This window comes from Gastrolobium bilobum, unplaced genomic scaffold (genome assembly GCF_033153095.1).
Source record: "Gastrolobium bilobum isolate Gb01-03AN ecotype WA unplaced genomic scaffold, APGP_CSIRO_Gbil_v1 utg6668, whole genome shotgun sequence".
Lineage (NCBI taxonomy): Eukaryota > Viridiplantae > Streptophyta > Magnoliopsida > Fabales > Fabaceae > Gastrolobium > Gastrolobium bilobum.
This window is the reverse complement of record NW_026898778.1, coordinates 285,532-357,620: the sequence shown is the minus strand read 5'-3', so window position 1 is coordinate 357,620 and position 72,089 is coordinate 285,532. Positions and strand designations below refer to the sequence as shown.

The 72,089-nt window shown below is 33.0% G+C and overlaps 2 protein-coding genes across 5 annotated transcripts; one reads left to right on the top strand and one right to left on the bottom strand.

Annotated features, from left to right (window-relative positions):
• Window positions 1–16,938: 16,938 nt before the first annotated feature.
• LOC133284099 (uncharacterized) lies at window positions 16,939–21,012 on the bottom strand. Of its 3 annotated transcripts, XR_009747858.1 has the most exons (5): window positions 20,094–21,012; window positions 19,930–20,001; window positions 19,607–19,806; window positions 19,324–19,465; window positions 16,939–17,076 (listed from the first exon to the last, which is right to left on the bottom strand). XR_009747858.1 is itself a non-coding variant. In XM_061481079.1 (3 exons), the coding sequence occupies exons 1-3, from the start codon at window positions 20,781–20,783 to the stop codon at window positions 19,801–19,803; spliced, it is 768 nt and encodes a 255-aa protein (XP_061337063.1). In that variant the 5' UTR covers window positions 20,784–21,012; the 3' UTR covers window positions 19,472–19,800. The 3 variants fall into 3 exon arrangements, 1 of the variants encoding a protein (XP_061337063.1); XR_009747857.1 differs by lacking the exon at window positions 16,939–17,076 and having other exon boundaries at window positions 19,172–19,465; XM_061481079.1 differs by lacking the exons at window positions 16,939–17,076; window positions 19,324–19,465 and having other exon boundaries at window positions 19,472–19,806.
• Window positions 21,013–62,249: 41,237 nt separating this feature from the next.
• LOC133284072 (2-oxoglutarate-Fe(II) type oxidoreductase hxnY) lies at window positions 62,250–69,488 on the top strand. Of its 2 annotated transcripts, none has more exons than XM_061481038.1 (11): window positions 62,250–62,495; window positions 62,617–62,809; window positions 63,679–63,759; window positions 63,857–63,908; window positions 64,562–64,683; window positions 65,196–65,293; window positions 65,983–66,041; window positions 66,212–66,268; window positions 66,426–66,471; window positions 67,731–67,810; window positions 69,119–69,488. In XM_061481038.1, the coding sequence occupies exons 1-11, from the start codon at window positions 62,430–62,432 to the stop codon at window positions 69,210–69,212; spliced, it is 948 nt and encodes a 315-aa protein (XP_061337022.1). In that variant the 5' UTR covers window positions 62,250–62,429; the 3' UTR covers window positions 69,213–69,488. The 2 variants fall into 2 exon arrangements, with proteins under 2 accessions (XP_061337022.1, XP_061337021.1); XM_061481037.1 differs by having other exon boundaries at window positions 62,252–62,495; window positions 63,682–63,759.
• The last annotated feature ends 2,601 nt before the right edge of the window (window positions 69,489–72,089 follow it).

The window sequence follows — 72,089 nt, the reverse complement described above, 5'->3', positions numbered from 1 at the left end:
CTAAAGTCCAATTAACTGGCTGTTAAGATAAGATAATTATTAACAAAGGATTCTCTTCCATTTGTGTTGACTTTTATTGAGACTTCTAGAATATGAGCCTCTCATGAGTCCATAACAGTTTTTCTCCAGCCTGGTAGGTCGAGTATCCGAGCTATTGGGATGTATAATGTGTGTGGACTGAATTTTATACCTGGGCTTGAATTACCGAGTTATAATCTTGATCTTGAATTTGACGAGCCAGGTTCAAGTAGATCTTTGAATGTTGGGCTGATAATTTGGATCCCGGTGGACCCCTCGGTCATCTATGCATATGAAGATTAAGAGGTCGTTTGTATGGACTTTTGAAAAAAGTTCTTTTTATCACTTCCTTATTTTAAAAGTACTTTTTATAAAAGTTACAGCTATTTATATTTTTTAAAAAATATTTGTTTTTTGAAAAAAATATTTGACTTTTGACTTCTGCTTTTCTTAAAAGCTAAATTTTTTAGCTTCCAAAAAAAGTAAGTTTTTGACTTTTTTTATGACTTCTGCTTTTTTTAAAAGCAGGCATCCAAACAGACTTTTTTCGAGAAGTTCTTTTTTTCTTTAAAAAAGCAGCTTTTGAAGAAGAAAAAGCCCATCCAAACGGGCTCTAAATCTGGATTATTGAATCTAGAATTTCGGATTTTAATTGAACTCAAACAATTCTCAGATATAACCCTTCATGCATTGTGGCTGAGTTTTCCTTTGTATGGGTTTCTTTCACATCTCGGATTGTAAATTCGGGTTTATCCCATATTTTTTGAATAATGATTGCACTTTTATAGGTTGCATTTTTTCATTGGTCTGACATATTTGAGGGCTACTTGCCGTGTTGGCACACTTCACACATTCAATGCTGGCTGCCTGAACATCTTTTCAAGTGTCCTGTCTGTCAGTGATATGATCCATTTATTCTTGTCCCTTCATTTCGCGCATCGTATCATTTGAAACTCTCTTTTCTTCTGCTCTTTTCATTTCATTTCATCACGTTATAACATTTTCACCTTCTTTCTTAAGATTTCTTCTCTCCTTTCTGCTTTTCTGAGTTGAGACTTCTCTTCAAACTTCACACTTCTTGATTGTTGTGCTTTGTCTTCTTGACATCCAAGGAATTCCCCTCACCTTGTTCTTCTCCAAATAGGTACCCTTTTGAATTCTTATATCATTCGATTTTCCATGTCTTAAAAGTTTATTGGCTTTGCTTCTTCAGCGAAAATAGGAGCATTGTTTGTGGTCCTGTGTTTTGCATTAATTTAAATTCTCCACTGGTTATTCTTCAGTATTTTTATGGGTAGGGTTTAGGCATTCTTATGCTCTTAGGCTCGTTTTCCCCTATATCCTGATACAAAAAAGTGTTCGAGAAAATGAGAGGAGAAGGTCGAGGAAGGCCAACTTGTCCAAGGGGGTTTGGCCGAAGTGATGAGATGGAGAAAGAAGATGAGAAATTTTTGCGAAATCTGTCATCTGGACCTAAGTATTGGCTCTCAATTATTCCTCAAACCGAAGAAGAGAAGCAAGCATTAATGCTTCGAGGTTACCATGGTGGAGGTGGTAGAAGGAGATCTAGGTCTCAGCTTGCATCAAACCGAGGTCATAGCCAAGGTCATACCAGACAAATAAATGAATATCTTAAGCCTTCAAGTTCTTCTTCTATTGTTCCAACAACCAATGTTACATCTCGGATCCAAAGATCTGTGATAGTAGTATCCTCTTGCACTTCTTCCAAAAACATAAAGGATCAGAATGTTAAGCATCCAATCATTGATCCTTTAATTCAAGTTTCTCCTTTTGTAACAACCTTTTCACCTTAAACAACTCAGATCAAAATACCTGATTTTGAATCTTACCTTGCTTGTGTTGTATTAAGTTCTAAACTAGTTGAACGTGGCCTGAAGTCTTAGCCGATTCAACCTTGTCAGATTGCACTCACAGCCGGAATCCAATAGAACCAAAATTTACTCTTGGGGATGTGTCGAGACCTATTGAGATCTCGGATGAGACTTCTAGCTCGTCCAGTAGTAGTTCTTTTTCTTCATGTATGTATTCATTTTCTGATCTTAGCTTTCATTGTCCTAGGTTTTAATGGAGTCATCTTCTGTAGAGGTAGAAATTGAGATAGATTCTGATGACCTAGGACTTGAGACTCCTAGTGTAGAGTTGGTAAGCCAGTATCCCTGGGTTACTCAGGAGATTTTAAGCATTAGATTCGACATGATTGTTGAAGATGTAGCTGGCTTTCCTGTGGTTAACCTGGTTGGCTACAATGTCTTTCCTCCAGTTGAGGATGAGTCTGTTTATTCAAGGACAAATTCGAAGGAACCTCCTTTCTTCTTTTTTTTATCATGATTTAATTACCAAGATTGGTCTTCGATTTCCATTTTTTTGAGTTCCAGATAAACCTTTTAAACCTTCTTCATCTTGTACATCCCAATGGTTGGGCATATATAAACGACTTCGAATAATTTTGTTCGTCTCTGAATTTGCACTGCAATGTGCCTCTCTTCCTTTACTTTTTTAATGTAGTTACATCTCGGACAAGATCTGAACCACCTGAATTGAAGGGTTGGACCAACATCCAGGGTTGTTTGAAAAGAAAATTGTTTTTCGTGTTCATTGACTCTTTTAAAGAATAAAGGCTCATTTTTTAAGTGGTTGTCGAAGTTAGACAAAGGCCTTGGTTTGTGGCACCTGAAGGGATAGAAGGAAAATTCTCTCTTTATTGGTCCAACGAGCGTCATTTATGTAGAAAAACTGACTTCAAGCTCATACTTTCCAGTGAGGAAAAAGTTACAGCTAATAAACTATTAGCTTATGTGACCGAACATAGCCATGTTAGCTTTGCTTCGCTTGCATCCAAAGCACAAGCCAAATTAAATCGGCAATTGAGTATGCTATTATTTGTTTTTGAATATTCAAAGTTGAATTTGTATAAGTTTTGTTTACTTCTTTCATCCAGTGATAATTTTCTCTTGTTGTTTTTCTAGCCTTGCGTTTTGATCAAGTATTGGCATAATTTTACTTCCTTTGTGTATCTTTCTATTGCATCCCTCAGGTCCCAGCATTCACCAATAGTATGCCCAGGTTCACCACGAAATGTGCAATATCTTGACTGGTCTAACCCGGCTTTATTAAAAAGAGGCCTGAGCCGATCTATCTATTTCATCTTGATCAATGCCACTTCCCTCCATATTTGGGATCTCGTCACTTTGAGTGGTGCATATTTTTCATATCTTCCCTTCATTGGCCTCCCACCTGAGTTTTTTTCTCGGAAGTCAGTTTGCCTTCTATTTTCAAAATGATCTTTTTCTCTTCGTTATGGGCTTCTTTTCCTTGGACTATACCCTCCATCTTCCTTTACTTTGGCATTGGCCAACTCCATTTGTGCGAGCTCTAGATATTTCTTTGATCGAGCTCTAAATTCTACCATTGTCTTGATCGAGTCTTTCTAGATAGATTTCGCCAATCTAGATGATCCATCTAACCAGGCTATAATCAAATAGACATGCATGTTTTCTTGTAGACTCGACACTTGAAGTGCTTCATCCTTAAAATGATCTAAATACTTTTGGAGTGTCTCGCTGGGTTACTGCCTTATCTTTTCCAAAGCAAATTCTGACTTCGACTATTTTTTGCTGGTGGAAAAATTTAACAGAAATCAACTTCCAAATTCTTCAAATGATCCAACGGAATTTGTCGATAATGTTGAAAACCATGTCTGAGAAGCTCCTTCCAACGTTGTTGCAAATAATCGGGTAATCAGTGGTTCATCATTGTCTTTGATATACATGGCTGAATCAAAAGCATTAAGATGGACTTTAAGATCCTGGCTTCCATTATATTTTGGTAATTCCGTTAAGTTAAGATTCTCTTGAAAAGACGCATCTACAATTTCATCAATAAAAGGGCTATTATTGTACTGCCTTCTACGATATTTCCTTCTATATATGCCAATTTCATCTCGGCCAGTTATCACGGCAGGTTGAGTTATTTCTGCAATATTTCTATTGCGAATAACTTCATTTCCCTTTGATTCAGCATTCCTTATTCTTCCGACCTCTCTCTATCTCGATCTGTTGCATCATTTACTCTGCCTCAGTTTTGTGATTCTTTCATCTCAGGTTCTGTAAGCATTTTCATCCCATTTTTATTTCCGTCATCGCTACACCTAGCCTCAATTCGTTGACGCGATCTGCGTCTCGAACTTGGTTGATTCTTCTTCGTGGATCTGTTCTTCTATTCTAATCATTTAGTATCCGAGTTGTTGCTCGGTCAGGGTTTCCCACTTGAAGCATTCATTCCTCCAAATCCTGGATCCTCTAGGCGTCTTGCTGCCTTTGAAGTTGGTGACAGTTCTCCATCTCTTCCATATGTTGTAACAGTGCATTTACAACAATCTGGGTTATATGTTGATCTACGTTCTGGGCTACGGCCTAAGCCAGTGTAGTCTGCATCAGGTCTAGCCGTGCATCGTGATTTGCAGCACGAGTAAACGCAAAATCTGAGATGGCTTTGCTTACATTAACAACATCATAATCAATCGCTAGCTTGTTTCTTGGGTTTGGCTGGGTAGCCGACTGCGGCAGTCTAGGTGGTGGCAGCTGGTGGCTACTTCAAGTATTCACCATATTAATTGTGGAAATAGTACTTTACCGACATTTTCCATAGATGGTGCCAATGTTCTGTCTGGATAATAGAGATGTCCTTAAGATCTAGTGTTCTCTCTTAGATAGCTAAAGGTGAGATATCCTTAAGATTACTGATCACTGTATATGATAGAAACATCTCATGCCAATGGGGTGGTGTGTGTGTGCAAAGTGACAGTATAACAATAAGAGAGATGAGATACTTACCTGTAGGCTTTACCTCTTATTTATAGAGTTTACATGTGGGTTATGAAGTTCTGAACTTTTATTGGCTTATTTGGGTGCCCAAATCCAATTATTTGACTGTTAAGATAAGATAATCATTAACAAATGATTCTTTTCTCTTTGTGTTGACTCTTATTAGGCTTTCTAGAATATGGGCCTCTCATGAGTCCATTACGGTCGTATTTCTAAGTTATGCTCCTTTAACTTTAAGACCACATCATAGAAATCTTGTTAATTCTTTCTCCCTTATTCCTATATAATGAGTTTATTCTCATGCGTTGAAGACATGGAAAAAGTATACGAATGTAAATTTAAATTTAATGTAAATCAATGTTAATACCTGAAAAATACACTCATTGTTAATTTGTATCATCTTGAAATTTTATATTTTAAAAAATATTATGGTTTGTAACGCTAGAAAAAAGAGAGTAAGAAAATGAATAATTTTAAAAGTACAAGACATAAAGAAAAATGTAAAATTCTCAGACTTTCAGGTCGTTGACAAAAATAACTCAAGAAATAATTAATAATAATTTTTTTTTGAATAATAAATATATATAATTATTTATAATAATTAAAAAAAGAACTTGTGAATCTTGTTTTCATAAATTTTTCAAGTTTTATCTCTTTCATTTTTGTGTTGAAAACTGACATAATTTTATAAATAAAAATTCATAAAATTATATATCTTTAAAAATTTTTTATCATAAGATATGTAAAATTATTAAACAAATAATAATAAGTGATTTTGTAAGGAATGACAATTTAATATATATATATATATATGGGCTTATCTAGTCTCATATTACATGAGAAAAGAAATCTTATGTCATAGACACATAGTGGTGGGGTCCACTATCTAAAAAATAAAAGAAAAATATTGCATGATTATCTAAAGGTGTGTAGGAAAAAAAACTACCTCATGTAACATGAGAATAGTTTTTCCATATATATAGAAAAAAAAGTTTGTTCTTTTAAAGGACACAAATTTTGTCATTTTAATTTTTAACATTATATACTATAGGCAGTACATAGTTATAATATGAAAAGTTACTTTTTTTTTTCTTTCTCTCCTCAATCACTTCAGTTGATGTGGAGAGAGAAAAAAAACTTTTCATATTATAATTATGTATTACCCGTTATACATAGTGTTAAAAACTAAAATGACACAACTTGTGTCCTTTAAAATGACACACTTAACCCTATATATATGACTTTAATATTTCTATAGTGAATGTAGATAAGTTATCTACATTCGCTCGCAAAACAACGTCGTTTTGGGTTGAAAAATTAAAAAATTATATTGAAAAAGACTACTATAACCCTGAAATAAATTATAATTACAAAAATACCTTAATTTTCGACGCAAAATGACGTCGTTTTAGGCTCAATGTAGATAAGTTATCTACATTAACTGTAAAAAAATGAAGCATATATATATATATATATATATATATATGTATATATATATATATGTATGTATTTATATATATATATGGGGAGGTTATAGTTACTACCTCTTTTTCTTACTTCCAAATCTTAACCGTTGATTTTTTTCAATCTAATAGTTGTAATTTATTGGATCATACTTATTAATTAATTATTAATTTCAATAAATTATAACCGTTAGATTGACGAAAATCAACGTTTAAGATTTGGTAGTAATAAAAAGAAGTAGTAATTAGAACCATCTCATATATACTTATATGAGGTAGGATCTTTTGACACCGGTGTCAAATTTGATGTTTGACACCTCATCTGAGAGCCGTTAGATCAAAAAAGAACAACGACTCTGATTTGTAAGCATGTGACACCATTGATCTTTTTTTATCTAACGGCTCTCAGATGAGGTGTCAAACTTTAAATTTGACACCGGTGTCAAAGGATTTTAGCTCTACTTATATATATATATATAAATATTTAAAAAGAAAAAAAATTATCCATTAATGTTGATATTTAATGATTCAGAGAAAGATTGAAATTAATTAACTAAAAGTTTGAATGTAGAATGTAATGTGAGTAAGCATGGGAAGCAAACTTATATATTAATGATATGAAATAAAAGGAGAGAGACGAGGAAAAAGCATTGTACAAGACAAAAAATGAGAGTATTGAAGACAAAGAGGACTAAGGTAGGATTGTAATTCATTCACCAACTGTTTTCCAATACAAGCAAGGTGGAGTATATATAGGATTATAATCATGATTGGGGGAGTTAATGCTATATTAGTGTGATGATTACGAAATTATAAATGGGGATGGAAATGGGGATAGTTACATCATTAATGTCAATCGTTACAAAATTCATATTTAAAATTCAAGTCATTCATAAAGTCATAAATCTTAATATATGTTTTTTTTTTTATTAATTATAAAAAAATTATTTTAGAATATTTTTCGATTACATGAGATATTATTATGTTATTTCTTTTTTATCCTAGTTATTAACCTTTAGGACTCGTTTGGTGGACAGGATAGTATAATGGTAAGATATGATATGGGGCTGATAAGGGTAGGATATGATATGGGGCTGATAAGTCTATATCATATTCTGTGTTCGATGAGCACCTGATTAGCAATCTGATAAGATTATGTAAAAGAAGAAAAGAGAAAGAAAAAATTAAATATAATGCAATAAATACAAATATATTGGGTAGCGTGGGATATAATGGGTATCCAATATTGGTATCCTATCTTATTGAATCCTAACCCAGCTCTCCCCATAGGATAAGAAATCATGTATTGGATAGGATAAAATGAAACAATAAGATAAGTTAATCATATCCTATTGACTCATCAAACAAGAGATAAAAATAGGATATGATAAATTATCCTATCATATCCTCTTTATCAGGTGCTCCAAACATGTCCTTAATGTCCTCAATGTGGGGATGATCGTAAATTTTTTATTATTAGGCATACAAAGTCTTTCAATTAAATGGGAATCTGTTTCAAAAAATAAATAAATTTAAATGGGAATCTGTTACGATGTTTCCATCTTTGGTTATTATTTGCTGATAAAATATTATTCGTGATATGCAAGAAGTGGAAAGCGAGGTAGCAGTATTTTATTATAGGGAAATAATACTCTCATGCCACATGAGATACTCCCATTTTCCTACACAAATTCGTTTTCCGTGCCAATTAATTTTTCTTTTCTGTTTTAATATAAAATATGGGACCCACATTTAACTCCTCTCTACTTTTTTTATCTCCTACAATCCTACAACATAAGAAAAGTTAAACCCTTTATTATAAATTATAATTGAAAAAGAAGGTAAAAGCCATGTTGCATTCATGTTTGAAATATTTCTTGTTTTATCACATAACTTTTTCTCTATTAAATGTCTCTTATTATTTTAATCTATTTAGTTTCATTTCCTTTTATGAAGTCCATAGACAATTAAATATATAAGTATAAAAAAATATTATTAACCTAGCAAAATCAAGATTGAAATTTAGTGAATAAAACACCTTTAAAATGAACTTGTTTGTAAAGTGCACCAAGTAAAAATGTATCTATCACTGATTAAATTTATAGTAAATACACTCTTATTTTACACTCTCAGAATAAATTTAAGTTTAAATCTAACATTGACGAATAATTTAATCCATTAATATACTTGGATGAATTGGATTTAATTTAAACATAAATGGATCAAATGGACGATAAATTAATGGATTCAATTTTCACCCCTCATAAAGATATACATAAAAAAACAAAAAACAAGTTATGACAATATATTTGGATCAAATAAAAGCAAGTATGTTATTTTTTATTTTTTATTTTTTGGAAAATTCCACTTTCATCCCTTTTAATTATTATGTTTTACAAAAATGTTTATTTATAAAAAAAAAATATTTAAAACGCGGTGAATAATTTACATCAGATTATAAGTTTCAAATTCAGTATCATCATTATATATAAAAAGTGTTAAAAACAAGATTAATCTAATTAAAATAGAAAAAAGCAAGCTAAAAATTAAAAACTGAACAAATAAAAAACCAAAATATTAATTGCATTGGATTGGGTTTCAGAATCTCAAAACAGTTTGAACCCAAACCGAATGAAGATACATAAATGGGTTTAAGTTTTCTTATGTTGTAGGATTGTAGGAGATAAAAAAAAGTAGAGAGAAGTTAAATGTGAGTCCCATATTTTATATTAAAAAAGAAAAAAAAAATTAATTGGCACGGAAAACGAATTAGTGTAGGAAAATGATGTACTCTTATGTAGCATAAGAGTATTATTTCCCTACATAAATATATGAGAACTTTTTATTATACCTCAAGTGAAACTTAATTTCCTTTTTAAAATATATTATACGATTGAAAAATAATTTAAAATTATATTTAAAATTTTAATTATATTTTAGTTCATTTTGACAAGTTTGTTTGAAATTGTATTTAATATATATCTTGATAAAATTAAATGTTTTCATTTTAATGTATTTATATATTAAAAAATAAAAATGAAACTAACACAATCAAAACCAAATTAAATTAAATTAAATTAATATTTATGATATCCATTAAATTAGATGAAGGAGGTTATAGTTACTATATCTTTTTTTTTACTACCTCTTATTACTAAATCTTAATCGTTAATTTCCGTTAATCTAACGATTGTAATTATTGGGTTATACTTATTAATTAATTATTAATTTCTAATAAATTATAACCATTACATTGACAGAAATTAACGATTAAGATTTAATAATAAAAGATAATAAAAAAAGAGATACTAACTATAATCTCTTCCAAATTAGATTATATATCTTTTGTCAAAAGCCAATGAAACGCAAATAATGAAAAGAACTATCACTGATTAAAAGCACATTCTTTGCCTATGCACCTACAAAGCAATTGTGTCCAGTAATCTCCAAAATTGTATTCGCAACACTATTTATAATGCGACGCGTGCTGGTTAAAACAACGTCTATCGTTGGTTGGTTTGTCTTATCATGTCAACAATGCATGAAAATTTTAGAGTAAATATTTTTTTTTGTTCTTAACAAAAGATATAGTCTTCATTTTAGTCCCTTATAAAAAGAAATTAGTCAGTTGGTTTCTAACAAATTCAAAGTGGACCTATTTAGTTAAAATCGTGATCCCTCACAATTTCAAAAAAAAAAACCTATATTAGTCCCTAAAACGGACTAAAATGGGTCCACTTTAAATTTGTTAGGGACCAACTGATTAATTTTTTTTGTGAGAGACTAAAGTGAGGACCGTGTTTTTTGTTAGGGACCGTGTTTTTTGATAACTTTTTTATTTTAAAAGAATTAGTATTCGATTATCGGCTGAGGATATCTTAAGAAAATTCAAAAAGTTTCAAAGAGTCGAAGCTCGTGGGGATACCAGAGGGAGCCAACTCGTCTCAAAGAGATAATTAGGGTTGGGTAACTCTAAAAAAAAAAAAAGATAATTTATCTCATGCAATATAAAAAAAAGTGAATGAAACTCATTAAAAAAAAGGGGAAAAAAAGGTGAATTTTATCATTTTTTTTATATATTGCATGAGATAAATTATCTCATGTGATAATATTTCTTAATACTTATTAGCATATATCTTCTTTTACTTAGGAAAACAAAAAAGATTGGTTATTAATTCGTTAACCAATAGATACAATAGCCGGGTTAAGTCAAGTGCAAAATTTTAAATGTAAACGAAACATTTTTTTATTGTATTTACTTTGTTGACCATTCTTAGTTATATTTTAAGACCATCCGGGTTTGACTACTCCACAGTCAAACTATAACAACAGAATTGGTGGCCGAATTTATTGATCCGTCAATTCGTTAGCTATGAGCCTATGATGTAATTGGAATATATATTATAATATTACTATATAAATAAGAAGAACGCAAGCCAAGTTAATTGCAGAGTGAGTAAATTGAAACATTGACCAAAATATTATTTTTTTTGTAAAAATTTTATTCAAATATCATGCGAATAATATTTTTTATCAGACTGTCACGTGAGTGCAATTCGCTACGACTGGTAGCAAATTACGTTCGTCAATAATTTTATGACACGTGACACACTTTCGCAGAAAAAAGCTGACGTGTCATAATTCGCTATTAGTGGTAGAGAATTTGGTCAGCAATATGGCCACATGTCACGAAATCATTGGCCACCAAATTCGCTACCAGTGGTAGCGAATTATGACACGTAGCAGTCTGGTAAAAATATTGTTCGCGTGACATTTGGATAAAAAATTTAACAAAAAAGGCACTTTGGTCACTGTTCCGAGGAAATTATGTGTAAAGGATAAAATTATAAATGTAATATTCAATGTAAGATATAATCATACATCTAACTAAAAAAATATAAATGAGGCTTAAAGATTTTTACGAATTTGAAGAGCGCGATCACTATTTATATGACAAAAAATAATATAAATAATACTCACAACAAAAGTTTTATACAAATTTGAAGGGAGCAGCCCTCTCTAACCCGTTCCTTACTCCATCATTGGGTCAAGCTAATTTCTTGATCACGAGTTAGCTTGCTGATGAGGGTAGGGAGTGATCGTCGATACAAAAGAGATGAGGCATGGACAATGAGAGATTCCTGACAGGCTTCCAGCGATAGGAGTACATGAAGGAATCGAATCAACACATGAACAAAAGGGTCCAGAGATTGAGGTATGGGAATGTAAAGTTGAGGATAACTTAAAGGAAATAATAGGTACTATATATACTAACGAGATGCATCTACTTTTTGATAGTCCATAACTTAAGAACTCCATAGTTAAACGTGTTTGACTTAGAGCAATTATGTGATGGGTGACCTCATAGGAAGTTTCTCAGGAAATGTGTGAGTGAGGACAAAGCACACTATAAAGTCTTTTGTTGGTTTGTGGAAAAGTCGTTGATCCTGCAAGTTTGCATCATATGTGGTATCAGAGTACGGTATGGTTCGAGGACGAATCAAGCAGAAGCTGGTGGGCATATAACATCTTGGGCGCTGACGAGGGTGGGGACTGATCGCTGGTGCAAAAGAGAAGAGGCACAGATAAGGAACGACTCCTAGCAGGCTTCAGCAGGAGGGATACATGAATGAATCGAATCAACACCTGAACGATAGAGATCCAAAGTTTTGCATATATGGCACTATATAGTTGAGGATAACTTAAAGGAAATAATAGGTACTACCTATACTAACAAGATGCATATACTTTTCGGTAACCTATAATATAACACCTCACATATTTGAAATACAATAGTAAAGGTTAAATTCTGGGATAGAGGGTTTGTTTAGTGAGAATCTTGAATTTCGAGTGAAAATACATACGAAGGGTAAAATGGTAATTTGGCAAATACATAACCTTAACCTACAAACTGATATAATTAGACATTATTTGATGAAAATAATGATGGAATTGGATTCAGAACGAAATTTGGAAAAGATAAGTAAGTTTTGAGAAAATTGATGAATGTAATTTTTAATAGGTAAAATACTGTGATATAATTCTACCGGGAAACTCAGAAATGAGATTACTGTCTTAGGAATGGATATATGTTGAAAGAGGTAATTCAAACCAAGAAAAATAATTATTTGAATTATTTGGTGATTTTTGGGGAAGTTTGATGAAAGTACATAATTAAGGGTAAAATCGTAATTATATGCGATTACCGAAAAATTTCAGATTCATCTATTAAAGTAATTTTAATGGAGTTTGATGAATGTTAAAATTTTGATTTAAGATATGATTCTTGAGTTAATTGAAGATTAATGTGTTGAGTGATTGTTTAAGTGAGGGTTAGTTTATTAATTGCACATAGAGGGCCCACATCACTTAAGTGACTAAATGAGCACATGTGAAATCAGAAATCTGAACTCGTCTTCCTTCCTTTTCTCTCTCAAAATTGAGCCCCCTCCATGGTTGGTGAAAAAGAAAAGCTTGAAAATTTTAAATAAACATAACTTAAGTTCTAGGCCACCAAATTGAGTGATTTCAAAGATAAACTTGTGTAAAATCTTGAGAAGAACACATCGCTACCCTTATTTTGAGTGAGGATCATTGTGTGAGGAGATCCTTGCTTAGGAAAGTGACGATTTTGAAGTATTTTCATGACCTTGGAAGTTTGTTGGAACTTATTGTACACTTGAAACCTCATCCTTGGAGGCTTAGGAACTCATTGTTGGCAAGTGTTTCTATTCCCCTTGAGTTTTTCCTTTGGATCGAAATTTTATGCCCTAATGCATATGTGTTGTCGGTGAATGTGGTTGGAGAGGTTTAATGACCATGTCCTTTTGGAATTTAATGTTTGTATGGACAAATGATTGGTAGAAATTCAATAAAATTTTAAGTGATTATGTGAGGACACTTAGGAAAACTTTCATGATGGAAGAATTGATGGCTTGTGAAAGAGGTTATTGATGGATGGTGTAATTGGATTGGTAGTTGTTTGAATCTTTGATAATGAAGTTGAATAAGAGTTTAATGCATGAGAATTGTTGAGAAATTCCCTTGGCCCTCACCATGTACACCCTCGGCCTTAAGGGTTATTTTTAGGGAAGATGTTGTAAGATTGTATTTTGGGTGATAGATGAAGTGTAGTTGTGTTGATAGGCTGGTTGAAGGGGCTAAACAATGGTTGTAGTGTTGAATTCATGAAAAATCTTCATTGGATTTCCTTTGGTATACCCCTCGGCCATTGTGGCAAAATTGGGATGGAAATTGTTGTTAATTATAGTGGAGTGTGATTATAGTGTGCCATAGTGTGTGGAAGATTAATGAAGCAATGAGATTGGTTGGTTTGGACTAAAACACAATTGGATACACTTTGGAGCTTAACGACCGAAAAATAGGGTTATGTGGGAGTTATTGTTTTGTGTTTTGCTTGTGTTTTATCAAGCATGTGGTTGATCATATTATGATGTGATTAATGTAGGTTACCTCCCTCGAACCCGATTGTAATGGATTGAGCTTGGAGCCTTCTCTAGGAAGCCTTTGACCAAAGGGATATAGGTAAGTTGTTAACTTACTTGATTATGTGCGTAATTAGATTGATAGCCATTGGTTGATGAATCTTGTGTGATTTGGTTTGTAATTATTGAATGATTATATTGTAGGCTATTTTATAAAAGTGAGGTTGTTGGCTTTCATGTGATTCAAGTGAGCTAGGCATTGGAGGAACCTACTTGAGGTCAACTTCTTATTCAGAGGTTATTCTCCTTGTGTGGTCCACCATGCTCCATTGGGAGGAATAGTTGGAAGTGTGATTGATTGTAATATTTTCTATAACATGATCATGCATTATGAATTGAATTGTGTGATAATTGTATGGATAATATGCTATGTGTAATTGTGATATTTGGCTAGTAGATAATTGTAAATGCAACCTTCCATGGGTATGATAATGACCTCCATAGTGGGTATGGTAAAATGACCTCCATATGGGTATGGTAATGACTAATGACCTTTGTGAGTTGGTATTTTAGCATGGGTATGGGAATGACCTCCATAATGGGTATGGAAAAAAGACCTCCATATGGGTATGTTAATGACCTCTTTGAATTGGTGATTTGGTATGGGTATGGTAAATGATCTCCACAGTGAAAATGATGAAAGGACTTAGATTAGTGGGTATGGTATATGACCTCCATGAAAATTTGGTATCGAGATATTTGGTTATGAATGTGTTGTGGAATCCATATGAGTATGGTATCATGACCTCCATGTGGGACTGTGGTATGCTGGTTAAATGTATATCATGCTATGGTTGTATTACGATTTATGCACATTGAGTGAGCCATTGGAAGGAATGACCCTCCAAGATCATTGGTTTACTGAGATTGTCAAATCTCACCCCGCATTATGGGGATTACATTTCAGGTACCACTAGTGTTGCTGGAGAAGCTTTGGGCAAGAGGCCCATCTAAGGCGTCGGATATGGACATTGGAGTGTTGTCATAGCATTTTGGGAGATATTTACACATGATTTATTGTATATGCTCATTTGATATTATGGCTTAGTGCATGAATATTGGTCTTGCAAGAGATGTATTGCCATGCTTAGGGTTGTTCATACTTTTGGTATCTAAGTCGTGAGCTTATTATTTTGGTTATGTGGTAACATGTTGTGGAGGCATCAATGACTATGTAATAGTTATATTTGTTTAGTTGATGTAATGTTGATTGTACCACTTGAGGATCTTATGTATGTAATATTGGATGTATGTGATGGAAGGACAATATACCTATTTTTTTTTTGTAATACAATATACCTATTTTAGATATTAATATTGTATAATTACAATGGATGACAATTGGATAATGAGTATGAAATAGGAATGATGATAATTGATTAAGTGGAAGTTGATTAGTATAATAATGCATAACTTGTAAGTCAAGTAAGTTGTGGATGATGACTTAAGGTTTAAGTAATGATGTAAATTGATGTACATTGCTGGATTGTAAGATCACCAAGGTATGTTGAACCTTTTTGTGTCACTCTATGATTAATTAGGTATCCTTTGGAAAAATGGAACATACTTGAATAAAGTGAGAATAGTTAATAAAATAAAGGAGATACTTTCAGATTTCTAGGAAAGTGGTCAGAATTACACCTAACGTTGGGAGACCATATCTCCCTTCAAAATCGTCCAATTGAGGCGTGCCATACATTATTTTAAAGCTTAAGATGTCCTCTTTGTTGTCCTAAAATATGGGACAATTATAAGTAGTAGAACCTTCCTAGTTTTTGAATGAAGGCGGACTTCTCTGTTTCGCGCTGAAGGATGCAACCTCTGTCCGTGGTTTTCAAAAATTCATATATCCCTCATTTCTTACTCAAATTAGGCTTATGATATATCAAATTAAAACTAAAGGTGTACCCCACAACATATTAAATTTTGAGAGCAATCTGACTTCTAGATTGTTTGGAATCACAGAAACAGTGAGGGATGTTGAGTGCCTTATTTTGAGTCTGTTAACAGTTTTACTTGTCTAACTTGCGACAATTATTCCTGGGACTTGACAACTCCAATTGAGGCTTGGGATACCTCGTTGGAAAGCTAGAAGAGTCTAGTTAACATATCAAAAGTTGGTTATTTTTGGTAGGGTGAATTGTTTGCAATTTAAATAACATCGCATGTACCTTATGTTGAAAAAACGTCAAATTGTGTAACTATACTTTATTAGTTTATGGGAACCACCTAGCAACTTTAGACCCATGTTATATGATGTTAAGCTATAGTATTTATGTTTCTGCAATAAGTTTTGAGTTATGATCACAACTTGTAAAATGTTTTAATACAGTTGTTTTAAAAGTGCGAACGTTATTAAATAATTTTTTTTTCTTCGTATTTTTAAATGAACTATTATTATTATAACTGTACTTAATATCATAATTGATGATAACATAACCGGATGCATATAAGGTATTACACATAACTTAAGAACTCCGTAGTTAAACGTGCTAGACATGAAGCAATTCTGAAATTGTGTGAGTGAGGACAAAGCACACTATAAAGTCTGTTGTTGGTTTGTAAGGACATTCATTGATCCTGCAAGCTATGTAGCACCGATACGACACGCGACACGTGACACGACACGACACGACACTCCGACACGTCAATCCTAAAAAATTATGGATTTCGACACGTTGGGACACGTTTTAATATTAAATAATATTTTAAATTTATATATGGTATATTTCATTTAATATTTAATAATTTAACAAAAAAATGAAATTAAATTAGTAATACCCATCAACACGTTATAAAGATGGAAGCTTTAATAAAATAAATAAGAACTGGGATGAGAGAGATATATAATATCAGATAGATAGATCAAATCATATTAGAGAGAGATCAGAAAGAAGAAGATACAACAAGAGCGTGATAGGAATTGACAACAATGATGCTGAGATGATCTCTTATCTACTTAAGGGAAAAAAAGACAAAAAGATAAAATTAATATGATCAGGTGGAAGCTTTATTAATATATTTTAACTTTTAAAAAAAATAAATTTTTTAAACAAAAAAAAAAAAAAAAAAAAATTACGAAAATGCCATTTGACCGTGTCGGACACGGTCAAATTCGCGTGTCGGAATGGTCAACGTGTCGGAAAAAGTCAACCGCGTGTCCGACACCGTGTCGGAGCGTGTCGCCGTGTCGGAGCGTGTCGGACCCAACTCTTCCTGTTTTTACAAGTGTCCGTGCTTCCTTGCCTGCAAGTGGTCAAGCATTACAAGTAGTATCAGAGATGAGCCTCTTTCTCAGTGGTTCGAGAACAAACCAAGCAGAAGCGGATGGGCATATTACATCCCAGGCACTGACAAGGGCGAAAAGTGATTGTCAATGCAAAAGAGATGAAGCACGAACAAAAAACTACTCCTGAGAAGCTTCCAGCGAGAAAGATATTACAATACGATAAGAAGTAACAAACTGGGTTCACAAAAGGCATTACATCTTACATTATTATCAAGAATGCTAAAAAATCAAAAAATTAATACTAAGAGTACCTTTAATACTTAGTCAATACAGAAATTTGCAATATATAAAATATGTTAGAACACTTTCTTTTGTTTTTGTTGATCATACCTTTTATTAAATTATATAATTTTTTTATTTTAATTATGAATTTTAAAATTTGTATGTCCAAAAAAATAAAAAAAAACTGGCTCCGATGGTAAAATTAAGCTACATTGTTTCTTAGAAAACGGACATCTCATTTTGACTCGTGAATAAGTGGACTAACCCTATAAAGTCAATAAGGTCACAGCAAGATTCCACTCACTTTCGAGGAACACTAATAATAAATTAATGATGATAAATGGAATTGGGTTTAAACTTTAAAGTGAAAGACGATAACAAGCCTAAAAGCCTAAAATAGAATGCAAAGACAATTGCAGCAACATTAATTGATTAGCTATGACAAATAACAAAGATCATTTAATTAGCGAATATTAGTTCCCCAATTTAGTCAAAAACAGTATCAAAAACTGATTGGACAACAGAGCTTCGGGTCAATGACTATAGTCGCATTGTTCACCAATGTGTGGATCAATGGATATCATGAATTCTTCAAGTGAAGAAAAAAAAAAGGAAACTATGATTTAGAATCAGCTTAATGGCCAAAATTAAAACAAAAGAACAGAGATCAAAATCCTTCCACCAGGTCAGAAAGTAAAACGATTGCTGCAAGCATACAACACACTCGAGACCTGGCTAAGGTTGTCCGTCACACAAAAAAAGAAGACAGACATGTATCTTTAACGTTACAAAAACTCACGGCCATATACAAAAATGAATCATTTGTAGAAGATATTCGAAAGGAGGAAACAAGTACAAAAGGCTAATCAATCATTCATTTGATCAATTCCACTCAACGCGCAATTTTTGTTTTACTAGCTCAATTATCAACTGAAACCCTGAGCCAGACAGGGAAACACTTGCTGTATCCCAAACCCAGTGAAAAGTAAATGTGCCAAAGTGCATATGGCATGAATTATGTAAGACGTTTCTTTGGCAACCACTTGATTTATGAATGACACACAAACCTGACTCCATCCTGAATCTTGATCCTTCAGATCTTTCGCAAAATGCAGAAAACAGAATTATTATAATGGAAGGACACGTGCTAACAAACTAAACTACTATATGCAAATTGAATTTCTGCTGAGCCAGATTCAACGACAGACAAAAAGCTAAGTAGCTGTTAGGCTCTTCATCCTAAACAAGAGAGAGAAGTATACACTCCAATTATGGTTGGTGAACTAGTGCCATAAGGTGATGCAGCAACTAGGTTTTATTTTGATTGTTGCCAAGTAAAATGGAAGAGTGCATCAGTATTCAGTCCTCATTAATCAATTAATACATGAAATTTGCAGCTTGTGAAAAAGATTCTAAGGCAAAAATAAATTAATGGTATAAAAACATTGAAATTCTTGTTGAGATCAGTCAGGAAACAGACCCTAGGTGATGGTTTAAGACTTTGGAGACCTCTCCTCTCTTGGAAAATGAGCAATGTATTGCACATTGGAGAAAACAGCACAATCTTATATCCAACTTTGAATCCACAACCAATATTTTTAAGTTGTTGAATTTCAAAGAAGGCACCACACCAGTTATTTTCTAGGGGGCAAAATTTCACAAGTGTCAAACAAACAACCCCAAAAGGGAAAAACTAAGTAAATAAACCAATTCATAGCATGACTCTTGATATAATAGTGCTTGACTATTCTCAACTAATTCTAAAATTTTAAAGATGGATATCATTTGGTTGGTTGGTTATAATCAGAATAGACGAATATTAAACCATTGATGTCAAAGATTTTGCTTGTCTAATGATGGCCATGATTGAGATTATCAATGCAAAATTTGAAGGAGCGCATTAATGAAATTAACAATATGAAAACATATAGGCATACGAATAGTTGAAAAGAAAGCATGCAGTCATTGTATTAGCTTTCAACCTCATCAGGTTTCTTCAGACAAAGGCCTCTTCAGGAGCTAGGAAGCAAGTAGTGCCTCCAATAACAAAACCCAGTAATGAGTTGAGGGATTTGCAAATTAACTACATGGTTGCTACTCTGCCCCCCAACGATGTAGGGAAGCCTGTCAAACATTGAAAGCAGTTGATGTATCAGAATTAATTCAATAAAAAAAAACCCCATAAAACAAAAAGCTCTGAAAATCAACATTGTACTTTTGACTCTATTAATTAATCTATCTATATTTATATATTTCTATGCTTACAGCGATAGACTAAGAAGAGATGAACAAGTAAAACCAACTAAAGTTGCCCCTTGCATCTAAAAAAGCCTAGCGCCGGGAAACAACACAATCAACCAAAATAGCATCCTTTGTTCTTTTCATTCCACTCCAACGTTCCCTTTTCTCTTTACAAAATTCAGCGCGTCGTTTATACCTCCATTCGATCCACAGCCTCTCTACCTCTGCAAGAATCAAAGTAATCAAGTGATCAATTTCCCCATCAAAAGAAAATCACCAAAATTTTATAAACCAAATCTAGAACAGAAACACAGAAGAACAATCATAAACAGAAGGAAAGAGAGAACCTTTGCTGGTGTATCAGCGACCCTATAAGCATCTGCAGTGATCCCCACTAACCATAAGCCAGGGAAAACACACTGAAAAATTGAACAAACAAGGTTAAAAAAAAACAAAAAAACAAAGAGAGATTGATAATGAAGGAAGATAGAAAAGTAGAAAGCATACATACATCCATTTGTTTCTGAACATTCTTGGGCCTCTTCCTGGGCCTACGAGCGGGCCTTGACCCAGTCATCACGAAGATGTCTTCTTCGATCTCTTCCCTTGAAAGAGCGATCCAGAATTTCCTCTTCTCCTTCCTCTCCGTGCACTGCGTCTCAGCGAAACCCCTCAACCGGAGCGACTTCGGCGCAGGGTTCTCTCCGCCGTTGTGGTGATGAACCGCTTCCTGCAATTCTCCACTGTTGTTATTATTATTATTCCTTGAAGCTCCGGTTCCGATCTCCACCGTGCCCTTGGCGTGCGCCGGTTTCCGTGGCCTCAAATTCCACGGCTTCTGCACTGTCTCTTCGGCTTCGGCGGCTTCTGCTACGTGCTCAGCTTCTCGCTCTCTCTCTCCGGTTTCGTCGTTGGAGACTCCTCTCTCGGGAGGCGAGTGCTGCTTGTTGGAGAACGAAGGCAGTGTGAATCGGTTCCTGGCGGTTCTGGATCCGACCCGGTGAGGTCGGGAGTCGAGATCGGATTCGGGTTCGGATGCGTGATCGGAGAGAACGGGAGGGCGGCGACAACGGTGGTGGTTGGAGTTGGTGTGGTTCTTGCCGCTCGCACCCCATTTCAAGAAGGGGAGGGAGAAGTTGTGAAGTGGCTGTGACTTCACCGGCGGTGGTGGCGGAGGTGGCGGTGGTGGTGCGGTGGCCATTGAGAACAGAACAACAGCACTCACCTAATTGTGGGCTCAAAAGCTAAGGGTTGTTTGGAAACGGTGTCGTGTAGAGGTTAGAGAATGAATGTGAGGGAGGAAAAGAGAAACCCTAAGAAGAGAGAAGAGAGAAGAGAGAAGAGAGGGGGGGTTTGTGGTTTCTTCTTTTCTTTGAGTTATAGAAAGAGGAACTGCGCAGCCTGCAAGGCCAACAAGAACAACAATAACAACTATACTTGTATGGAAGAATGGAGTGTTGTTTCTTCTTTTTATTTCTAAATATTCTAATTCCAAACTCTTCACCTCTTTTACCCTTTATTTTTCTACATATTCTCCATTCAGTCCTTTTCCATCTTTTATTGGGTCTTCGCTTCGTGCCCATTGCATAATCTATTAAATTGTTATATGAACCCAAATTATTCAACAACAAAAAATAATTAAATAAAATTTGTTTAATTTTATTTTTTATAAGCTTTAGTATCTTAAAAGTATTGGCTATGACTTGATTTGCTCATTTTTTTTATTATAATATATTATGCTAAAATTAATTTTACTATTTATATATTTTTTTGAATTATCATTCTCGTTCATTTTGTCTAATTTATATTTATTTGGTAGTCGTATATCTGTGTTACGGGTTACGTAATTATTTTTTTATTAAAATAATAAAGAGATGGAATAAAGAGGATAATTATTTAGGAACTACCTACAACTTTTTTTTTTCTTATTATTTCTTTATGGGTAAAGTGGTAAACAATGTTTTTAAGGAAGGAAAAGAAAGAAGAATAAAGATAATAAAAAGTATAAATTATAAAACTCTAGTTGTTTAGGAACTACGAGTTATAATATTTCTTATTTTTTCATGGAAAATATACAGGACTCAAAATATAAATAGCGAATGTTATATTTCTCTATAATATATATATTATTACATTATTATCAAGAATGATGAAAATTAAAACCGCGAAATTATACTAATAGTATCTTTAATACTTAATCAATAGGGAAATTTATAATATATAAATATGCATATTTTACAATATTTTTTTTTTGTTTTTGTTGATTATACATGTTAAGTCCTGGAAAAATCGTGGATCTATATTGGAAAGATATGCGTTCAGAGAAATCTACAAAAGAGATATCGTATTAACTTAAAGCCAATGTACCAATCACTATGCATAGACAAGAGACATATAGCCAAGACATGAGTGTGTGCATAATATTGACAACAATAATAAATAGGTCTAAAGTGTGTTAGCCTCTTATTTATAGGGTTTATCTTTATGGATTTGGGCTTTAGATATCCCTTAATTGATATGATAATTGCCTTATTTGTTGGGGATAAGAATCTTATTCCTTGATTCTCCTTGGATTATGTTGTTGTGATAAGATTGAGAGAGATTTTGATCTCCTATTAGATATGTAGTTGAGATATGGATCGAGTCCATAACAATACTTTTGGATGTGTGCTTCGTTAAAAATTTACTGAGAATAAACCACTTAAAAAATCCAGTGAGGGTTTTTATATATTTAATATGAGGAAGGTTATACTTAAAATCTTTTTTTTACAACCTCTTACAATCATATTTTAACACCGTTGATTTTTGTCGATCAACGGTTATCATTTATTGTGAATTAATAATTAATTAATGAATTTAATTTGCAAAAATCATAACCGTTGATTGACGAAAATCAACGGTGCTAAGATATGGTTGTAAGAGGTTGTAAAAAAAAAAGTTGTAACTATAACCTTCCTCATTTAATATTGTATGTTAGGGTTTTTGTTAAGTTATGATCTGTTTGTATATGGTTAATTTGAAGCCATGGCTTCTAATTCAGTTTAATCTAAGGGAATGGTGTGTATTTCAGGTGTTAATTTCGTTGTCATTGAAAATTATGATTATCCTCCTTATAAAGGTATATGTTGGTCGGAGGAATTTGAATATAAAGTGAAGGGAAATATCAAAAGTATATTTTTATGCTTAACCTATGCCTTTAAAGATTTTTGTTGTTTTGTTTTCATATCTATATTTTTTGATATCAAATTAATTTTGTTCAGTTATTTTTTTAATAAATTATTACACCACGTTACATTCATGTAAGTTATTCATGCATGCATCTAGAGTTCGTTAGTTTGTGACAACTATATTTGTGGGATCTGGATCTTTTAATGTGAAAATTTACATGACCATGTAAGGTGGAGAATCATAACTATACAAAGGTGAAGCAATGGTAAAAAAAGAGGAGAGAGAAAAAATGATAAAATAGGTAGTTACGAAATCATAACCGTTGATTTACCTTTGTATGGTTGTGATCTTCCCACATGACCATATCATGTTTTTTTGGCACATTAGAAGATCCATTTCCATATATTTGTGATAGGGACTTAAGGATCAATGCGCTCATGTACGCTTACAAATTATACTTCTCGATGCTTTACCCGCTCTAAGTAAATTTTTCTCGATGGTCATTCAATAAGTAAGGCAGTTTACACTTGATATCACTAACTCAAAAACTAAGAATCAAGCAAATGTCATTGAACAACCAAATGTTTGTGGAAGTTCTTTTAATAGAGGAATTAAGGGGACACATTATGTCAGGGAGAGGACAAGACAATAATAATCGCTTGTGCATTCATTATGGAAAGAACAACCACACCATTGCGACATTTTTTCATAAGCATGGTTTGATTGGTTTCCCACATGGCTACAACCAAAGACTCCTCGTGCAAACTTTATATATCAAGAATTATTTCAAGATAATGATGAGTCGTAGGACGTTTAAAATTGTTCATAAAATGTCACTCTTTCTAGACAACAGTATCAAGACTTGATGGAACTTCTCCATAACGTCAAGAAGACTACTTCCAATGTGCATGCTACTAACCATATATGTTCAAATCACTATCCATATATGCTACTAACCATATATGTTCAAATAACCCCAGACTAGGTGATAAGTCTCTTTAACGAGACTTAGAACATATGGTTTAGAGTGTAATTGGTGAGAAATGAATGACTTTTGTGATTAAAATACCCCAAAAATTTATGTTGAGCTGAAATTTAATGGGCTTAAGTGCTAATGGGCTTAAACTTGTTATTTTACAGGCCCATTTTGTTAACATTCATAAGGAAATGAAGGAAAGAAGAAAAGAAAAGGAAAAGTAAGAAGAAAAGATATGGGTTGGACCTGTTGTCAATCAAAAAGCCCAGATGAAGGAAAACTAAAGAAAGAAAGAGATAGGGATAGCAAGAAAGAGACAGAGTCAGAAACGAGAAGAAAAGGGCTGAGAGAAAACCCTAGCACACATTGTGCGACAAAGACCGACCATCATTCGACCACAAATCCACACCACCCATCCAAAGTTCCTTGCCACAAATCGATTTGCAAAGCCAAACCGTTCTCTGTATTCGGTTTATTTGTCAAGATTAACCCTCAACCACGGTTCATTGAGAGATTAACCAAACCCTAGTCACCCCTTCCTTATACAGAAAACGTCAAAACGACAACCCCTTGCTGAGTGGATGAGCTGGATACTTTTTTAGAGTGGAGGCTGGAGCGATTTGTGGGCGCAAGTCTACGTACGGGTTAAATGAGCAAAAATTCCATTCGGATTGTCTGAGGAGGGAGCTGCTGGGGACCACCTGCCTGCAACGCGCGAGAAACGCGTAACCCCTGCTGAGCTGGAGAAGAAAATCGTGCAAAGAAGGAAATGAGCCCCATAAAAAGGGACTGATGAGTGAGTCATGTCTCTCTCTCCTGGTTCTGATTTACCGTTTTTTAGTTTTATTGTTTTCTGAACAATTTTTATTTTATTTTCTTTTAAGTTCTGTTTTGTAATGAGATTCTGGTTCATTTGATGAACTTGATGCATGTCTTTACAGCACTGAGATTGCCGGTTGTTAGGCCAGTGCTGTAATTTAGTTTTTAGAATTTTTATTTTGTGATTTCTGTAGTTCTCTGTTACTGTTTGTAAGCTTCATCCATATGGATAGTGGCTAACTTTTTAGAGGTTGGGTTTAGGTGATACCCAAACCTCAGTGCTTGTTAAACGTTTGGTTTTCTGGTTTTAATTTTTATATCTCAGTTGTTTAATGTTTTTTCTAATGTTTAAAATTATCTGCATTTTGGCCGAATGTCAGAGGTTTGGTTAGGATTTAGTTGTTGAGAAACAACTAACTTTGGATTCTGCATTAGACACATGGACTTAGATGAGAAATCATCTAAGGGATCTCATTTCAGAAATGAATGAGACCTCATGTAATATTGGACCTGAGTCTCAAGAGTCCTAATCCCACTTGGCATAGAGATATGGAAGTGGTCAACTTTGGGATAAAATAATTTTTAAGAGATTAAAATTAACAATACAGTTCTGTTAACTGAGAATCTTAGGATGAGTTTTTTTGTTAATCAAATTATTTTCAAGCACTGTGGGGAAGGAGAGCCAGAACTCAACCCACCTTTTTGAACTTCTTTATCAACTCAGATTTCCAATTTCCTTTGTTATTTCATATTTCAATCTCTATTCTGTTTCCAAAAATTTTGTCACATCTGTCATTTAAGTTGCTTCATTCTTACTTCTTATTTTATAACTGAAGGAAAGTAATTCAGAAAATTTTAAAAGAATAGTGAACAGTAGTGTTTTAGGTCCATTCTAGATTATTTTTTACTTTACAATTTTATTTCTTCTATTTTCAAATAGTAACTCAGTTTTAAGCAATTACAAATTTTAGTCATTTCAAAACGCCAACGATCCTTGTGGGAACGATAACTGGGACTTATAACAGCCCTATATTACTTGTTGTCGCGTATACTTGCGCGCATTACTTGCACAACTGTTAGCAAGGCAACACTAGATAATGATTTATCTAAGTGGATTATGGATACTGGAGTCACTGATCACATCATTCATAGCCTATCCTGCCTTTCATCCATCCTTAAAATCAAACCAATCCCCATTACATTGCCAAATGGTAACCGTGTCTATTCTTCATGTTCTGATTCTATATAATTTATTATACGTTCCAGATTTGCATGTTAACCTAGTCTCAATATCCAAGCTATTACATGACTTAAATTGTTATGTCACCTCCCATTATCTAACCTGCTCTATCATACAGATAGATCCCTTTGAGGAAGATGATTAGCACAACCAAGGAGCAAAATGGATTATATATTCTTCATTTCTCTCATAAAAACTAGTTCAACTCTACGGTTAAATGCCTAAGGTTTGATAGTGATTAGTGAGCCACAATTTCTCATGACTAATTTTTTTGCCAAGAAAGGAATCTTACATCAAATTAACTTTTTTGCGTAGAAACTTACTCCACAATGTAGCGGAACAAAAACACTAGTAGATTTTAAACATAGTTCGAGCCATCTTCTTCCAATCTAAACTTCCCAAAAATCCACGTCATTTTCTATCATGCATGTTGTCCATATCATGAACAAGTTGGACACTCCTACTATAAAAAATAAAACCCCATACGAATTGCTCTTTGGATTACCTTCCACCATTGTTCATTTCAAAATATTTGGTTGATTAGCATTTGCATCCACGTTACAAAATCAACGTTCAAAGTTCTGCCATAGATATTGTTTTTCTCCTGTAAAAAATGGTATGTTCTTTTAGATCTGTTCTCTCACAACACCTTTATATCTCGACATATTGTTGCCTTGCTAATAGTATGCAAATAAGCGCACAACTATATGCAAAAATTAAAAAATACGGATTCTTATTAGGGACAAATTCTTACCTTTTACAACTCATAATTATTGTCAACACTAGGGACGAAAAACACATGTTAGAGACGGATTTTATTTCATCCCTATTAGGGATGAAATTTCCGTCCCAAAACATAATTAGCTAGGAAGGATTCACTGACGAAAATTATTTTGTCTCAAATTCCGTCCCTAAGGACGGATTTATGGCTTTTAGGGATGGAATTTGTATGTCCCTAATACCAGTTTTTTTAGTAGTTCTCACACAACTCTCCTTGTGCTCAATAATGTAAGGTCTGATGTGGCTTATTTCTCAATAATCATACACCTTAGTAAGTTCCCTATGTAAGCCACTGGGATTGGTCTAGTGATGAGGAGCTTGAGTATATTGTATTAAATTATGTGTTCAATTCTCACTTATATTAAAAAAATAAGTTTTCTATGTCTGGCTAGTGTTAGAAATTTTTATAATAATTGTGGGCTTCAATCAATTGTAGTTTTTCTTGTTTTAATAAAAACGGGCTAAGTCATTATCCATATGGGGGTGCAGTATAAAGCACAGTTAATTAGTGATCCTTTTGATTTGGGCTTGGATATCTGTAAACTGATTAGTGTGTAGGCCTAACCAATGTGAAGGGGACTAGGGTTAATAAGTTTGGCTAGGTCCCCTCTGCATTCACAATGTGTTAAAAATCGTTACTCCACAACCTGCCCCATCGACGGTTGTAATCAGGGAGTGGTGTGAATTGCAGAGGAAGATCCTGGTCTTTCCATTGCAGGAGCATTAGAGGAAACAAGAAGCCTTCAAGAAATCAAGAATCATGTCTTCAACAAGTAAGCCTAAATCTTTTGGTATTCTAAAATCATATAATCCTATTTGGAAATTTCTTACATTTGGTATGAGAGCCTAAATTATATGAATTAGGACCCAATTATTTAAAGTTAAACATGATGACTGGTTTGGGATTCAATTTGTTGTATCCAAATAAATTATTTTCTAATAAAAAAAAAAAAAACCTAATTATCTTTTAGTTGTAAAAGTATGACTTTTGGGGCTATTATTTTCACAACTTTAATTCATTGCAATTGATATTGTTTAAACGACGTCAGTGGACATATTACATATAAACAATTTTAATTTGGAACGAATTTTTGTTGGATAAAAGCTAGAACTTGAAATTACATATTCGAAAGTGAATCCATGAATTTGAATGCTAATGTTGTGCGCCTCTTAATATTAATATTGATGAAAAAGAAAGCAGCCTTTATTTGATGAAATTGACAAAATATATTTATATATACTGTTACGAGCTTGTTGAGCAATCCGTATGTCCTTTGCGTATTTATATTTAAACAAATGTTATTATTATTTGATTTGAGATCCTTATTGGTTTTCATTGAAAGTTTTAAAAATATTTTTTTTGTTATTGTGGATCAATGTGAATACTTGGATAAAAATATGTACATTACTGTTGGTGTCTTTCTATTTGGAATGAATAATTTAAAATAAAAATTATTTGGTAGCCATGTGAGGTACGTATATTCCATTCAATATCAATAAAAATAAATGAATCCATGATAACTTTGATGAATACTATTTTGTTTAGAGTTAAGGGTTTATTTTTTATGAATGCAACTTATTTCCCTGTGGTTGATTTGCTTCGTGGGGAAGAACACCTATTTGGTTTTTGAGTGAAGCTCATCCATAGGCTACGCATAAGGCACTTATAAGCCCAATAGTGACTTAATTTTCACCAAATAGTACTTGTGAGGTGTTACAATTAAATATGATATATTTAAAACAAATAAATAAATTGTTGTATTAAATATCCTTTATTGGGAAAGTGTTAAACCTTACATGCTTGCTCTAATATTTTTTTTATTAAGGTGCATGTTTCCGCCAGAATTATTTGAGTGCAAAATTTTGTTGGAAATACTATTATCTTTGATTCATTATCAATAGAGATGTTGCATTTTATTGTGGGCCAAGTTGTGGTTTTGGGCAAGAGAAAATTAATTTTGGTGCAAGAGTTTTCATTAATTGCTATGGGCAATTGCCACCAAAGTGAGATTAGTTATACTGGTTTGTGAAAAAAAAAATTTGTAAAATTTGAGAAATTATTTTGGTTATTTCATGCAATTACCTGCCCAAATGGGGTAATTGTGTGCTATAACTGTGAACTTATTTGGGATGATGTTAATGGAGGTGCATTGGTCTAGGTGATCTCTCTTAAACCAGTGTATGCTCATTGAGAAAATTTTCTATGAGGTTGTAGATGAAGTTATTGGAGGCTCATTGGGCTAGAGATCTATCTGCCCAAAGGGGATGGATTTTCGAATCTAATGTTGTGCTCATTGATTAACTCATCTGAGGTTCTGACCTTGGTTGGTGCATTCTGCCCAAAGGGGAATGTACTATTATGTTGGCCTTGTTATGACAACCTGTTGTACTAAATGATTAACTCATCCCGAGCAACTTTTTCTTGAGGTTATAGATGAAGTTATTGGAGGCTCAATGGTCTAGGAATCTATCTGCCCAAAGGGGATAGATTTTCAAACCCAGTGTTGTGCTCATTGATTAACTCATCTGAGGTTCTGGCCTTGGTTTAACCTTGGTTAGTGCATTCTGCCCAAAGGAGAATGTACTATTATGTTGGTCTCATTATAATATTTTGATTAAATTGAATGTGTATATTATCCTTTAGTTAATTCTAATGCAAACCTGTTTTGCCTTAATAATGAATTTATATGTTAGTTCCTTTAAATAGATTTAAAAACATGTTTGAATCATTTTGAAATTAATATTTTGGAATATTTATTTTAAATTTTTTATATACATAGATATTTATTTGGAATTATTTGCTCTCGTTCATACTTAATTTTATGAGCTCTTATTCATGTTTGATTCTGTGAAAAATATTTATGATTTTTTTTTAATTTTGATTAATGAAAATTATTATAGATTATAATGTTAATATTTACTCTCCCAATTTTAGCGTAGATTTTATGTACTTTGTCAATTAAGTTTGATTAGTAAGCTAAGATATATAATTGTTGATATTGGGAATTGAAATTTGTGACAAAAATTACAGTTTAGTAAATGCAATATGAATTTGGAAAATATATGCTATAAGATTTTTCATATTATTTAGGTATAATTGTTGAGAATATTATTTGTGAATCGTCAGAATTCTTTGTTAAATACAAATTATTGTTTGCAATTATCTGCCCAAAGGAAGTTATTGTATGCATTAATTTTGAAATTTGTATTGAGTTAAAATTTCAAATAATGTGAGGTAATTGTATATTATATATGATGCAAACCGGCAAGTGTACCGATCGTTCAAGTAATAAAGTGATAAGTAAGTTATCGTCTCCACAGGGATTGTGAGCGAATATCTTATAAACGTCCTCTCGAGATATGAAACTCAAGTGATTTAAAGAACAATATAAATTAAAGGCAAAGACGTATTTTTGGATTTTAAAATAAGAGAATGATGCAAAATGATTTGGGTAAAAATATGAGAGATATTGCAGGTAAGTACACTCGCCCTATGATTCTCACTTTTTACTACGGATTGATTCACAATGCTCAATTAAAATAAACAACCAAACAATTTATCATCCAAACAATTATTAGCTAAACCCCAATTCCTTCCAAATTTAGCCCTTTAATCACAATTAGAACCCCAATTCCTTGCAATGTTTCAATTGAGATCAAGCATTACACAGATAAATTAAACGTTTGTAATCAAGAATGCGTCTATTCCTAGCACGCATGTTAATTATTATCCTACCCCCTTTTGGGACCAAAACCCCAATATTCCTATCTAGGGTTCTAACCCTCAGATTATCATTCAATACTAAACTGATCAGATTTAATATAAACGATAAGCAATACGCACAGAGTAGGCATAAATCAATTAAATTAAGGAGCGAAAAGTAAACCAATCCATAAATACAAAAGGTTCACATAGGATTTGTGACCCTACCCACAATGAAGGAAACTAGCAAGACATGGTCATAGCTGAATTACAATGATTCATAAAAGAAGAATAAGAATTCAAAAGGAAGAGAAAATAATCTCCAAGATCAATCTCCGCAAAAAGCTCGAGAAGTTCTCCTCAAGCTCTCCGTCTATCTGGTCTTTGTCTTCTGATCCCCTCTTTTAATTTTGCACGCACGCGTTCAAAACACTGTCTTCCTGCTCGAAAATCGGCGCTGATGGCGCCGTTTTTGTACTGAATTTGAATTAATCCGCGCTATCAGCACCGATCATACTTCTTCCGCGCTGATGGCGCGGATTTTCACTGAAAATGCATTTATTCTGCGCTGATAGTGCCGCCCATCTGATCCAAATTTTCCTTCTGCGCAAATTCTCATTTTCCATGCTAAATTCCTATCCAAATATAAACTTGAGTGAGAAATAACATTGAAAATGAAAAACTAACAATTAATCCATAAAATGTATTGATAAGTATGCTCTTTTGACCTTAAAGCTTAGTATTTTAACTTGGAAAATCAAATATATTACAACCACATCAATATACTCTGCTCAAAGGAATGTTTATAATATGTTAATTATTTTGTTAAAATTCTTTGATTGCCCATAATTAATACAATTGCATTTAATGGAATAAATGTACTTTTGATATGAACGATAACAATGCCATAATGGAATTATCGATTGGATCGAATTATGAATAATGAAGATGAGATCTAGATTTTATTTTATTTTTTTATGAATTATGATCTTGATAGGGCATTGTATGTTAGCCTATAATTAATGTAGAGAACATACTTGATATTTTTTTAGTGGGAGAGATATGATTAATTTTGTGTGATCTTGAAGTTATTGTCAAGTCAGTGGGAGATAATTGCTTAGTTTTTAATGTCAAGATATGGATTTATTTTGAAATGAATTTTCTATAAGGCCTTTTTGAGAAGGATTTTGAATTCTATATCCTTTTTAAATCAACATGGATTTTATTTTACATTAATGGTGATCTGATGAGGCAGTGACTTTCTCGGGCTATTAATGGTGATTTGATGAGTCAGTGGGAGAAAAATTCCTTTTCTTGTATTGTATGTAAATCACTTAGTTCTTGAGAATATTGACTGATTCTATAAGAATTTAGGCCAATGATAAATACATGTGAAGAATATGGGCATTGTAAATTCCTTGATTTAGTTGATTAGTGAGAGTTTGAATCATTTATTATTTTCTTTTCATGTTGAACAATTTATTTTAGATATAATTGATGTTTATTTAAGAGATAAATTTTATTTTGCACAATTGATAAGGATTTGAGATTTATTGTTGCATATTTTGAACATGTGTATTTATATTTATCAATTGTGATATATATTGGAACTCAGTGTCGTTGGGACCACCATGCCTGTGGTTGACACTATATTGGAGTTTGAGGCATGATAATAATATTTTGGAACTCAGTGTCATTGGGACCACCGTGCCTGTGGTTGACACTATATTGGAGTTTGAGGCATGACTTTGGAACTCAGTGTCATTGGAACCATCATGTCTGTGGTTGACACTAAATGAGAGTTTGAGACATAATGATGTTGTTAGGACTACAGGGCACGTAGTCAACACCATATTTGATTATATGATGGTTTTTGATAAACCATGGAATTTCTATGGCTTTAAGGCATTTGAGAGAAATTTGAGGACTGACAGAGAAAATAGCAGTTTGGCTGTTGTTGGATCACATTGGCATGCTATTTTCTTGCTACACTCCACACTAATGACTAGTCGACGGAGTCAAGTAACATTTGTGACCTTGGAAGGTCTTATATCGATAAGGGTATAATCACCGCCTGATTCAATGTTATTTGATTTTAGTTGGATGGAGTCATATTCAGATATCGCACCTTGGATCATGTGTTTTCTTAAAATGTGGCCACATTATAAGAATTAGTCCTTATCCCGAAAATCGTTTTCAAATAACTTGTTTTCTTTTCTTTTTTTAAATTAAAATTTTACAATTGATTTTGCCCAAGTGGGAGAATGTTAGAAATTTTTATAAAAATTGTGGGTTTCAATCAATTGTAGTTTTTCTTGTTTTAATAAAAACAGGCTAAGTCATGATCCACATGGGGTGCAGTATAAAGCCCAGTTAATTAGTGATCCTTTTGATTTGGGATTGGATATCTGTAAATTGATTAGTGTAGGTAACAGTGTAGGCCTAACCCATAGGCCCATGATGGGAAGGGGACTGGGGTTAATAAGTTTGGCTAGGTCCCCTCTGCATTCACAATGTGTTAAAAAACCGTTACTCCACAACTTGCCCCATCGACGATTGTAATCAGGGAGTGGTGTGAATTGCAGAGGAAGATCCTGGCCTTTCCATTGCAAGAGCATTAGAGGAAACAAGAAGCCTTCAAGAAATCAAGAATCATGTCTTCAACAAGTAAGCCTAAATCTTTTGGTGTTCTAAAATCATATAATTCTATTTAGAAGTTTCTTACAGCAAGCACATAACAACTTTAATAAGCAAACTAAAAATTTAACCATTTAATTTCTAAAACAGAAACCATGTAACAAATGAGTTATGGGTACTCTTTCAACCCAATTCAAAAATATTTAGCTCATACCCATAGGGATATGATCATACAAATAGCAACAAAGACTAGAAAAATAATTATCCAAAGCAAATACGTACAACCCTTGTTCAATAACACATGCATCATCATCGGTTGGGGCTAGGGTTTTCTGACTTTTTTTTGCTTTTGATTACAAAAAGGATGAAATAATGTTTTGCGTTTTCAATTAACTTTTTTCTCATTTTTTATTTCTTTTACTCTTACTTCTATGTCCATGTTAAAATGTTCTTCCTAAATTTGCCCTTTTATATTGGATGCTGAAGTCGAGGCTTGAAATTTTGGAAAGCCAATTGAAATTGTGAGCTCATTTTCTTAAAGTAGCTAAAACAAAACTCATTTCACAATTGGGTCAAAATTTTCCATTTAAATTAAATACGTCCAGTCCAGTTAAACTTTTTAAGTCTTTATTCAGAGACTAATCGCATGTCCCTTTTAATTATTATTTTTACTTTCTCTAATAAGGCTGTCACTCAAAAAAAAATTCTTACCTGAAAATACGAATAAACTGAGTCGGATTCATGATTTTTTTTCTCCCTCGAATTACTCCATGCCCTAATCCTCGTCAAATTGGGTCAATGCCAACAAGTGATGGACCAATTTTACCAACTCATTGATTTTATATGTGAGAAACCGAAGGAGAAGCCATGGTGTTTCTCTTGGTGCGTGGAAAAAGAGAGAGTTGTTTATTGTGATTTACATAACAGGGCAACTTGAATTATAAAGAATGAGAATGGTTACATTGACAAACTTTTTTTTTTTTACAAATTTACAAACTATACTATGTCTTATACCGATAAGACATAGTGTAGTTTGTAAACAAAAAATTTGTAAATATAACATTCCTCGTAAAGAATTTCTCAAACTAGTTATAAACTTTTACAAAACTACAATTTGGTTGCTAAACCGATTTAAAAACAGTTTGATTTTAAAGAAAAATGATCAAGAAGAATATTGTTTTTTATTATGTGGTTTGGTTTGATTCATGGCTCCATGTGATTTATATGATTTTTTTTTGCACCCCTACTTATTAATAAGCATATTAATATGTATATAATCTAGGTGATGTAAGGACCTTAAAATTAAAAATAGGTGCAGCCATAAATTAATCAAATTTTAGGAAAAATTAGAAAATTCAATAAAAATCCCAAAACCTTTCAAACAAATCAAGGTTTAAGAATCATAGGTTGGAGACTAAACTTTACAGCACCCCTAACACACCCATCCTAAAACTTTTTTTTTTTTTTGGGGTAGGCTATATAGGGTTAATACACCCCACAGGAAACTAAGTCCATAAAACATTACGAAATTTACAAGTGGAAATGAAATCAGCAAAAAACAAAAATTGAATGTCAGGTGGGGAGGTTAAGGAAAATACATAGATTCTCCTTAATCTTGTTAATGGAGTGTTTAGATAGCCAGTTTGCACAGCTATTGAATTCCCTGTATGAGTGGACTAAGTGGACCTCCCAGATTTTCTACAATTATGTCTGAATTCAAGCCACCAGTCGCAGCTCTTGAACTGCTCCCTTGTAACACCCCGTAGTACTCCGGTTGGTAACATACATGATATTTAGCGTACACAATGGAAGACTTGATTTTATTAAATATGAAATCGTCTAATAAAAATATGGGCTAACTTTTTTCAAAACGTTTTCTAAAAACATTTTCAAAAGCGTTCACATGAGATATTGCGTAAGCGTAAATCTAAAACATACAACAACTAACTAATCCCATTAGCCATTATTAGTGACCATTGACTAACCGGATATGACAACAAGTGTCATTCCTGCTAGAGTCTTACGGACAACATAACAGTTGTTTAATGGATATCTGGGAGATAAGAATATAACACCATAACATAATCCTGATAGACATAGTTTATATACTCAGTCATCTCACAAGTTCAACATAGATTGTGATCCCCTCAGAGGGTCAATACATACATGAAGGCTCCATGTCCAAAACTAAAACATCAGTTACATCATGTTCATATCATCAACACATGCATCTAAATAAATACATTAAAAATACATAATTCTCCTATTAGCTCATCAAATACAAGTCATGAGCATTATTACACAATTACCATAATCTCAAAATAACATAACTATAGCATGTTAAAAACGCCAGCTTGTAGTACTCCGGTTGTTAAGCATGATATTATAGCGTACACAACGGAAGACTTGATTTTATTAAAAATGAAATCGTCTTATAAAAATACGAGTTAACTTTTTCCAAAATATTTTCTAGAAACATTTTCAAAAGCGTTCGCATGAGATATTGCGTAAGCGTAAATCTAAAACATACAACAACTAACTAATCCCATTAGCCATTATTAGTGGCCATTGACTAACCGGATATGACAACAAGTGTCATTCCTGCTAGAGTCTCACGGACAGCATAACGGATGTTTAACAGATATCTGGGAGATAAGAATCTCACACCATAATATAATCTTCATAGACACAGTTTATATACTCAGTCATCTCACAAGTCCCACACGGACTGTGATCCCCTCAGAGGGTCAATACATACATGAACGCTGCATGCCCAAAACTAAAACATCAATTACATCATGTTCATATCATCAACACATGCATCTAAGTAAATACATAGCAAATACATAATTCTCCTATCAGCTCATCAGATACAAATCATTAGCATTATTACACAATTACCATAATCTCAAAGTAACATAACTATAGCGTGTTAAAAACACTAAACATGCTATCAAATAAATATCCAACTGGCACTCCACAAGCCATGTGCCTGGTCCTTGCCCATAGAGGGCTCACCACTATGGTAGTACCTGAAATGATGTCCCCAAGAAGAGGTAAGATAACAGAAATCTCAGTAAGCTCAAGGTTTATAGAGAATCCTCTATTCCCTTGAACTCACTTCATGCATGACAAGTCAGATATAAAGCATATATATAATCATACATCATAAACATAGCATCGTATTTGATTCTGTTAGCTATTCCAGGACTCGAACCTCGAATAGCCAACATCCTGGCATGTTCAACAAGCATAGTTTGCACTAACCCCTAGAGTCCAGTCATAGGCAGTCTACACACAAATCTCTGTCTAGTATGAAATAACTCAAAGGAATGACCCAAAAGCCTACATACCTATTCACTGGCCAGGAACCTCATAACATATATCATCAGTGCATCATAACAAAATGAATCATATAATCTCTATATGGATGTGAATATATGCATATATATAACATATCTCATACTTTCATATGCAACTATAAATGCCCACCATCATGGTGGAGTCACAAAAGAAGAGGAACATCCTAAACAAAGAGCTTACCTCAGAGAGCTATACTCAAACCCACTTGCCTAGGCAAGTACGTATGCTCCAACTCAATGTCCTCGCAAGCAAGTATCTCTAGGCACACCTAGAGAAGAAATCATACATATACATTAATGACATATTAATTAGTCAAGTAAATATACAAGACTTAGTCATTTATTGATTCCATTTCCTTTTTATATACTCATATGCCAATAATATGCCCAACACAAGTCTAGACCATTAATCTCATAATTACATGTTTTAACTCATAGAAGTGTTATCTTACAACACAATCAACTATGTGATTTAAGCACTTCAATCATCTTAGAATTAAACTCTAGGCAACTAAGATAGCTTGTAATATTTTCAACTCATCCTAGCCATATATACCTTAATGGTCAAGACATGCACCATGGGAGACAAGGTGTTCATTTGTTACCTAAGTCACCAACAACTCATTAGACACATAGTCCATTAATAACTCACTTAGGTTAAGGTCTTTTCCACTTAACTTGCAACCAATTAAGGCATTCATCATCCCTATATGTAATCCATAACCTTGAACATTAATTCTCATTAGGATCCTAAGATTTAAGTCCACAACTTAAGACAATTCAAAGATTCACAATCGAATTCTCAAAGATCATTCACTTTTAAGCCTTCTTAACTTAATTAATTAAACTCTAAGCCACTAACTCAAGGATCAACCAAATCAAGGTCACATTACCTTACTTGGCCATGGCATATACAAGGTCCCACAACATGGAAAATCAACTCACTTCAATTCACGAGATAAATTAATCCTTAATTACACAACCAAACCCTAATTCATCATTCTTTACCATTTTACAACCTAAAGCCCTAATTTAATGGACATGGTCGAAATGTACATAGGGGTATTCCTTATGATTTTCCATCATTTAATAATATAACTAAGTGGATTTCAACTCACCTTAGGCTTAAATTAGCAATTGACCCCTTAATTAGGTTTAATTAGCAAACCCTAATTAGGTTTAGTTGGAAACCCTAAGTGAACATAAATAGTTTATTTATATTCCTTATGTAATTCCACATCATCACTTATGCATTAGTTCATTTACTTCACTAATTACATGATTAGTGGTTCTAAACCCTAATTAGGTCAAATTTTAGGGTTTAATAGTTTATTAATCACTTATTTATATTCCACTATGTCTGAATTCAAGCCACCAATCGCAGCTCTTGAACTGCTCCCTCATGTTTGGTGGGCAAAGTGATAACACAACTTGAATCACTTTCAATGATGATGCGCCTCTAACCTCCTGCCCATACGAGTTCCATTCCTTGGAGCATTCCCCCAGAGCTCTGCCACAAACGTTGAGGACTGACCTATATATGCGATAAACAAATCCTTAAAGCCAATGACCTGATGCGCCCCGAAAATGCCCCCACAGGTAGACCCGCCATTGTACCCTCTTGCGACGCCATCAATGTTTACCTTGATTCAACCTTACATGGGTGATCTCTAACTGATAGGCATGTACGCATATTCCCTTGGAGGCTTTAAATCTCGAACCTGAGTTCTCTTTTTCCCTGTATTCTCTTGATACCTCTCTTTCCTTTTTTATCGTCTACTTGAGGGGTCCAATCTACCTTTACTTTTACACCCCCTTGAGTCGCCTTGGCTTCCTTGCTTATTAGGTGATCCTTCTATGTCATGAGGCTTTATTGCATCTTCTTGAATCACTCAATTAGGGCAGTTCACTATCTTGTGGCCATATCTGCCACAATCATAACATATAAGGTGCAACTTTCATACTCTACCTTTTTTAATCTTCCTTCAACTTTGTACTCAGCCTCAAGAGGTTTATTCAAGTCTAGTTCAACATAAAGTCTCGTAAAACTTCCCCTAGCAAGGGTTGTTGTGGCTCTATATACTCTTATGAATTTTCTAAGTCAATTGACAATATTCTTCACCAGTTCAATTTTCACGTATTCCTTCATGAACTCAGGTAAGTGGGCCCAAGTCATGATTCAGTTGATTGCTTCATGATATTGTTGAAAGTCTGGTTCCCATGATCTAGGCTAGGTAGTGCTAAAAAATGATCTATGGCCTCGCTGTAAGTGCATAATCCACATCCTTTTTATCCTCAAATCGTACCAAGAAATATTCATTTTCCAAGTCAATCACAAAGACACGTCCTTCTCTAGCCCACACGTTCTCCAGCCATTTTTTAATGAATGCAAGGGATAGTTTTTCCCTAGAATCTTCTCCAAAAAAAGCTTTCTTATGGGCACCAAACCTTTTTTTCAAACTCATCAGATAGGCAGAAGTTTGTTCTACCACCATCATCCATCTCCCATGTTACCCCTGATGGTTTGGACGCTTCGTCAATGTCAGTTTCTTGTTGTTGCTCTTCTTATTCTCCTTCCATTTGATCATCTTCCCCCTCCAAATACCATTCACAGTTATGGCGCATTAGCATTTCTTTGAATGATTACTTTTTTCTATCCAACTTTCTTCCCTTAGGGCCATGGTTTGATCGTTGCTGAATTTCAATTCTCCTCCCTTGCTTTTTTTTGCTGCTCTTCTAAAGGATGTCCATTTCTTCTAATGAATGGGTGTGGTCTTTAGTCATCGATATAGGTTCGCTGTAAGCCCTAGTATAGCTCAAACCCTAGCAATTTCCTTATGATTATGCTGTCTTGTGTGAATTCATAATCCTAAGAATATTTTACCACTTAAATTAATTAATGATGAAGGTTAAAAAGGATAAAATACAATATTTATATGAAAAAATTAAGAAATTAATTTAAAAATATAAAGTCAAAAGGAAGAAGTCAGCCAAAGTTTATTTGGGGAAAATTATGAAAAAAAAACTTAATGTATTAAGAAATAGGTTGATGGATGGTGTGTCTTAGGAGGAAAATTATGAAAAAAAAAACATAATGTATTAAGAAATAGGTTGATGGATGGTGTGTCTTAGGAGGAAGTGGAGAAAAATTATGAAGAGATAGATCAATTTTTTTCTATGTTTCACATAACTCCTTTTAATCCTTGTCCTTTTATTTATTTATTTTTCTATCTAATTTATTCCTTTCTTCTTATTTAGTTATTTATTTTAATTTATCTTATTTTTAATTTCATTTTTAATTTCATTTAATTATTATTACTATTTCTATTATTCTTTTGTTCCTCTATCATTTGTTACTTTTTATTTAGAATTATTGATTCGTTAACCCTAACTAATTTGAGATAAATATGTTATTGATATTAATATTAATGTTGTTGTAGATGTTAAAATAAGAGGGAGTTGAAATCAAACCAAAAAATTATGAAATTAGTTTTTGAACAAAAATATTTATAAAATAAAATAAAGATAAAATCATAGACAAAGTATTTATATAAAAATAAAACAAAATAACGTACTGAGTAAATAAGTAAATCAAAAAATTTAAATATTTTCAAAATAGAAAAAGACAAAATAAAGTTAGGGAGAAAATAAAGTATTTATTTTTTATTTCAGTTTTTTATTTAATTTTTAATTTTTATACACTGAAAAATAATTTTAATTGCTTTCCCAAATAACCTAATTCAATTAATGATAAAAATGAAAAAAATTATTAATATTCATGTTAAAATCAAAAAGTAAATATAATATTTATGAGAAATAATATTGTCAAGGTAAAAATTATTACAAAAGAAACTCAATTGGTGTAGTTCAGTTAGCGACATAGGCTCAATAGGTTGGGAGAGAATCTTAATTCGATTTCCACCAAATATATCTTCAAGGAGGGGCGATGAGCTTTAGCTGTGACTAAATTTTAAGTTGGGATTAATATTATAGTAGACTCAAAAAGTTGAAGTTTATGGGAATACCTGAGGGTAGGGGTGATAAACAAACCAGGGCCCTTTAGCTCGGCTCGTGAAGGCCTGAGCTTACATGCCTAAAAATGATTGTTGGAATCAGGCTTGGACTTGTATAAAAGCTCGTTTAATAAAAAGGCCCTTGGCTCCAATTCAAAAGCTCGGTCTTAGAGCCTCTCAGACTGGCCTAGTATATTTATTTTTATTTATTTTATATTTTTTATACTACTTGTAATAGTCATCTCTCTCCTCAATTCATTTCACCCCATTTTATAGGTTAAACAGATTTTTTGAATAATTTTGTTCTATATTATGCTGTTTAAATATACATTGAATTTATGAATATTTATGGAATTACTAGTGCTGTTGATTGTATATTCTATTTGGATACATTTTTGTTGTCTTAATTTTTTTAAACAGGCTAACAGGTTAAATCAGGCTTTTATTTTTTGTAAATAGTCAGGTCACAAGCCGATAATTATATTCATAACAGGTGTTATGATATGATACATCGATCTGTCCAATCAGAGATTGGTATGTTAATAGAGGATCTGTTTGCCCTCTCTCAGGTACCTGTAGGAGAGGTACCCTAAAGATAAGAGGATCATTGTGCACTATAATATAATGACATAGTCAAGGCGTGAGGTATGTGCACAATGACAAGTTAAGAGAGAGGGTTTAGAGTGTGTGTACCTTATTGGTTTAACCCCTTATCTATAGATGGATTACCTGGCATAAGTGGACTTTTAGGCCTCTTAGGAATATTGGGGGTCCAATTGTTGATCCATTGCTGCCGTAGTAGGATTAGTATAATTAAGGAATATTTTCTTAATTCTCTCTTAGTTGTTAGCCCTATCGGGCTTTCTAGAATATAGGCATTTGTCAGGTCTATAACAACAGGTAACAAGTTTGGTCAGACTGACATATTTAAAAGGCTTAGCCTTTAAGACCAAAGTTCGGCTCGACTTGGCTCGTCTCGGCCCGTTAACACCCCTACCCGAGGGCCAACTCCTCTCAAAGATATAGTTAGGGTCGGTATACCACAAAAAATATTACAAAAGAAATAAATAAAAATTAAATTAAAGTATTTGTAAAGTAAAATAAAAAATATATTGACAAGTGAAAAATATTAACAAAAGAGAAAACAGTAACATAATAATAATAATAATAATTAATTATAAATAAAAAACTTAAAACCAAACTAAAATGAGAAATTCGAACAAAACAAGAACGAACAAAAGAGAGTTTAACACAAATTCATTCAAACTTTTTGTTATGGACCGACATAATGGGCCCTTACATTGGGCACACAGTCTAGCCCAAGACTATCCCTAGATATAATATATATAAGAAATCTTAATTTTTTTTTATCATTGTGCACACATCACTTCCTTTTACTTTTTGTCACAATTGTGTATAGTGGTATCAAGTTATCCACAATTGGATTTGGATCCTCTCATATAAAAAAGTGGTCATGTTATTTGTTTATATTCATTTAAAAATTATATATTTTTCTTTCTCTTATCTCATTTTAAATGAGTGGTTGTGATCAAATAAAATGACCACATAACTATTTTTTCACATGAGAAGATCTGTCCCCCCTAGAGTTTTCTCTTCCATAGACACTATCAATTCCAAAGATCCAATATTAACCCTTGATCCATTAGGATTAAACACGGCTTTTTAACCCTTTTACCCTTCATTAATTATTAATAACCATTTTTCTCCTTATTCGAAACTATCTATCAATCTGCCCCTCTTTAATCGATTAACTTGAAGATTTAATCGATTAAATAGTCAAAACTGGCAAAAATGGTTGACTTGAAGTTTTAATCGATTAAATCTTCAAGTTAATCGATTAAATCTCCCAACAGACAATAAATGTCAAATCTCCTCCATAAACAAAAACAGATTCCATGCATATGAAGCAAATCAGCAAGTTAATAAGAGTTGATTACGATTTTTATTTAATAGGAGCTGATTGCATTTTGTATTTAATAGGAGCTGGTTGCGTTTTGTATTTAATAGAAGTTGATTGTGTTTTGTATTTAATAGGAGCTGATTGTGTTTTATTAAGAGTTTCCATTTTACGAGTTGGTAATCATTTCATTGAAATGTTGCTCATAAATAGGCTCAGTATTACAAATTACAAATAAATTTGAATTGGTGACAATCTGTAACCAACTCGTAAAATGACAACTCCTAATAAAACGCAATCAGTTCCTATTAAATACAAAACACATTCAATTCTTATTAAATACAAAACGCAATCAATCAATGCTTTCACGCACATTTGGTATATTTACTCATTTCATTGAAATGTTGCCCATAAATAGGCTCAGAATTACAAATTACAAATAAATTTGAATTGGTGACAATCTGTAACCAACTCGTAAAACGACAACTCCTAATAAAACGCAATCAGCTCCTATTAAATACAAATCACATTCAACTCTTATTAAATATAAAATGCAATCAATCAATGCTTTCACGCTTATTTGGTATATTTAATCAATTACCTATAAGTTTTAATCGATTAAATCAATTAAGAGGGATATTTAATCGATTAAATCTTCAAGTCAATTATTTTTGCCAGTTTTGACCATTTAATCGATTAAATCTTCAAGTTAATAGATTAAAGATGAGCAGATAGTTTCGGATAAGGGTCAAAATGGTTATTAATTAATTAGTGAAGGACAAAAGAGTTAAAAAGCCGATTAAACACCTTTCATAAAATAATTGGATTGACTATTGCATTTTTCTGGACGAAGTATTTGTAATAAAACCAATTCAATAAGTATTTAATGTTAATCCAAAGCAAAATAAAAAAAAAATAAGAAAACAGAAAATTGACTTTGAGAATGAATTTGTGTGTTTATTTCTCTCTTCCATCTATCTCTATGGGCAGAACCAAATGCACAGATTCATCTAATTTATGCTAAAATTTATTTATTTTGTTATAAAAAAAAAATTATTTATTTTTTAGAAAATAAAATAAGATTAAACTGTAGATCAAAGAATGATATTAAGGGGATTAGAAGAAAATTGAAAAACATAAAATTTTCAATCAAATCAAATCAAAAGAAGATTTACCCACTTAATTGCCCCTTCTTTATTTCCCCTTATTCTTGTTGGTAATTAAAAGAGAATTAGATAAGGGATAGATTTCTAAATTCAATCAAATTAAAAAAAAAATACCAGATATATTGTCCCCTCCCTTACTTATATTTTTGTTTTCCTTTTATCCTTGTCCAGAATAAAAATCAAATCAATTTTTCGATGTGTTTGGCTGAATCCAAGCCATTTTTTTTCTTCATTTTTTTATAGTATTATCAGGACCACATATTTGAGATAACTTAATTGGTAGTTTTTTCTTCAGTAATATTTGATAGTCAGTGTTAAAAACTCATCTCTCTCCTCTCATATATTCATTCTTCTCCATTTTTCTTTTCTCTTTTTTTTGTATTTTTTATTTAATGAATAATAATTAAATAAAAATGTAATAAGAATAAAAGAATCCTGTTAATATTGAATGTTGACAGTGAAATTTTGGGTAAGTTTTTTCTGTATAATTTTATTATTATTATTATTATTATTATTTATATATGAGTAAAATGTAAACAATATACATGTAGTCAAGCATTTATAAGATTTTCCTGGGCTTTCAATGTAATTAATTATGTATCATTTTTTATTTGTACAAAAAACATAATTACTATCTGAATTTATTTTTTTCAATGGGCTTTGCTAAAATAAGCACTTTTTTATTGGTAAGAAAAATAAGTAATTTTAAATTGTTCTTTCGAGAGTCCTTCACCACTTTAAAGTTCTTTCTTGTCAAAACGAAAGCATGAAGGGAGGTGCATATGTACTAGATGAAAGAATCAGGTTGTTTCACATGTCACGTCCATTGTGCTAGACCACTGTGACAGCAGTCAGTAACCTCACCAAATAAATGAATATCTTTGAGAATATATCATCCCTATTAATTTGATCATCGGTACCATTTTATTTCATAAAGAAACTTTACCTTGGAGCAATTTTAAAAAAAAAATAATAATCTAAAAGCTGTTTGACGCTTCTTATGTATAATTTTTCATTTTTCATCTTTTGATTGGGGGATGAGAGTTGGATGACATTACTTTTACTATGTATATATGTGCCAATTATTAGCTTTGTATCAGTCTTTTTTTTAAAATAAAAATAAAAATATTAGCTATCTGAAATACTTACAAGTTACAAACAATGGATATCATCACTTGAATTACTTGTACTTGTGAGTTGTGAGTACAAACTGTATATACTTTCACATAATTACGCATGTCCTTCATTTCTTTCCTACCATATATGATCGCGTCAGGAATTATTTCATCAAATACACTTTTCAGTCTCAACCTTATCTTTAAATAGACGTCATCACACGTTCCGTGTATATACAATGAGATTTGCATCTATCATGTCACATGACACAAAATTTTTTTTTACACATATAATATTTTGCGGGGTCCGCATTTTTTGAAGCAAAAAAAATAAAAAATTAAAGGACACAAAACGAATCTCTATAAAATTACATAATTACTTTTCCTACAACATAACTCTTATGAAACCCATATACAATATAAAACAAGGGGAAGGATTATTTGTAATTTTTTTTTGAGTAAATACCTTTTTTGGTCCTCAGCAAATTTCACGACGCCTGTTTTAGTCCCTAGCAAATAAAAAGACCCATCGTAGTCCCTAAGAAATTCAAAATGAACCAATTTAATTGAAATCGTGGTCCCTCGCAAATTAAAAAAAAAAGACCCATATTAGTCCTAAAAGGACTAAAATGGGTCTATTTTGAATTTTTTAGGGATCACGATGGACCTTTTTATTTGTTAGGGACTAAAGTGGGCATCATGAAATTTGCTGAGAACCAAAAAGAGTATTTACTCTTTTTTTTTTATAAATTACATTATCTATTTCCAGAAATATATAGTGTAGTCTAGAATATTTCTGAAAATATGTAGTATAGTTTGTAAAAATTTGTAAATATAACTTTTGTTATAAAATAAATAGAAAAACAAAATTGGACGGAGAAAATAACACGAATAGTAACAGAAAGAAATGTATTAATTTTATATAATATTTTACTACAATTTAAGTTTATTAAATTATCAAATATGTAAATATATAAAATTAAAAGAATATTTTTTTAAAAATTGGTAGTGAAAAATTATAATGTTTTAAGTTAGTGCACTTTATGGTGTAATAATGTACTTATTCAAGTGTGATCTTGTGCATGCCACCTTTTAAGTCAAATGTTTCACTTTTAGTTTATCATAATAGTGTTAAACCAAATCAATTATATTTAAATGCAATTTTCTAGATGCGAATTTGAATTTGACAATGCAAGCATATGTATGCCTGAATAAAATTTTCATATTTTCATTTTCACAATTATATAAACCATAAGTTAACTACGACTTACATCAGTAAAAGATTAAACAGTATAGTATTTTAAGTTATTTAATTCTTTCTTAAAACAAAAAAAAAAGACTTGGCTGCGATTCTGCAAATAAAAATGAAGACAAGACTCTTTTTAAAGTAAGTAAATGATTATATTTATCTTTAAATTTTAATAAATACTAATCACAATAAATTTTAAATTTAATTGATATAAATATATCCTTATTTACTAATTTTATAAGTAATTCCATTTTAAATAGTTTTTTTTATGGAAAATATTTGCACCATGAGTCATGACCCCATCAATTTACAACCACCATAGTCAATGAATATGGACTCGGCCAAAATATAAAAAAAAAATTATGGATAAAAATATCATATTTAAAAAATGGATATGATCGATAGGGATATGATATTGCACTTACCTTTTTTTATGTATACTCTATTTGCTCATCTTTAATATTATTAGATTAGAATTTCAAAACGAGAAAGAAAAGATGAAGGTTAATTGAGATTCAAATCTAACAATTTTGGAAATGAGTAGGTGTGAAAAAAGTAGACATAATATCTTATCCTCCCCCCCCCTCCACACACACACACACACACCACGTATATGTATATGTATATGTATATATCTTATTAGATTTGGGTCCTCTAATGTGAAAAACTGATTATGTTATTTGATCACAGCCACTCATTGATGATGAGATAAAAGCGAGAAAAATGTATGATTTTTGAATGAGTGGTGATCAAATAACATGACCACATGATAATTATTGTCAAAAACTTTACGTTTTTACTTAAGTGATACGTATTGAAACGCAAGTAAAAACTCTCCTTAGTAAAAACTGGTAGAAACTCTATGTAAAAACATAAAAACACAATTTTCTAGGTTTTTACTTAAACGAAAAAACTGAACCAGGTCTTATACCAAAAAATATATATATTGAATCAGGTCAACTTTTAACCCATAAGCCAATTTTCTTTTCCTTTTTTTTATTTAAAAAAACCCTATTTCCATTTTCCCCAAATCAAAACGCATAGTATCTTCTTATAGTTATCTGGAAAAAAAAACCGTCGCGTAAGGCCGCTGTTGCAAAGAAAGAAGAGCATGAAGCTACTAATGAAAAGTTTGAGTACCAAACTGAGGTGGATTTTGAATCAATTTATTACGTATTATTGCAAATGAACGTGTTATAAGAGCAAGAAAAGTGGACATTGAGGACATGCAATTGATACAAAAAATGTGTTTGATTTGAATCAATTGATATAATTTAGAAGTTATTAAACCTTATTCTTTTGATAATTCGAAACTTGGTTGTAGGAGTTGTTAAACTCTTTTTTTATGCTTTTGAACTTATGACTTATATAATAATGTTACTTGTATCTTTTAAATATGAAATTATTTGCACCACTAGGGATAGCCTAGTGGTGTTGGGTGTGTTTAGGGTGTATTAACTATTAAGTGTGCGGTTTGATTCCCTGTAATGTCCAAAAAAAAAATATGAAATTATTTATTAAATTTTGAGCAGTGACTTTTGTGATATTTCTTTTTGTAAGCACGAGTGCGCGCGCGCGCGCACACACACATATATATATATATATGATTTTAATGTTTCTATAGTGAATGCAATTAAATTATCTACATTCACTCCCAAAGCAACATCATTTTGAGTTGAAAATTAAAAAATTATAATGAGAAAGACTATTATAACCCTGAAATAAAGTATAATTACAAAAATACCTTAATTTTTGTCCTAAAACGATATTATTTTAGGCTCAATATAGATAACTTATCTAGGGGTGGCAATTTGGGTTGGCCCACCCCGCCCCGCCACCAACCCACCAAAAACGGGGCGGGGCGATTGGCCCGCCATTAAATATGGGTTGGAAAAATGAACTCACCCCGTTTTATGGTGGGTTGGCGGATCAACCCACCAATTAAAAAAATAATAATTAAAATTTAAAAATAAATTATATTTTATGAATTTTTTTAATATTTTTTTATTTTATTTCACACTTCTCTTAATTTTTCAGTCTCAATCTTAAGTGTATACTAATATTTGTCAAACATTCTTTAGGAATATATTTGTTTCCATATATAGATAACATTTGTCATAAATAAAATTGTTATTCTTTATTTTTTATAGGAAGTATTAAGATAAAAAAAAATTGGATATCACAAAAATTTAACGACAAATAAAACACTACCTAATTGTAAAAAAAATTATAACCCGCCGGGTCAACCCGTCGCAGGGCGGGTTGAACCTGTCATGACCCACTTCTGGGCGGGGTGGGTTGAAGTGGGTTGGTGGGTTGAAAATCTCAACCCAACCCGCCCCGTTTTGGAGGGTTAGCGGGTTGACCCGCCGACCTCAACCCATTTTGCCACCTCTAAACTTATCTATGTTGACTGCAGAAAAAACAACCATACATATATATATACTGTGAAACACGGACACATGAATTTTGAGAAAAAATGCGTGTCCGACACATGTCGGACACGGACACGTTCGAATACGCGGTCAATTTTTTGGGACACGTTGACCACTGGGACACGCGAATTTGACCGAATCCGACAAGCGGTCAACGCACGTGGACACGTTTTGGGACACGTTTTGACATTTTTTTTTGTAAAAAAGAAATAAAATAAAAATAAAAAAGATATTTAATAAAAATCGAAAAGTCTAGAACGACTATCCTCTCGCACTGGAACGGTGGTCGTCTTCTTCGTTGTCGGTCGTCGTCTACATCTCCATAAAGAGGGGAATCAATGTTCTTCAAGTTGAAACCACCAGTCATTCTCTTATAATCAATGGGATTAAGGGAAACAACAGCAGCAACCTTGATGAGTACTTGATCTGGCTTCAGCTCAGGTAAAGGCACATTCTGATTAAACTTGAGAACATCAGTGGAGGGACCATATTCGGAGTATGTCCAAGCTTTCACAGAGTAGGTATTGCAGCCATGCTTGTGTTGTGTCGGTGGTGGAATAAAATATGCAAGATGATGATTGAGATAAAGCAGCAGATACTTTGGAATAAAATATTCACACTTTATTATTAAAAAAAATTAATCATTTAATTAATCCGATTTGAATCTCTCCGTAAACACTTTATATCGAACTTTTAGGCCCAGTTTGAATATTACTTTTAAAAATAATTTTTGATTTTTAGAAGAAAAAAAATTCATTTAATAGGGTTTGTTTCGTAAAATAAAAATAAAAATTATAACTTTTTATTTTTAAAATTAAATTTAAAGAATATGTTTGAATTATTTTTATTTTGTTTTGACTTTAACTTTTTAAAAAAATACAAAAAAAATTCTTTATTTAATATTTATGTTATGAAATTTAAATATTTAATTAGTTATGTGACTTATTATGGACTCTTATATGTATTAAATATAAATTATATTATATATATTAAAAATTTTATTTAATATCAAAACGTGTCCCAACGTGTCCAAATATGACATTTTTTAGAATTAACGTGTCGGCGTGTCGTGTCGTGTCCCGTGTCCTGTGTCCGTGTCCGTGTCCGTGCATCATTGCATATATATATATATATATATATATATATATATATATATATATATATATATATATATATATTTTGTATCTTGTCTTTGAGTAGTAGAAACCTTACGTTTTGTATCGTTTCTGCGATTTACGTTTCTACCATACCCTTTTCGTTTTAACGTAGAAACTCGATTATAACAACATTGACATGACCACTTTTTCACATCTTTATATATATACACATATATATATATATATATGGTATTGTCATTTCTGCAGCTATTGTATGTACAACAATTAAATTTGGGTAATCATAATCATACAAATGTGGGTAATAGCATTAAATGTGAGGAATCAATGGTCAAGATTAATTATTGTACATACAGCAGTTGCATATATTTCTGCAGCTATTGTATGTACAACAATTAAATTTGGAAAATCATAATCATACAAAGGTGGGTGATAGTATTAAATATGGGGAATCAATGGTCAAGATTAAGGGTTGTACATACAACCAATGTTGTTAAAATCGAGATCTTAAATAAAATCGGAAGGGGATTAAAAAATCGTAAAAATGCAAAAGCGTTTGAAATATTAGTAAAATCGTAAAATCGTAGTGATAAATCGAGATTTTAATAATAATGCATACAACAGTTGTAAAAATGATTTTTCCTATATATATATAGGGAAAAATGTTTCTGCAGTTAATGCAGATAAATTATCTGCATTTATTCCCAAAACGACGTTGGTTTGGTATTGAAATCTTAAAAAATTATAAATTTAAAGACTATTATCACCCTGAAAAAAATTAAAATTACAAAAACACCATAATTTCCGTACCAAAACGACGTCGTATTGGCTTACTGCAAATAACTTATCTGTAGTAACTGCAAAAAAAGCGAACCCATATATATATATATATATATATGTGGGTTTAATATTTCTGCATTGAATGTAAATAAGTTATCTACATTCTCTCTCAAAACATGTCATTTTGGGTTGACAAAATTAAATATTATAATGAGAAATACTACTATAACGCTGAAATAAATTATAATTACAAAGAAATCTACGATTAAGATTTGGTGTCAATTTTTTTAGTTTGACATCGGTATTAAAATATGATGCCTATATATATATATATATGGATTTTATGAGTGTCAAGTCACTGGATATAAGTTTTTGTCCAGTCACGAAATCATAACTGTACAAAGATGATAAAAGAAGAGAGAAAAAAAGAGAATCATATCCTTTCAAATGTAAATCAATTAATAATATAAGGAAATAAATAAAACGATGTAGTTTAATCATGGCGATTTTTTGCAAAACCCGGCAGCCGGATAGTTCTGGTAACAAACCGGTTCGTTAAATTGCAGCAGAAGGGACGTGTCCACGCTCAAGTTTAACAAGTTGTTTGCTGTCACATGGTTTATAAAGAATAATTTCTCTCTCATTCAGAACGATGTGGGCCTTCTTTTTTCTAGCAGACTGCAGTCCCACTACCATTGGAAGGCTATTATCATTATGCTTGATAATTATTGGTTTCTCGTATTCCGTTGTGATTGACCCTTGTGTTATGTTCGATCTGCTTGCCAAAAAATGGTGCTATAACTAACTGTTTCTGCAGATTGAATGAGGAATTCTTTTCGCATCTGAAATTCGAGTTAGGACAGCTTCGATTTGCTGTTGCAAAAACACAGGTTCGTAACTTGTGTTAGTTAATATTTCGGTAAAACGAATCATGCTAGGGTCTGGCCATTTTACACTGATGGTTTCTGCAGCACATGGAGGACCAATTGATTGAGCTGGAGGCTCTAGAGAGAGCCATACAAGAAGGAACAGGTTTGTTAGAATCAAAAGGAAGAAAAAAAAGGTTTTGTAGAATTTAAACAGTTGCTTAACTACTATAACGTAAGCTCACTCCTTACTCATATCTTCTATTACAGAAGCCTATGATAAGATGCAAGCTCAACTCATAACAGCCAAGGCAAGCCTAAACAAAATCTTGACATCAAAGGACGTGAAAGCAACTGTATGTCATGTTCACCTTTCTTTTAAGTTTGTTGGTTTTATTCAAGTTGAACTCATTCTAATTTTTCTTCAAAGCAACTGTATGTCATGTTCACCTTTTTTTTTTTGGTTTTAACATATGGATTTTTTTATATATTCAACTAGGTTATAGGAAGATTTTACTGTGAAATCAATTAAGCACTAATGCTCCTTGTGAGTCTTTGAATTTAAATTGTATATGGAAGAATTTAAATATAAAATTATATATAAAATATAAATTTATATAATTATCTGGGTCATGCGATTCAACCCGTGACCCACTGGTTGAACTAATGACCCAGTACCCCGATCGAGTCGATAACCGGTCTGGGTTTAATAACATTGGTTTTATCATTTGCTTTCCCGTATTGAAGATACTCAGGAGCAAGGTACCCCATTGTTCCAGCAGTTAATGTTGAAACTGGGCTCTTATCATGATCCATTAGCTTTGCCAATCCAAAATCCCCCAACCTGGGGTTGAAGTTCCCATCTAACAATATGTTCCTAGTCTTAATGTCTCTATGAATCATTCTTTTATCACATTCTTGGTGCAGGTAACACAAAACAGAAGCTAACCCAATAGCAATGTTGAGTCTATGAAACCAACTCAACAAAAACGAAGTTTATTGTCTGGCCTGTGCTCGTTGGGTTTGGAAAAAATGACTGTACAGTGCAGGCTATGAGAGTGAGAATTGGGGCTTGGCTAATGCTGAAGAATTTGAGCCTGTACCTCGAATCTGTCGTCTAATCTTAGCTGTCTACGAAGAAGATATTCGTAACCCTCAATGGGCTCCCCAAGGAGGTTTTGGCAGTAACCTGATTGGGTTATCTTAAGAAAGTACTACGGTGATAACCAAGGTCGTGTTTCTGCTGGAGATTTATTCGGATACATCTTCTATCTGGGTAAATAAATCAAACAAATATACCAGGGTACACCCCTTCTTATCCGGATAGGCATAAATTTTCAAAAAATACCCGGGTAGGGAGGGGTGTATCCGGATAGGCTTGGTGATCAACGATCAAACAAGGGCTGATGTTATATTGTTTGGGAGGTTAAATTTTTGAAATAGTTTATAACGAAGATCAATTTGGTAATTAATTATTAATAAAAGGTTATAAGGATAAAAAAAAACCTATTTTTATGGGAGCATTTAATCTCATGTTGTAGGAGATAGTTATCTCATGTCATAGACCCAACACATGGTGGATCCCACCATGTGTTAAAAAATAAATAAAAAATAAATAAAAAAGTACGTTTGTCGATGTATCTACAACATAAGATAACTCTCTCATATTACATGAGAGAATAATTTCTCTATTTTTATTTATCCTTTTTTATACCTTATTTAGTAACTATAGAAACAAGTAAACTTTTTAAAAACTTCACCGTTGCGGGCCTAGTAAGGCCAATTCACTGCTTGAGCCCAGTTTGACTGTCTCCCCGCGCTTCAATTGGAATCTTTGGACAAAACAGTCACAACCACACCGTGTCTGAGAAAACGGAACCTCCGAGATCCGCCGGCGCAAGGTTTTCTCCTCGGACTGTGCAACCAAACTACTCTAACTGATTGATTCAGGTACCTACCTTCTCCAAATTTCACGTGTCGCGCGCTAACCCTACGTGGTAGTTATTTAAAATTGTTTATTTTGACTTATTTTTCCCGTGGACTTTTTTCCTTGAATCATGACTAGTTAATTATTTTTCATTCACAGCATTCCTTGAAATATAATGGAATTTTTTTGTTGTCATACTGTACATTTGAGTATTTTTTAAATAAGAATAGTGATAAATTGCTCCTTTTTGTTGTATATGAACTCCGGACCTCAGTTTGGTTCCTTTTGACTACTGTATAGTAAAAGAATTAGACAAACAAAATAATGACTCATCAACATTAATCAAAGCAATTTGCAAGATGGCATAAAAAAATTGTGCGTGCCAAAACAGAAGCTACTAAATGTGCTGAAGTCACCAAAGCACACTGAATGTCAAGATGCCGCAAGAATGTATTGTGTGATATGCATAATGTCAAAATTATTTTTTCAGTGTCATTGTTTGAGTTATTACATATTGGAGATTTATGTGTAACAAAATATTATTTATTCTGATTTGTTATTTGTATGTTAGTTGTTAGCTCCTAGTTGTTGTGATACTGTTACGATAGTTTAGCAATAGTTTAGGCTTTCTTTGTTATTGGCTGTTATCAGCCTTTGCTTTGTAACAGCAAGTCTTGTAACGTTAGCCTATTTAAAAGAGGCAGCGCACATATCTAAAAGAATATCAGTGTTAATATCAAGTTTATTTTGGTATCAGAGCGATCCGTTTTTTTTTTCCGCAAATACACAGAGCGTGAAAGCTAGCCATGGCTAACAGTGATGCTTCCTTGCCGCCGTCTGACCCCGATTCCCCTTACTATCTGGGAGGATCTGATAATCCAGGGGCTATGCTCACAACGGTGCTGCTTCGGGGGGAAGCCAATTACGACAATTGGTCTAAGTTAATGAAAAACGCGCTCAAGTCTAAAAATAAGCTCGTGTTTGTAACTGGAGCTATGAAAAAACCAGTCAACGAAACTGGAGCTGAATGGCGAGCATGGGAACGGTGTAATTCCATGATTAACGGGTGGATTCATAATACAATCGACCCCAAGCTTCAGCCGTTCATTAAGTGTTTTGATCAAGTGAAAGACCTATGGGAAGACCTGAAGGAAAGATATGCGGTGCAGAATTTTTCCAGACAGTATCAACTCAGGGCTAGTCTTGCTACTATCCGACAGCAAGGCAGCAGTGTCAGTGACTACTATACCAAGCTACGCGCCATCTGGGACGAGCTTGAATCCAGTAAGACGTACCGGGCTTGTGTATGCGCTGGTGATTGTCTGTATGCCAAGGATGTTGACGATGATCGTGAGCATGTTCGGGTGTACCAATTCCTGATGGGATTGGATGAAAGTATGTTTGGCAATTTACGTTCGCAAATTTTGAATACTACACCGTTACCAAACGTGAACAAGGTGTATGCCATTGTCACTCAAGAGGAAACTCATCGCAGCATTTCTCGCGGTCAAGATGAACGTGGTCAGGTAGTGGGATATGCAGCCCAAACGGAGTCCATGCAGCGTCCAGAAGTTCCCTTGCAGCAACGTATGCATCCAGATAAACCACAAGAACGGAGTCCATGTCCTCATTGCGGTCGAACTAATCACGACCCTTCCAAATGCTGGAATATTCTTGGTTTTCCGCCCAACAGGTTTCCTTCTCGTGGCCGTGGAAGGGGCGGACGATCAGGAGGACGTAACACACAGGCTCATGCGACGCTGGCAGGCTCACATCCAGTCGTGGCTGGTTCGTTTTCGGCTGTTCCTCCTACAGGTTCTCAAGTTGCTGCACATTCTATCTTGACTCCGGATATTGTGAACAAGTTGTTGACATTGGTAGACCAGCCTCAGGCACATGAAAAATTATCTGGTAAGAGTATTCAATCTAAATGGCTTGTTGATAGTGGGGCCTCACGTCATATGACGGGTAATTTAGCTTTATTAGCTGAGGTTACATCTCTTTCTCCTCTACCTGTGACTCTACCAAATGGTTCTATTACTTATGCCACCAAAAAAGGCTCGTCGGTGTTTGATGCAAATCTCAAATTATCAGAAGTTTTATATGTGCCCAATTTACGTTGCAATCTCATTTCTGTTTCCCAATTGCTCCGTTCCAAGAACAACAGTGTCATATTTACTAATAAAAATTGCATTTTGCAGGACCCAGTGCTGAGGAGGGAGATTGGTTTGGGTGAACTTCATGACGGAGTGTATGTGTTTCAGCCTTTAAGTATTTCTGCTTCAGCAGCTCAGGCAGAAGACTCAATCGAATTATGGCACAACAGGCTAGGGCATGCATCCTATGATATTTTGTCTTTAATTCCAGAATTTAAAGTCCTGAAGAATAAAGTTGCATGTAAGGCATGTGACGTTTGTCATCGTGCCAAGCAAACTAGATCGTTGTTTCCTGTAAGTTTTTCTCGTAGCAAAGAGTGCTTCGATTTAATCCATTGTGATACTTGGGGTCCATATAAAATTTCTTCTTCTTCTGGTGCACGTTATTTTTTAACTATTGTCGATGACTATAGTAGGCATGTGTGGGTATATATGTTGGCAGATAAAAGTGAAACTTATGATCGTATGTGCAAATTTCTGGCCATGATTTTTAATCAATTCAGTAAGACCGTAAAGATAATAAGGTCTGATAATGGGACGGAATTCAAATCAAATAATATGATGAAGCTTTTGAATGAAAAAGGCATTTTGCAACAAACAACATGTGTTTATACGCCCGAACAGAATGGGAGAGTAGAAAGAAGACACAGGCACATCCTTAATGTGTCGCGTGCTTTGATGTTCCATGCAAACCTTTCGATTGATTTTTGGGAAGAAAGTATTCTTGCGGCTGTTCATGTAATTAATAAAACACCTACAAGAATCCTCCAAGGAAGGTCACCACATGAAGAATTATTTGGAGTTAAGCCAGATTATACATACTTGCGCACATTTGGTTGTCTATCTTTCGCTAACACCAGACCAAAACCGACTGACAAATTTGCCTCTCGTTCAAGAAAATGTGTGTTCATTGGTTATGCAATAGGGCAGAAAGGTTGGAAATTGTATGATATAGATGCGCACCAAAGTTTTGTGTCCAGAGATGTAAAATTCTTTGAAAACATCCTCCCATTTCGTGAAAAATCTGTTCAGCCGATTCATGTACAAACTACTCATAGGCCAGGGACGCAAGAATTCTTCGATGTGGATGAATCTGGCCATAGTGCGCGTCCTGGTCAATATGTTCCTGCTCCTCCTGATGCACGTGACGTTATGAACGATAGGGGGAGTACTCTTGACTCCTCGTTGATGCAAACTCCTATGCTAGAACAGCGTCCTCCTATGTCGCAAATCGAGCAGCCCTCTTCGCTGGAAAATGACCAGCGCTCATTTCCGTCAAGTTCAACTGATGGTGTGTCTTCACAACAGCAGCAGGAACATAATCAAGGTAATGATCTTGTCCGAGTACAGCGCACCAGAAAGCCTCCAGGTTACTTGAAGGATTACGCATGCCAAGTAGCTGAAACACATACTCCTTCGTCTATCTCCACTCAAACCAATGTCACCTCAGGTACTCGGTATCCTATGTGCAATTATATTAGTTTTAATAATTTTTCTAAGCAACACCAAGAGTTTGTTGTAGCTATCGATGCAGGCAATGAGCCAAGAAAATTTCAAGACGCTATACGTGATCCACGATGGGTTGAAGCCATGAGGGCAGAAATTACAGCTCTAGAAGATAATCATACTTGGCGTATCATGGACTTGCCTCCAGGAAAGCATGTTCTTCCAAGTAAATGGGTGTTTAAAATAAAATATCGTTCAGATGGAACAGTAGAACGGTATAAGGCGAGACTAGTGATCGCAGGCAATTATCAGATAGCTGGAGAAGATTACGGTGAGACTTATGCACCAGTGGCAAAGATGGTGAGCGTACGCACATTATTAGCAGTAGCTGCAGCAAGAAACTGGGAGTTGCACCAACTTGACGTTCATAACGCATTTTTAAATGGAGAAATAAGTGAGGAAGTTTATATGCGTTTTCCTCCTGGATTCAGTAATGGTTCTAAAGATAAAGTGTGTCGTCTTACAAAGTCACTGTATGGTCTACGACAATCGCCAAGGAATTGGTTTTCCAAACTCAGTAGCTCATTGACAGCATATGGATTTATTCAGTCAAAAGCTGATTACACGCTTTTTACTATGCAGAAAGGTGATGAGTTCCTTGCACTTTTGGTCTATGTAGACGACATCATTTTAACAGGTAATAATTCACAAGCATATTTTGCAGTCAAGGCATATTTGAACCAGTGTTTTAAAATAAAAGATCTGGGCAATCTGAAGTATTTTTTGGAGATTGAAATTGCTCGCAGTAAGAAAGGAATATTTTTGTGTCAACGAAAATATGCACTAGATATTCTTTCTGATTCTGGACTCAGTGGATGTAAACCTGCTATTTCTCCTATAGAACAAAATCATCATCTTGCATTGGATGAAGGACCAGAATATGAGAACCTGGAACGGTATAGAAGGTTAATTGGTAAGTTGATCTACCTCACTATCACAAGACCTGATCTAAGTTATGTTGTTCATATCTTGTCTCAATTCATGCACTCCCCACGCCTTGCTCACTATGAGGCTGTCCTTCGTGTTTTACGGTATATAAAAAGAGATCCTGGTCAAGGCCTTCTTCTCAAAGCAGATTGTGATCTAAAGATCCATGCCTATTGTGATTCAAATTGGGCATCTTGCCCTCTTACTCGACGTTCCCTCACTGGTTTCTTTGTTATGTTGGGTTCATCACCAGTGTCATGGAAGACTAAGAAACAAGTCACGGTGTCGTGCTCCTCAGCAGAAGCAGAGTATAGATCAATGGCTGCAGCTACAGCAGAGATTGTATGGCTTAAAACATTTCTCACTTCCCTTGGTGTCACGCATCCAAGTCCTATGGAGTTGTTTTGTGACAACCAAGCAGCGTTACACATTGCAGCAAATCCGGTGTTTCACGAGCGTACTAAGCACATTGAGTTAGATTGTCACTTTGTACGCGAACAAATCCAGTCCAATAATATTGCTACCGCTCACGTACCGTCTCGTTCCCAACTTGCAGACTTGTTCACTAAAGCCTTGGGACAACGTGAGCTCCTTGGTTTTCTTCCCAAGTTGGGCATTTCATCCTTACATGCTCCAACTTGAGGGGGAGTATTGGAGATTTATGTGTAACAAAATATTATTTATTCTGATTTGTTATTTGTATGTTAGTTGTTAGCTCCTAGTTGTTGTGATACTGTTACGATAGTTTAGCAATAGTTTAGGCTTTCTTTGTTATTGGCTGTTATCAGCCTTTGCTTTGTAACAGCAAGTCTTGTAACGTTAGCCTATTTAAAAGAGGCAGCGCACATATCTAAAAGAATATCAGTGTTAATATCAAGTTTATTTTTACATGTAGAAATTTTAGTAGATTTGGTTTATTCTTAGAATGAAATTGTGAATCAATTATATGTCTGAATGAAAAGAATAGATGCTTAGAATTGTTGCCTGAAGTTGAGCAGCAACAACTGAGGATTAGAAAATTGACCAAGGATGCTGTTACTTCTCCTGAAGAAGTTGAAATGCCAGCTAAATTTGGTGTTCCCCAAAGTCAAGATTCGAGGTCAAACAGTTTATTAATTCCCTCATCTGTAAATTCTTCCCTCATGCTGCATAGAGGCCAACTAGTTATTTTTATTTTTATTTTGTTTAAATTTTATTTTTATTTTATTTAAATTTTATTTTTATTTTTTCCCTTAATTTTCATCTGCCACCGACTCTAATTAATTTGAGATAAATATGTTGTTGATAATATTGCACAGGCCATGCAACTGCTTTGTTGACTTCAACCAAAATAGGCACACCTTTCACCACTACTGGCCGTGAGCTTGGTAATTTCAGTTCTCCATAGCATCATCATGAACAGTTAATTGCCAATAACGAGAGGGGGCCAAAGCATCAAGGTAGCATTAGCAAAATTTTAGATATAATAACACTTCTACTCCAAGGTGTCATAGGATCCGTTTCATGAATGGTTCACCTATGAAGGGAGTTAACAGAACATCGCCAAGCAATTCCCAAGAAAAAAATGCTGAACAAAATCTCACCAGCAGTTGAACAGAATCTGTTTCTTGGCCAAAATCAAAACACCATTCCTAAGAACTCCTGGAAGACTACAGATAATCCTGTTACTAGATCCGCGCTCAGCCATTCTAAAGAATTTCCTAGTAATGTCCCGAATATATTTAGTAGGATTGTGCAATCACATAAAGATGATAGAAGTTGGATTTCTGCTAATGATCCAATGTATGTTTCACGGAGGTAAGAATCCATGCCTGTTTCTTACCAGTCCTATGTTTCTTCATTTTGCTTACTTTGTTTCTTTTATAAATATTGTTTTCCTTAATTTATGATAATGGATCCTCTTATGTTAAAATTCTCATTTGATCATATTATGTGAAATTTTTTTATCTCTCTCTCTCCATAGACATTAAATAGGTCGGATCCTATCAAAAGTTAGGAATATCTATAAAGAGAAAAGATATACAAATTTTTCATGTGACAAGTTTATTTGAAATTTTAAGATTGAGGATCCATTCCCATAATTATTGAGATAAGAAGTTGCTTGACCCCTGTGTGCGTAATCCTAATTCTTTTAAAGATTCATCAGAAGGGTTCAATATGTTTTATGCCCGATTCCTTTTATTTAACTTTGTTTCATTAGCCATATATAAAAGAAATTAGATAATGAAGAAAACAACATCAATGGTGGACCTAGATGGAGATCTGATGAAACCAGTGATGAGGAAGAAGATCAGCGTTCAGAAAGAGCTATGGAGATAGCTTATCATGCAGCTCCAACTAGGATAACAAGAAGAAGCAGATTTGTCAAGAGATGAAATCACAACCCTTCTGATAAAGGGACTGCCGAAATTTTCTGGAATCGGACAGAAAATTTCTCTGGTGAAAGTGAAGCAAAGTTGTTTGTTTAGGCTGAGAGATATGCTTTTTTGGAACTTTTAGTTTTTATATATGCATATACACTGGTCTTAGTTGTGCAGCTAATATTCAACAGAGGAAATGATAATTTTAAAGGTTCGTTTCCTTTCCCTTTTTTCTTCAATCACTATAGAACAATACTTTAGTTTAGGAGAATGATTCATGTGAAATTAATGATGTTTTGAACAATGAGGTAATCACTATAGAGCTATAATTTTTTCTATAATTATCCAAATAGGTTCACTGGTTTGAACTTTTTCTCTTTTGGGATTAGACAATGAAGTATTTTTCGAGTGTGAAAGTAATCGGAGGAAGGCATTTACCGCTCCAGGAGATACTTATAGTGAGATATGAAATGCTTGTAAAATCTGCTCTGTGTAGAGCAACCGAGTCGAATGTTGTGGTTTTGACTAGTAAAATCCTTCTATGTATAGTGTAATTAGTTCTGCAACTGTAGCAGTATTTCACTATTATATGAAAAATATTAGCTAAACTTCAAATTATGTACACATAATATGTTAGGAACAAAGTTCTAACATAATACCTCTGGGCAATTTGCATCATTAAAGGATGTATCATATTATTTTTTGAATTACATAATGAACAATAAAAGTATAATTTTTATGAGTATTAAACTTTTATTATTCAACCTGTAATCTTTATAAATTTGTAGCTTTTACTACTCATTCTATATTGTTTGAGTAGTGATAAAAATATTCTTTTATAACTAAAAGATCATAAGTTCAAATTTAGGATAGTCTTGCGTATAAGAATTATATTTATTCCTACCCTCATGATAGCTGGGATTTTTAATGAGTATTTTTTTTATATCATTTGGTATAAAGTCTATAAAAAAACAAATTTTGAAAAATAATAATACGTAGTTTCTTGTTTTAGAGGGGTAGACCCCTTAATTTTAATGAAGAGGGTCATTCTAACGCTTTTTGGAGCTTTAGGATAAAATTAATTACCATGTTATAAAGATGGGCCGATCAATGTTACAAGTTAATCTGGGCTTATTACACATTGATAACAAAAAAAAAGTGGAAATCTAAGGTTATGTTTGATTTCTGTTTTGGTAAATAGTTTTTTAGTTTTGAAAAAAAATAATAAAAAAATTGCTTGATAATGGTTATTCTATGAAAACGTATCCAAAAACTGTATGTGTTTTAGTTTCTAAAACTAAAATCAGAGAACATCTCATAGATATTTTTGTTCTGTTTTTTGGGTTTTGACTTTGAAACAAGAAAAAACAGACAGAAGGGAGAACTGTTTTACCGTCTAAGATTGTATATTTTTTTTTTTGGTAAGCAAATTGTATTCTATTTGCAATTCAAGTGGGCTTTACCCATTTTTTTAAAATAAAATACAAAAAATATAGTTATACATTTTTTGATGTGAACGTGACATAATGAGAATATTTTCTTGTAACATGAGAAATCATTTTGCCTTTGTTTATAGGAAAAATATTTCTGCAGTTAATGCAGATAAGTTATCTGCATTTATTCTCAAAACGATGTCGTTTTGATATTGAAATCTTACAAAATTATAAACATAAAGACTATTATAATCCTGAAATAAATTAAAATTACAAAAATACCATGATTTCCGCCTCAAAACGACGTCGTATTGGGCTTACTACAGATAATTTATCTGCAGTAACTGCAGAAAAAGCGAACCTGTTTATATATATGGTTTACATTTCAGTAAGCAATCTGTGAATAGTTTTAGAATGTGATAGCCATTGCTTTCTCAATCAAAAGTTCACTAATTTCTTTTCTTTAAACTTTCGTTTTGAAATATACAAACTACAAAATTTCTGAAAAAAAAAGAATGAAAAGAATTTTGTCAGAAAAATAATCTTTATTGCGGAAGCTTTTATTTTATTTTGTATAAATATTTTAATCAGATAATAATATTATTTAGTCAAAAATATAAAACTAATTAAATATTAAAAAGGTCTCAAAATGCCTTGTATTCAGTAGTTAATCATGCTTATGTTCTAAGTCAAATTTTGTTGTTATTTGACAACAATAAATATAAAATTTCTTCTTCATTTTTCTAGAAGAGTTTAATTTTATTTTATTTTATTTTTGGATTGCTCCACTGGTTTTCGGGGCTTCGCCCCGACTATATCCAGTCTGACCCGGGTAGGTTACTTAGCATTGACAGGTGAGTCTATGAGCGAAAAATTTCTACATACATAAAGTCTCGAACTCGAGTCATTGCTTAAACGAACCCAAGTAAGTTACCAGTTCAGCCAACCCGTTGGTAGAAGATTTTAATTTCGATACACATTCTTATCCAATTATCCAACTATACGGCGGTCCATCATCCTAGCGGTTACTTCCTATGCAGTGGTTGGGGTGTCACAGTCAAACATCACATGATTGACCAAGTTTCGATGTGACATGATTATATTGAATGCTAAGCTTCATCAATAATTAACTGAAGCTGAATTAGAAGTTATAAAATTGACCTAAAACGAGTGGAGGAAGAGGAAGCAGAGGAGGGATGAATCTTCCTATCATAGACCTCTCTTCACCTGATCGTCTTTCCACAGCCAATTCCATTCGTCAGGTTTTGAATTCATCACTTTCTCTTCTCTGATTTTCCCATAAGTTCAAGATTATATTATAATTGTCATGTGTTGATTAAAAGTTGAACTTTGTGTTAATAAAATAATAACTATTAATTATAGGCATGCATTGAGTATGGTTTCTTTTACCTTGTGAACCACGGGGTGGACAATGAGTGTGTGAGGAAAGTGTTTGACCACAGTGCCAAGTTCTTCTCACATCCACTCCAACACAAAATGAACTTGGCCCGCAAGGAATATAGGGGTTATACTCCTCTCTATGCTGAGAATCTTGATCCTACCTCACTCTCCAAAGGTATTTTTCCTTTTCTTTTTTCTTTGTTCAGTTTAGACATTGTTAATGTTCAAACTGTTTTTTGAGCAAATATCTAAAGCCAATGGAGAAAAATATGGTCGTCCAAGACATGAATTATGTTGAGATATATAAAACCATTAAAAAAATCCCTCACTTAAAAGCTTTGGCTTGTGCCATATCTACGCTTCAAGCCCAAAAGACTCTTGCGTGGGGATGTGTTAGAGAATAATATAAAAGCATTAAAATAGCCATCACTGAATACTTAAGGTTTTGGGTTGAAATAGTTCTTTACAAATTACAAGGCAACATGTCACAACTAATGCCAAAGTGTATGCAAATTGGCTAACCAGAAGAGTTAGGATTCACCGTAGCTGTAACTCTCAATGTAATCTTTATTTAAGCAAAAATAACCAAATAAATTGGGGTGCACAAAACTCTTCATTAGTCATTGAAATGCCAAATAACAGGAATTATGAATTCTCCTTAAAAAATAATTAAAAACTCTATGAAAACAACTCTGAAAGCCCAAAAATTGCTGGTGCTCATCCTTGCTCAGAATGCCAATTTCAAGGGACCGGTCAAGTTTGAGTCCATTATGAGAATGTCACCTCGGGTTCATCAATGATGATGTGTATTTTATTTATCAATGAAAGGCTCATTCTACTCTTTATCTTCCTCCAGCATTGTTTATGGTTTATTATCGTGTATCTGCCTTTTTGGTATATAGTAACCTGGTTTCCTTACAAACGAATGACAATGATGTAGGGTATGATGGGTTTGGCCAATGCTGAAAGAAAACTTTCTATGTCCTTATGCAATTGTTCATTTTCTAGAAAGATGGAAAACTTTGATCATTCATTCCTTATAAGCAGGTGATCCAAAAGAGAGCTATTACATTGGTTCTTTAGAAGATACCACAAGTGTTCAGCTGAATCAATGGCCTTCTGAAGGTATGGCTTTCCTTTGTATTCATTTGATTAGGAATGAAAATTTTGTGGTTTTACACGAGCTTAACTTGAGATGTTTTTGCTGGCAAGGACCCTTTAGAATTACTGCCAAATTGGAGACCTACAATGGAATCCTTATTTTGGAAACTGTTGTAAGTTTTATTACCCTTCAAAGTATTTTTCTATTCTATGCTATCAAATATGTACTATGGATTGTTACTTACCAGCAAAAGTAAAATTTCAACATCTGTTGTTTGGTTAGGTTTTTGCTTTTGTTACACGGTGTCAATAGCAAATTAATCGGCTCTTTGACCCCTTAATATCCCAATTTGGTATTGGGTTAGTACATTTTACTGTTGGGTGTCTTTTGGTTCCCGGGGGTCGAAATTGTGCCACGTGGCATGCTATCCAAGTTTCCGGGGGGAGGGGGCGGAATTTTTTTTTTAAAAAAAAAGGTGGGGGGAGGGGACTTTTGGGAGGAAATTTCAAATTCAAATAGTTCCGCTGACCCTTCACAGCGGAACAGAGAAAAAAAAATGTATCAACTCAATATCAAATTGGGATATTAAGGGATCAAAAACTCCAAATTGATCTCCTCTAAAATTTCACTAATCTATAGAACTGGAAGATTTTGCTGCCTGTGTATTTATTGAGAACTTCATTCATACATCTTTTCTTTGTGAGTGTGTGAACTTGTGTGTTGTATATGCTGAAGGAAAGGAGGCTGAACATTCATATACACATTTTCTTTTGTTCTTTCTCTTGTTATAAAATTTAGAATTTATATTCTTCTTTTCTGCCATAGGGAAGCTGGAAAAGAGCTGTTGTCTCTAATTGCCCTGTCCTTGAATCTGGATGAAGATTACTTTGAAAAGATAGGCGCCTTAAACAAACCAGCAGCTTTTCTTCGTCTTTTGCACTATCCAGGTTTATTAGCATTAATTTGCTTTTCTGGACCTTCTTAACCACATAACACCACACCCATAATTCTATGCCTATGTTTGTGGCTTCAAATATTTATCTTCCCTTCTTAATATTTATCTTATTTTGCTTATTGTAATTTTCTCATGTTCAATTTGCATGCTGGAAAATGGAACATATTTTCTTTATTTTCAAGTATGGATTCTGATGCCTGAACTATACTGCACATGAATATGGCAGTAATCCGTATGTCAATTTGAAATACATAGTGCAATATATTTAATGAATTGTATGGTATATTTATAAATTGCATGTTTATTTTTGCACATACCCCTTTTACAAGTTGTAAGTTGTAACTAGATTTGAGTTTGGAACTTCACTTCTGGTGGCAATCAAAGTTTGTATTTTATATTACATTCTAAAGTTCTTTCTGATGTTTTATTAATAGGGACAAGATTTTCAAACCAGTTATCCTATTTAAACTTTTATGTTCATATTATATCTTTCAATTGCATTAGGTGAATTGGGATCTAATGAAGAGATATATGGTGCCTCTCCTCATTCAGATTATGGTATGGTCACTCTCCTAGTGACTGACGGTGTTCCAGGACTGCAGGTTCTCATCTTACCTTTAGGGCCTGTTTGGAGCACTTGGTAAAGAAGATAGGATAGGATAACTTATCATATCCTACTTTTATCTCTTGTTTGGTGGGTCAATAGGATATGATTAGCTTATCCTATTGTCTCATTTTATCCTATCCAATACATGATTTCTTATCCTATGGGGGGAGCTGGGTTAGGATTCAACATGATAGGATACCAATATTGGATATCCAATATATCCTCACGCTACTCAATATATTTGTATTTATTGCATTATATTTTGTTTTTTCTTTCTCCTTTCTCCTTTCTCCTTCTACATAATCTTATCAGATTGTTAATCAGGTGTTCATCAAACACAGGATATGATATAGGCTTATCAGTCTCATATCATATCTTATCCTTATCAGTCCCATATCATATCCTACCCTTATCCTATCCTGTCCACCAAACGAGCCCTTAGTATACTATCTGCTCTAGTATTGTGGTAAGTCCTTGGTATTAGAGAAAGGAATTGGAGTTAAACTCCTTCCAAGCAGGGGATTCTATCTCCCTGTATCAGGAATCTGATTGCAGATTAGAATTGTACTAAAAACAAAAGAAAGAATTGCTTCCTTTTCCTCACGTTTACATTATTTATTATTACAATTTCGATTAAATTTTACAATTCATATAATCAAAGGCCTTAATATTTCATATTTAAAGATTTGCAAGGACAAGTTCAAGCAACCTCAAGTCTGGGAGGATGTGTCTCATATAGAGGGGTGAGTTCATGTTTGAGTAACTTTGTAAATAATATATTACTACTTTTATGTCTATTTGAATCACAGCTGAATGATATTATCTCGAGATTCTAGACTATAGTTCCATTAAAAATTATGCAATTATCTGCTCTTCCTTCCTAGTGTTAAGTGCTTTCTGTTTGTGTATGCAGGGCCTTAATTGTGAACATTGGAGACTTGATGGAAAGATGGACTAATTGTTTATACCGGTAAAATCCATCATCCAACAACTTAAAGAGCTATTTTTTAGTTTCTTTTACTAATAGAGCTGTTAAATATCTATTGCATTGGATTTGGTGTACATATTAAGCAAGGTCTTGGTGTGCTGGTCTATATTATTCTCAGTTTCTGTCATTGCTCTTGTAGGTCAACACTTCACAGGGTTATGCCAACAGGAAAAGAACGCTATTCTGTAATTACTAGCTGCTTTCTCAGTTGCTTTCTTTATTTTATTTTTGGCTTTAATACTTCTTACGTTGCTCTAGATGAGAAATTTTGAAGCAACATATAGAAAGTCAAGATCTGGGATCCGCATGCGGATCCTAGTATAAATATGTTTGTTGCAAAAAATTTCATCTACTGTCACTGCGGATTCTGACTTTTTTATTTTTGTTTTAAATGTCAAAATCCGCATGCGGATCCTAGTATAAATATGTTTGCTGCAAAAATTTTCATCGCTGTTGCTGCAGAAGTAGCGAATCCTTTATTTTTAGAATGATAGCTTATGATTGCTTTTTATTTCAATGGTAGGAGAGAACAGATGGAATTTACATTTTCCTATTTTTCTTCATACCAACCAAAAGGAGTATGCTTCACACTTGTTATATGACATGTGGATAATTGACTAGATTCGTATACTCATTATTGGACTTGGAAATTGAAGAAGAGATGTTTGGATGATCCAACAAACTTTATTGGTTGAGTGGGTTATACTGATTTAGACACTGATAAATGACAGAGCATGCCCTCCACACTCACACACACAAAGCGGGTACGGGTGGAAAAGTCACATGCAAATTCTAATGATAAAAAGGTTCATACTGAAGTCGGTGATCTATCTTAATTATAATGCTAGATGACATTGCATCTAGATAAAGCTTCTCTTTCATTTTGGGCTACCAAGGTGCCACTCTACCATGACATGTCTTTTCTCCAAAGGATACGAATTTTTTAAAACTAAAGTAGTTTCTTAGCATGGATATTATTGAATGAATCAAATAGAGGGCAAGTCTCAAACAGGTAAAATTGCTCTTTTATGATTGAAAGGTCATGAGTTCAACATCAGGAAATAAATTTGCAATTATGCAATGATAAGGTTACGAATTAAAATTATCCTCATCCCTATCATCTCTAGTCGGATTTTACTGAGAAATTATCGTTTATTTTAAATTGTTGAACAAGTTAGTTAGAAGTAGGATATGCATTATCCACCGTAAATACTGTATCATAAGATGATGACATCTTTTCAAACAGCCTTTAAGTTCAAATTTATCCTAAAAGATAGAACAAGGAATTTACCTGATGTCATAGATTGTGAGAATGCTCATTCTACCCATTACATTGCAAATTTGGCTTCCTTTTATTTGCACTTTGATGTGATCTTCTAGTTTGTTAGCATGATTTGCTTATTCGTTTCCAGTGAAATATGAATGGTGTTGTGTTATTTTGCAGGTGGCATTCTTCTTGGACCCGCCCTCAGATTGTGTGGTGGAATGCTTTGAAAGTTGCTGCAGCGAATCATCTCCCTCAAGGTAGTAAAAAAATGTTCTCCTCTTAGGATTCTTTTAGGTAGACTGAACTGCATGTAAGCAATAAGAAAATGAGTTTCAGGAAGAAAAAAAAAAGGATTTGGATGCACTTTAAAGTTTTTTCCCTATCAATTAATTATATATTATTAAATAATTGAAAAAATGGATTTAATATTTCTTAACTTATCTCGTGTTTCAAAATAGCAATATTTTGAGACTCAGATAAATGTATTTTTATAATATGATTTATTTTAGAATTATATTTATCTTTTATTATTACAATTTTTTTAAACCCAAAATGGTATTTTTTTTTTAGTAGAAAAAATGATGCATTTTAGGTAACAAGATATAACTTTATCTCCGTGACACGTTACAGGAGAATTTTAAGTTCTTAAAAAATTGTAACTCTTGAATAAGATGATTTAGGGTCAATTTTTTTTAATGAGAAGATAATGTCTGATTAATTGATCTACGAAACTAAAGGTCCGTTTGGATGAGCTTTTACTTCTTCTTTTTCAAGAAAAAAATAACACTTCTCGTTTTTAGTTTATTTGGATGTCTGCTTTTAAAAAAAAAGAGAAATCACAAAAAAGTCAAAAATTTACTTTTTTTCATAAGCTAAAAATTTTAACTTATAAGAAAAGCAAAAGTCAAAAATGAAATATTTTTTTCAAAAACTAAATATTTTTATAAAAATATAAATAGCTTTAACTTTTATAAAAAAATACTTCTAAAATAAAAAAGAGATCAAAGTTACTTTTTTGAAAAATCCAAAAAAACGCACTCTAAGAACCCATTTATTTGGATTGCCTTCCTAAAAAAGTCCTTCTTATGCCTTGTTTATTTTAAAAATATTTTTTACAAAAGTTAAAGTTATTTAAATTTTTTAAAAAATATATTTGATTTTGACTTTTTTTAAAAGTTAAAATTTTTAGCTTTAAAAAAAATAGGTTTTTATCTTTTTTATGATTTCTGTTTATTTTAAAAATAAGCATTTAAACAAAAAAAAATTTAGAAATATTTTTTTTTCTTAAAAAAAGTAGCTTTTGAAAGAAAAAAAAAAAATCCATCCAAATTCAGTCCAAAAGCGTTTAATCTCAATAGTGGATAAAAGCAATCCAAAGGAAAAAGTGCGGTAGTAATCTGCTTGTAGATTTTTGTAATCCAAAACACACAAACACAGAAAAAAAGAGAGACAACCGGCAAATATTATTCCCGAGGTCTTTGTCGAAAGCTATATGAACTCGTAGATTTCTCAAACTTCACTTTTGCACGCAACATGCTATTAACTTTTGTCAATGTTCGCTGCAGATTCCCTCCAATACGTAGTGGGGACTACCTGAATGAGCGGTTCAGGCTCACGTATGGCTCTGAAAGGGATCTGAAATGTTCCATCAAGTTATGAAGAACTAAGCTGCAAATTTGTTCTTTATGCATGGGTTGCAAATACGGGTGGTAAATGAAATAGGGGTCTTTTAGGGATCTTTCACTCGATTCGTGAATGTCTGAGTTTATATGTGTATAATTAGTTGTTGGAATCAAACTTGAACTTGTATAAAAATTCGTTTTAATAAAAAAAGGCCTGTTCAAAAACTCAGCCTTAGAACCTCTCAAGCTAGTCTAGTATATTAATTTTTATTTTATTTTATACTATTTGTAATAGTGATTTCTCTCTTTCTCTCCTCAATTCATTTCATCCAATTTTATTGGTTAAACAGATTTTTTGAATAATTTTGTTCCATATTATACTATTTGGATATACATTGAATTTATGAATATTTATGGAATTATTAGTGTTGTTGATTGTATATTCTGTTTGGATAAATTTTTAGTGTTTTGTTTTTTTTAAATAGGTTAAACCAAGTTTTTATTTTTTTGTAAATAAGTCAGGCCACATGCCGATAATTATATTCATAACATGTAACAGACTTGATTAGGCTGATATATTTAAACACAGACTTAGCCTTTTAAGATCAAAACTCGGCTCGATTCGTTCCGTTAACACCCCTAGTTACAAACACAAATATGTGAATGGCACAACACTTGTCATTAATTTAAGCTGCAAATTAGTTAAGTAAAATTTTACTTTAGCCCCTAAAAAAATTAGTTCATTAATTTAATCCCTTTGAGATATTTTATCAATTTAGTTCTTAAAATTTGAAATCCTTTTTTTTCATTCATTTAAGTTAGCAAAGTTGATTTTAAAAGATAATTTGTCATATTAAAAGATGACTCAGTATATCTAACTTGGTCGATAAGTTAAAATAATCTCGTTTGGCTAAAATTCATTTAGAAAGATATATATATATTCTAAATTGAAAATGTACGCACACACAAACTTTCAATGAGAAGATTGTCAAATTTAACTTAATTAGTTAATTGAGTGACTTATACATGTTATTTTATCTTTAAGTTCAAAAAAAAGTTTTAGCAAATTAAAATAAACAGACATATAAAAAAATAAAATATTTCAAATTTAAAAAAATTAAATGAATAAAATTTATGTATGAATGACAAAATTAATGAAGAACATATTCTCAGAGAAATAAAGTAGGATTTTACTCTAATTTTTAGTTTGGTAGGTTTGACGGTCATTGTTTGATCCTTATTTCTTTCCATTTTTTGCAAATCTACATGGCTTCCCCAGGGATAAAAAAAAGACCAAAATTATGACATACATATCTTATGGTCCACGCGTCATTCGTGGAAAGCTTTCCTTTTAACTCGTAGTGGGGCTTTACGCATAAAGTGAAATGAGAATAATTGAGGAACTGGGGGGGAAAAATGGCCTTTGGAAAAGGATAAGGTAGATAAGCATTTATAATCTTCTTTTGTACGAAAATATATCCTGTACGCTATTGTGCGCAAAGAATATACCCAACCTTCAAACTTGGAAGCATTCCCACGTGGATTATCGCTTCTAAATCTGTTCCAGTTTTCTGAATTAGAGTTTAGATAAGATTTTGAGATTCCCTTGTCATATAAGGTTTGAGAGACATGGAAAAAATGTTTCTTTTTGTTCCCTCTTATATTATTTTGGACTTGAGAAAAAAATATTAAAATGTATTGAGAAAATTTATAAAGCAAGAAAGAGGAATTTTTTTCAAAGCATAATGTTTTTTTTTTCACAAGTTCCAAACCAATGTGGTTTTGCAGTCATAAAAAATAACTTTATTTTCTATGAGGTAAAACCTTATATAATAGTTATTTGAAAATTAAAAGTTATTTGAAAAAAAAGTAATCCTAAAAGATATGATAGTTTAACTTGTTTAAAAGTTATTTGAAAATTCAAATGAAAATTTATTTAAAAGAACAATATAAAAAGTAAGATTGCTTAGTCGTTTTAACTCAGTTTATTTTAAAACTTAAAAACATTTAAGATTAAGGGTTCGCTTTTTCTGCAGTTACTGTAGATAATTTATCTGCAGTAAGCCCAATACGACGTCGTTTTGGGACGGAAATCATGATGTTTTTGTAATTTTAATTTATTTCAGGGTTATTATAGTCTTTATATTTATAATTTTTTAAGATTTTAATACCAAAACGACGTCGTTTTGGGAATAAATGCAGATAACTTATCTGCAATAACTGCAGAAATATTTTTTCCTAAGATTAAAGCTTAAAATAAGTTCTTAATATTTAAATTAAAAGTTGTATGGTAATTATATGATTTTTTTTTAACTTATCGCCCAATTTGATAAAATGAGAAAAAAAAAACCCTAAAAATTATAAAAAGTCAAAACAAAAATAGACATATATGATGGTTAGGGCTTCTCACAAGGGCATGTGTAAATATAAAAGACAAGACCTCTATCGGACGTTTGGTACAAGAGAAATAGTTTTTTTATCTGAAAAATAATTTTGTTGGAATGTGATTGGAAATATTTTTTGCCAAGTAAGTTATAAAAATATGTTTGGTTAACCAAAATTTATCTCGGGAATATTTGGATAATCAACTTTGGTACTTTTTGGTACTTTACAGAATATTTTGGTACTTTTTTTTTTATTTCCCGGACAAAACAATATACCAGCTTATCGATGGAGAAATTTACAATTTGTCCGTACCACATTTTACACATTAACTACAAAAAAAGGGGCAAAAGTGTTACTCGAAAAAATGTAATTTTCTTGCTACCAAACTTGACTTCGAATTCTCCTTACCCAGCTTTTTAAGGAAAACAAAAAGAATCTAGTACCAAACTCTTTGCCTGTTGGTAGAGATAATAGCTAAGTTGCAAAAGGTCATGGATGGCATTCCAGGACATTTTCAATCCTACTGTCA

Excerpts from the sequence above, each read along its gene's own strand:
- LOC133284072 (XM_061481038.1), top strand. The coding sequence starts at position 62,430 with ATGAATCTTCCTATCATAGACCTCTCTTCACCTGATCGTCTTTCCACA. Across the intron at positions 65,294-65,982 it reads ACGGTGTTCCAGGACTGCAG|ATTTGCAAGGACAAGTTCAA; the intron begins GTTCTCATCTTA and ends TCATATTTAAAG. Across the intron at positions 66,269-66,425 it reads TGGACTAATTGTTTATACCG|GTCAACACTTCACAGGGTTA; the intron begins GTAAAATCCATC and ends TTGCTCTTGTAG.
- LOC133284099 (XM_061481079.1), bottom strand. The coding sequence starts at position 20,783 with ATGGCCACCGCACCACCACCGCCACCTCCGCCACCACCGCCGGTGAAG. Across the intron at positions 20,002-20,093 it reads ATGTTCAGAAACAAATGGAT|TGTGTTTTCCCTGGCTTATG; the intron begins GTATGTATGCTT and ends TCAATTTTTCAG.